The sequence below is a fragment of the Nuphar pumila genome, chromosome 3 (genome assembly GCF_984573655.1).
Source record: "Nuphar pumila chromosome 3, dmNupPumi1.hap1.1, whole genome shotgun sequence".
NCBI lineage: Eukaryota > Viridiplantae > Streptophyta > Magnoliopsida > Nymphaeales > Nymphaeaceae > Nuphar > Nuphar pumila.
Window position 1 is genome coordinate 23,178,121 of NC_143251.1, and position 72,089 is coordinate 23,250,209.

At 37.5% G+C, this 72,089-nt stretch overlaps 2 protein-coding genes across 2 annotated transcripts; both read left to right on the forward strand.

Annotated features, from left to right (window-relative positions):
* Nucleotides 1-24,352: 24,352 nt before the first annotated feature.
* Nucleotides 24,353-25,833, forward strand: LOC149842287 (uncharacterized). The gene is made up of 2 exons (XM_090001355.1): nucleotides 24,353-24,581; nucleotides 25,404-25,833. Exons 1-2 carry the CDS (start codon nucleotides 24,360-24,362, stop codon nucleotides 25,488-25,490), a joined length of 309 nt encoding a protein of 102 aa, XP_089857481.1. The 5' UTR covers nucleotides 24,353-24,359; the 3' UTR covers nucleotides 25,491-25,833.
* Nucleotides 25,834-41,982: 16,149 nt separating this feature from the next.
* LOC149842288 (plasma membrane ATPase 4-like) lies at nucleotides 41,983-55,803 on the forward strand. Its single transcript, XM_089999045.1, has 20 exons — nucleotides 41,983-42,260; nucleotides 46,310-46,429; nucleotides 46,520-46,618; nucleotides 46,722-46,859; nucleotides 47,499-47,813; nucleotides 48,121-48,327; nucleotides 48,428-48,547; nucleotides 48,650-48,769; nucleotides 48,851-48,973; nucleotides 49,089-49,193; nucleotides 49,278-49,422; nucleotides 49,793-49,957; nucleotides 50,068-50,306; nucleotides 51,528-51,560; nucleotides 51,679-51,760; nucleotides 51,849-52,009; nucleotides 52,650-52,823; nucleotides 53,285-53,467; nucleotides 53,594-53,772; nucleotides 55,466-55,803. The coding sequence occupies exons 1-20, from the start codon at nucleotides 42,204-42,206 to the stop codon at nucleotides 55,560-55,562; spliced, it is 2,862 nt and encodes a 953-aa protein (XP_089855171.1). The 5' UTR covers nucleotides 41,983-42,203; the 3' UTR covers nucleotides 55,563-55,803.
* The last annotated feature ends 16,286 nt before the right edge of the window (nucleotides 55,804-72,089 follow it).

Consider the following 72,089-nt stretch of genomic DNA (forward strand, 5'->3'; position numbering starts at 1 on the left):
GTTTCGCCGTCTCGTCTGGACATGGACATGGACATGGACATGAAAATGAAATTGAATAGTCATATTTTATGTAAGAGCTTTTCGAATTTTTAACAACAAAAGCTTTAGTGGTTTTAGTGCTTATTTTAGGACCCCAAAGTACTAATGTAATAATTTAATATTGTTTTTTTGTTAAGAAAACATAGCTACTTGCATCGGTCAAATTATTATTACTGAATTTTCTGCAGAAAGTCCTTTTTTTTATGATGCGGAATCCTCTCCAAGAACCGGGTCACTTAATGGATCTGCCCCCTCTGAGGTAAAACCCAGGTGGGGTAACCTACACTCAAGACCTTATGAAGCCTACCAATTAAAGGCACCCGCACACCTAGTAGGAATTGGACCTTGGAACGAAGGTGTTAGTACCTTCTGCTCAGGCCTAGGGGTCAGCGGGTTGGGTTTACCCAGACCAAACCCTATAGGGTTCGGGTATGGTGACAAATAAGAAGACCCTAGTCTGGACCCGAAGGTCCGATTAATACATGGACCCGGGTATAGTTTGTGAAATTTTATACCAGACCCGGGCCTCACCCAACTTCTGATTAAGACCCGCAAATTTTCAATTTAATGATAGAAAATATTATTTTACAGGGTATGGTCTGGGTCTGGTTCATGTAGTTCTTATCGGATCTGGGTATAGTTTCTCATATATTAGACCCGAGTCTGAACCCGATACCATACTCGAAAATCTGGTTCAAGTCTGGTTTCACATGAGTCTGAACCAAACCCGACTTGTTGGGCCTTATTTGAGAGAGAGAGAGAGAGAGAGAGAGAGAGAGAGAGAGAGAGAGTGTTTCCCAAAACTACCCTGCAGGGCACACTTTTGTAACGTGAAAGGGCACTCTGTGCTGCAATCCGCACGGAGTGTCCTTCCGCGGTGAACTCCACCGTTTCTGTGACAGACAAACGGCCCCATAAAGGGAGCACTGGAAGAAAAGCAGGTCAGAGAATACAAAAGCAGTGGAAATATTGGTCACCATCTGAAAAGAAAGCAATGTAAGGATCAATTATTTGAGGATGACAAAAAGGTGGATATCTCACGATGGGACCTTAGTTGAATTTCATATTCCATTATGAAAAAAGACGACGCAAAGAAGGGCATAAAGAAGGAAATCATGGCCACCTTGGAGATTTTCAAGTGACCGTGACCATTCAACCCAAATTGGAGGATGCTATTGACTGAGAAGAAATCATTGATGCAGATAATGCTTTTCTGAAGTCGCTATCCAATACCACTCATTGCATGTATGGCTCCCACAGTTACCAGAAAGGGATACATGAAACCAAACTGTGGAAGCCAGTATTAAAAAGTAGTCTGAAGCGGTTGGAGGTGAAGCATGTAAGAAGTGGAAAACAAAATGCAAAGAAAACAGGGAAGAAATGAGTGAAAAACTAAATATTAATATAGAAAACATAAAATAACAAGGAGGAAGCTGTAGGAATCGAGTGAGAAAATGAAAGAGATGTGAGAGGGAAACAATTTAAGAAGCTAGTTTCCTTCATGCCTCCCGCTTCAAAAGCACGCTTCCCTAGGTTCCGGCAAGTATGATATAACCATACCACTCATTGCACATGCAACAATCATGCATACTGCCAAGTCTCAAGATTCCTCCCTAACCTCTTCACCCTCTCCCCAAAAAAAACCCTTTTGTGCTCTTTTTTTGCCATTGAAAACAGTAGAGGGCGAGCAAAAAGAGAAAAATTACAGCAAGAAAGAGGCCTCTCAATACTCAATACTCATGAAATGAGAAAAAAAAGTAACGTGGGTAGTTTGAGAGCCCATCAGTCCGTATGCTTTATTGGAAAATCTTTTACCTCATTATAGAAGACAACTTTGATGATTTCTTCTCAATCATATAGTCCCAACAAGTTAATAAATTATCCGAAAAATGCAATGCACACCATATTGGTTTAGTTGTTTATGTCGTTCCATCCTGCTTGAAGTACACATCAGCAAATAATAATGCAGATGGTGATCCATAAAATAAATATTCAAAGTATGGTGAGGAAGTTTATGAAATATAATAGAGTTGGTTTTGATGATTCATCATCAAGTATATAGTTAAACTAATGCAACCTTTCCTACTTAATGATTTGTTCAATTTTCAAATTTTTAAAGTCCTAATGTTGAAAGCATCGATCATTTCAGATGTAGTTGCACGAAGAGACAAAAGTTTTAGCTGAAATGGCTTACCAGTGATTCAATAATAGACATGTTGCCCTTTATTTAAAGTGTGGGGGACTATTTCATTGCCATTAATTACGATATATTTTTGTGATTAGTGATGATGTACATGGATAATGCGACGCATAAGGATTGAAGTTACCAAATGGTTGGCAGATTCCCTCGATCGATCGATCGATCGATCGATCGATCGAGAGAGAGAGAGAGAGAGAGAGAGAGAGAGAGAGAGAGAGAGAGAGAGAGAGAGAGATTTCAACCTCGGTTGTGACTGATCCACTAATTAAGTCACCTATAACTCATGTTTGTTGCATCAGTTATCCATTATTTTCTGTTTTTTTTGGATAATCCAAGAAAAATTCCCCCATCACCGACTGCACATTGGCTGGCCTTGGATTGGTAAAATCCTTGAGGTCCGCCTGCCAACCAGGGAGTACACGCAGCTTCAACCTTGCGGCAAAGGATGCCACCCGTGAGTTTCATACTTGACGTACGTCGCATTCAGAAGTTGCCCCTACCAAATTACCGGAGCCCTTTTGGTAAGTTATCCATTACTTTGGCACTAATTGAATTGGGCATATTTGATTCCTCAAATTTCAATTTTTTTCTGAACTGATTAAATAAAAAAAGGCAAAAAATAGTATAAAAAAAGAATTAAAGGTGAAAGTTAAACAAATGCAAAGTTTAACAGGGTTATAACGTGTTGAACTTTATGAAGAAAGAATGATATCTTTTGAACTTTATCTTGAATATCACATTTGGTCTTACGTACTCCAAACCCTTCTGGCCATTGCCTTTTGGCGTGAGTCGCAGCATCAACAAGGCTGAGCTTGGATGACAAGTGAAACATGACAAAGTTCATGTACTCCAATATATGCGTTACAGGGAGCACTTGACTTTGCAAACTTGGTCACATGTTGCATGATTGCCAAACTTGGTCTACATAGTGGACAAAAAAATATTATTATAGTGCGCATCAAAGTTTCTCACAAGGGTCTCCTTTTCTTACCTTGTTCATTGAAATTGAGGTCCTCACATATACTTGAAGACAAGATACTTTTTCATTTCGGCCAAAAGCCAACGAATTTTATTCTGGAAAGCGACATCCACTTTGCATCCTAGCCTTTTAGCCATTTGGCAGAAATATATAGGAAAATCTTCTGAAGCTAAGTGCCCGTGACAAAGATAGGATGTCATGAGTTCAAAACCCACAGATGTGCATCCTTTGCCGTGAGACCGAAGCTTTAGGTGTACTTTCTCGTGGGTAAGAGAGACCTGGGATTTGCCGCCAATGAAAGCGATTTTAGTCCCATTATCAACAAGAGAAAGAAATAGAAAAAAAACAGTTAAAATTACACCATCATATTGTAACTATGCTTTAGTTTTCTAAACTCGAAAAGCAAGAAACTTTTTAGAAAAGATAAGTCGCATCATATATATATATATATATATATATATATATATAGAGAGAGAGAGAGAGAGAGAGAGAGAGAGAGAGAGAGAGAGAGAGAGAGCTGAACATTTTCTCTTTCTGCCCATTCTGCCTCATAGCTTGAAGTGTTTTATGATAGATCTGAACGGTTAGATGTGTGTAGCATGCTCGATTTAGTGAGAATTGACTCTTGGATCATATTTTTTCGACAAAAAATGTATTTTTATGAGCTTGAAAAAATTGATGCCTTCATAGCCATTGATTTTGGATCACCAGAAAAACAGGTATATAGGTTAGATTCCGGTGATCCAAAAGCTGGTTCCCACTAAATAAAACCTATAGATCACATCTATGGTATTAGATGTGAGAAAATTACCAAAAACTACTCTTTTGAAGGGGCAGAATGAGAAAGTGGGCAGAAACAAGGGTATATATATATATATATATATATGAGCACAGTGCTAAATGAAACATGCTATGGGATTTTCGGTGTTTTTTTTAAATTCTAGCCTTAAAAACGTGATTTATATGCTTGATTTTATAGGAATCACTTCGTGGAACATTTGATTCCGATGCATGGATGAGTTTTTATAAGGTTTAAAAAAATCAATGGGCTATAATTTTTATAATTTTTTGAGGATCCAAATACCATTTTTTCATCCGGGTCTCTTGCTTTCATCCTACCTCAAACTGGATGACGGCTTGCTCCAGAGTCCTAGTTTGTTCCTTAATTCTTCAAACAATGCACGAGGCAAAGCCTTTGTGAAGCTGTCAGCCACCTGATGAGATGATGAAATATATTTGGTGGTCAAGGATCCCAATGCAACTTTCTCGCAAACGTAATGATAATCAACCTCGACATGTTTCAACCCTGAGTGAAAAGCAGGTTTAATGGTAACATTAAGTGCAGAAATATTATTGCAAAATAAGATGGATGGATTAGACAGATAAATGCCCAAATCTCTGAGAATAAATGACCTCCAGGTAAGCTCTGCCACGGTAGAAGCCATAGCTCGATATTTCGATTCTGTACTGAATCTGGATACGGTTGGTTGCTTCTTTGCACTCCAAGATATATAATTGAATCCAAGAAATGTCAAAACCCGATGGTCGATCTTCTAGTGGTAAGGTATCCAACCCAATTAGCATAAGAGAAGGCATACAGGTTCAATGTTGTATGAGATAATAACCGGATCTCATACTCAATATTACCACTAACATACCGAAGAATGCATTTGACCATCTCAAAATAAGAGTTGGTAAGAGTGCTCATGAATTGGCAAACATGATTTGGATGAGTAATTGTTCGATATTGGAGTCCACCAACTAAGCTTCTATAGAGAGTAGGATTATGAAAGAGTAGATATCCATCTTGAGTAGGGTGAAGATTGAAAACCATGGAAGTGCTTATAGGTTTACAACCAATCATATGACCCGATCCAATAATTCATAAGCATATATCTTTTTATTAAGAAATAATCCTCCCTTCATCCGATAAACTTCAATACCTAAGAAGTAATGGAGAAAACCAAGATCCTACATAGCAAATTTATGGCTAACTTTCTGAATAAAAGTATCGAGAAGTTGATCATTACTCCCTGTAAGGATAATGTCATCCACATATAATAATAATATAAGAATGCTTGTGGGGGATTGATAAATGAAAAGAGATGGATATGCAATGCTTGAAAAGAACCCCATTGATAACATAAAAGCGCCAAAAAGATCATACCAAGCTCATGGGGCTTGTTTTAGCCCATACAAAAAACTTTTTAAGAGACATACATTATGCAGTTTTTGTGGGTCAAGGAATCCTTAAGGTTGTTCTAAGTACACCGGTTATTTCAAATTTTCACGCAAAAATGTATTTTTTGACGTCTACCTGCTTGATATCCCAATTATTTCGAAGAGAAATGGTGAGAACAATCCTTATAGTAAATGGTTTAATGATTGGTGAAAAAGTTTTGAGAAAATCCAAATTAAGAATTTGGTTAAACCCTTTGGCAACCAGCCGCGCTTTTAACCTTTCAAAGAGACCCATCACTTTTTAACTTAGTTTTGAAAATCCACTTGTAACCAATGACATTCATATGCATCCTAGGCACTAAATCTCAAGTATTTGGATGAAGCACAGTCATTTCATCATTCATCGCTTGCACCCATCCAGGATGCTTCAAAGCAGACTGAAGAGACTTAGGCTCAAGAGAAATATGCAAGGCGATAAAATATTTTGGATTGGGTTTAACAACTCCTGCCTTCATTCTTGTTGTCTTAGGATGAGTATTCAAGACTATAGGCTGTGCAGTGGAAACTTGCACTGGGAGGCCAACATCATTGGAGATCTCAATATTTGAATGATGACCAGTTGTAGTTGTATGATCCTCCTATTATGAAGTTGGATAATGAGCGATAGGAGGATCGAGCTCCATATGAAGGGTAAGATGATCAAGGTTCGGATTCATGTGAGGATCATTATTAAGCCTATTTTGATCTTCCCTAAAACTAAAAAATTCACTACTTAAAGTGGTTCATGAAAAGAGATCACCTGGCACTTTGAGTGGGAACACTTCTTCATCAAAGACCACATGTCGTGAGAGAGAGATTCGTTCAGATGGAAGATAAAGGCACTGATAGCTCTTGTGAATCTCACTGTGGCCTAAGAACACACATGAAAGAGACTTAGGTTTGAACTTGTTTTTGTTGTACTCCTTAAGATATGGATAGCACCTGCAACCAAAAGTACGAAGACACAAGTAGTCTGGTTTGTGTCAATAAACGATTTAAAAAAGAGGTTTCATGCCTATAGTTGGAGAAGGAAGTCGATTTATCAACTATACGACATTTCCAAAAGCTTTAACCCAAAATTTTGATGGAAGATGGTTCTAAAATATCATAGTGAGACCCAGTTCAGTGATGCTTCTACAACGTCGTTTTGTTTTGACATTTTTGGACATGCTTTTTTATGGTGGATCCCATTTTCCTTGAAATATGAACTGAGATCCAAACTGTTAAACTCCCCACCTTCATCCTATTGAATTTTTTTTATTTTCTTGTTAAATTGAGTGAAGATCATTTTGTGAAAATTCTTAAATATCTGGCATAAATCTGACTTATACCGTAAATGATAAAACCATGTGTATCTGGAATGCTCATCAATAAGAATATTATAATACTTAAAGGTCTGAAAAGAATTAACGGGAGCTAGCCCCATAAGTCACAATGAATCCTTTTAAATAATTCATCACAATGGTCCATAACAGGAAAAAATGGCAAATAACACATTTTTCCTAATTGACAACTCTCACAAATACCAACATTATCATGCTGAGAAAGTAAAACAATATCATTATTTTGAACTAAGAAATCAACAACTTGCATATGTGGATGACCAAGCCGCTGATGCCATACACGTTTATTTGCCATGCGAAAACGAGTTGAAAAAAGAAGCTCCTTGGCTTTTGGTTCCAACGCACAGAGACCTCCATGCCTATTCCCCTGAAACTCTTTTCCTTTATAAAAAAATTCATTAGAAGAAAATTCAAACACATAAGGCATGCCAGTAGTGAGTTAGCTCACAGAAATAAGATTCTTTTTCATTTCTGGAACAACAAACACATTGTTTATCTTAACATGACTATGTCCAGTCTCACTACAAGAAAAATGTTAATTAGCGACGGAAATTTGCGACGGATTTTTTCCGTCGCAAATTAGCGACAGATTAGCTAGAGAAAACTTTCTTAATGAATCCGTCGCTAAGTAGCGACGGATTAGCGATGAAAGTTGTTTCATCGCTAATCCGTCGCTAATTAGCGACGAATTAACGACAACAAGTATTTCGTCGCTAATTCTCAATACAAGAAAAACATTTTAGCGAGGGATTTAGCGAGGGAAATTTTCCGTCGCTAATCCGTCGCTAATTAGCGACGGATTAGCGAGGGAAAATTTCCGTCGCTAATTTTCGATTTAAACCAAGCGCGAAATTTTCCCTCTCTCCCTGTTTGAAATTTAAATCGACCGCGCTCGATTTAAATCGACCGCGCTCGATTTAAACCGAGCGACGTCGGAGAGCTTATTGGAGAGCATGTACATGAGAGTGGAGGACGGTGACGCCGGAGGACAGTCGGCGATCGCTGGAGGACGTCGGCGCCGGTTGACGGAGGACGACAATGCTGATTCACGGAGGACGGCGACGCCGGAGGACGGTCGGCAATCGTTGGATGATGTCGGCGCCGGTTCACGGAGGACAACAACGTCGATTCACGGAGGACGGTCGGCGATCGCTGGAGGACGTTGGCGCCGGTTCATGGAGGACGATGACGCCGGTCCACAGAGGATGACGGCGACGCCGGTTCACGGAAGATGACGGTGCCAGTTCATGGAGGACGGCGACACCGGAGAGCACCGGTTCATGGAGGACGGCGACGCCGGTTCGCGATGAGGCAGAGCGATCGTTATGTGCATGCAATGCCTGTCGGGTGCGGTATAAGTCCGGCTTAGTGCTGCCGGAATACCGCTCGACAAGGATCAATTTTTTTTTATTTTTTTTTTAAAATTTAGCGACAGATTAGCGACGGATAATGTCCGTCGCTAATCTGTCGCAAATTAGCGACGGAATTAACGACAGATAATTTTTTTCGCTAATTAGCGAGCAAAAAATCGCGATGGCCTCTATCCATCGCTAATCCGTCGCTAAGCCGTCGCTAAACAGTTTAGCGACGGCTTAGTGACGGATTAGCGATGGATAGAGGCCGTCGCTAATCCACGGTTTTCTTGTAGTGTCTTAACCTTAGCTGAACCAACATGAGTAATTTGAAGTTTAGCACCATTTCCAATCATGATTTGTTCAGGACTAAAATATTCAACTAGAGAATCAAGATTACCTGCATTCGATGTGATGTGTACCGATGTTCCTATATTCGGGAACCATGATTGATCCTGTGTATCACTGATCTTCATTGCTGCCAATGCCTGAGGAACATCGTCATGATTGAAACGATGCCAACAGTTTAGAGCATTATGGTTGATAATACCACAGATTTGGCACACAACTTTTTTATCTTTATTTTGTTGCACAATATTTCCTCCATTATTTTTGTTGTTCTACTGCCTTTTATGATTATAGGGCTGATTCTGATGCGCCCTGCTTAATGAATTTTCAGCTTGTTGAAAACCTCTGCCTCTTGAATTAAAAATTGGTTTTTGATAATAGGGACGACTATTCTGATTATTATTGGATTGTTGGCTCACAAAGGCTTGACGATGATTGACATTTTCTGCCCCTCCGTTAATTTGTTTTTGAAGTTCATGATTTTGCAGCGAAGAGACCACTACATTTTCACAGTCCACTGCCATCCTTAGTGATGCTAAGGCTGCCATACCTGAGACAAAGAAGAACACTGTCCACAATTTTTTGCAGATTCACAGGCAATTGCAGAACCCTGAGGCGGCAGCGTTGATCAGATTCACATCGACAACAATGATCAGTCACACAACGTCACCAGGAGCAGTTGATCTGATATCATGAAAACAACCCAGATTGATTGAAAAAGTTTAAGAACATAGAAGAAGAATGATTCTCTCTTCACGTGGTTCAGTGCAATTGCACCTACATCCACGGAGGTGATCACACAATAGATGATATTGTGTGTGTCACTAAAAATGAAAACCATATACAAAGATGGTATACACGGAAGGCAAGAGATCTCTTGACATAACCAACCGATCTCCAAGGAACTCTAGATCCTATCTTTTTTGGCTCATTTATAAGGGGATTGATAATATTCCTGCTGGAGTTGGATTACGATTACATTTGGTGCACACATTGGTTGAACCGGGAATGGATCATCTCTTGTGTTGGAATTATAAGCAAGACTCATCGTTTTCTCCCCTCATTTAATTGTCTTGAGAACCGGTTTTACATTAAGGCTATTTGCAATTTTCTATGCAAACTCTTTGGGTTCCGATCCCATTTATTTCTTTTCCTTGAAAATGTAATAGTCTTTTAGTTTTTCTATGGTAGGAATTTATTATGTAATTAAATTCTGGTTGGGCTTGAATGCTATATATATAGCAGCCATGTATCCTCATTTTGACATGTCATTGGATTGCTTTGAAGCCATTTGAAGTCTTCTCTTTCTCTAGCACCATTTCTCTGTGTTTTCATTCTAGAGAACAATCTTCTTCTCTAGTTTATTGTTTTATTTTCAACATAGTGGTATCAGAGCTAGGATGACTTCCAATAGTATGGTTCAACCACAAGTTCCTTGTTTTGCTGGGAAAAATTATAACAAGTGGAGTATTCAAATAAAGACGCTCTTTGGCTCTCAAGATCTATGAGACATCGTTGAAAGTGACTTCGATGAGATGGACAATGTGGAGGGCATCACTCAATGACAACAAACTGAGTTGAAGGAAAACCGGAAGAAGAACAATAAGATTTTGTTTTATATTTGTCAAGCTGTTGATGAAGCCATTTTCGAAAGGATATCCTCGGCGGAGTCGGCAAAGGTAGCATGGGATACTCTCTATACAACATACAAGGAGAAGACAAGGTAAAAATGGTGAGACTACAAACTCTAAGAAGTGAATTTGATTCTTTAAGAATGAAGGAATATGAAACGATTGAAGCTTTTTTCAATCGAGTCTTCTCCATTGTTAATCAAATGAGAGTAAATGGTGAAAACTTGAAGATCAAAGAGTTGTTGAAAAAATATTGAGGAGCTTAACTCGCAAGTTTGAACATATTGTTGTTGCTATAGAAGAATCCAAAAACTTATCCACCTTGTCCATTGATAGTTTAATGGGATCACTTTAATCTCATGAACTTCGTATAAAGCAATTTGATTCTCCTCTAATCGAACAAGCTTTTCAGACACAACTCTCTATTCGTGGTGGTGCTCGAGGACGAAGAGGAAGATGAAGATGATATGGAGGTGGTAGAAATCAAGAAACGAAAGAAGATGATTGTGATTCATCTTATTCTATGCGAGGAAGAGGTCGAGGTCGTGGTCGCTCTCTCTCACAAGTTCAATGCTTTCATTGTCAGAAGTATGGTCACACCATAAAATTTTGTAGAAAGCGATTGGCAGAAGAAAACCAAAAGGAGGTAACTTTCATACAACAACAACAACAACTACGCCTTCATCCCAAAACAATTGAGGTCGGCGATATGAACCAACAAAGAAAATCATTATGGGTCTTCCACATGAATCCTTCTCCTCCATTCATTTCTATCCAATGCCATGTCCTCGGTGAGGTTCAAAGCATTCATATCCTTTCTTATCACCTCCATCCATGTCTTCCTAGGCTTACCCCAACCTCTTTTAACTAATATATTTTTTCATTTCTCCATCCTTCTAACTGGAGCATCATTAGGCCTTCATCGAATATGTCCAAACCACCGTAAACGATTCTCTCTTATCTTATTTTAAATGGGTGCAACGCCTACCTTCTTACGTATCTCCTCGTTCTGAATCTTATCTTTTATTGTATTTTCACACATCCATCTCAGCATACTCATCTCAGCTACACTCATTTTTTGAATATGATGTCTCTTGGCAGCCCAACATTCCATACTATATAGTAAAGCGGGCCTAATAGTCGTCCTATAAAACTTTCCCTTCAACCGCAATGGCATTCTACGATCGCACAACACTCAAGTTGCACTCTTCCATTTCATCCACCCAACCTTTATCCTATGATTTACATCTCCATCAATTTCTCCATACTTTTGAATGATAGATCCCAAATATTTGAAAGAATCATCCACTGGTATTTCGTTCTCACCAAGCTTCACTACACTTCCATCACTACTTCGTTGCTTACTAAATCGATATTCCATGTATTCTGTCTTACTCTTACTCAACTTAAAACCTCTTGCTTCCAATGCCTGTCTCCATAATTCTAACTTAGGATTAACCCCAACTCTAGACTCATCAATCAAAACAATATCATCATCAAACAACATACACCATGACACATTTTCTTGAATTGATCTCGTAAGCTCATCCATCACTATAGCAAATAGGAAAGGGCTTAAAGCAGATCCTTGATGTAACCCAACCGTTATAGGAAAATTGGTTGTCACCCCTCCACAAGTGCGGACATTGGTTACTACTCCTTCATACATATCTTTAATTATACTAATGTACTTGAGAGAAACACCTTTCTTCATCATTGTCCACCAAAGAACGTCCCTAGGTACTCTATCGTAAGCCTTCTCCAAATCAATAAAAACCATATGCAAATCTTTGTTCCTCTCTCTATTTCTCTTAATAAGTTGTCTAAGAAGATGTATAGCTTCCATAGTTGATCTTCCAGGCATAAAACCAAATTGATTCTCCGATATCATGACAATCTTCCTCAACCTATACTCAATCACCCTCTCCCAAAGTTTCATAGTATGACTCATGAGTTTTATACCACGATAGTTTGTGCAATCTTGTATATCACCCTTATTCTTATATAGAGGCACCAAAGTACTCTTCCTCCACTAATTAGGCATCTTATTTGTCCGCCAAATCTTGTTAAAAAGATTTGTCAACCATTCTAAACCTTTCTCTCCCAAGCATTTCCAAGCCTCGATAGGTATACCATCTGGGCTAACTGCCCTTCTTGATTTCATTTTCTTTAAAGCCTCTGCAATTTCTTTCTTTTGAATCTTGCGCATGAAGTCACGATTCATCTCATGAAAAGGAATTGAAGTCTCTAAGATCCTGAGCATGACTTTTCATTAAATAGCTTATCAAAATAATCTTTCCATCTCTCCTTAATCTCCCCATCTTTGACTAAAACCCTTTGCGTTTCATCTTTGATACTTCTAACCTTACCCAGATCCCTCGATTTCCTATCTCTCATCTTTGCAAGCCTATAAATATCTTTTTCACCCTCTTTGGTATCCAACTTGTCATAAACCTCATTATATACCTTATCCCTCGCGTTCTGAACTACTTTTTTAGCTTCCTTCTTTGCTATCATATACTTCTCCAAATTCTCATTATCACGATTTTTACTTAGACTTCTATAGCACTCTCTTTTAACCTTAATAGCTAATTTGACATCCTCGTTCCACCACGATGTATCCTTACCTAGCAGTGCACCGCCTTTAGACTCACCCAATACCTCATTAGTCACATTTCTCATACCACTCGCTATCTTATTCCACATAGATTCTGAATCCTCCTCGAGACACCAATCAACTTCCTTAACTACCCACTTTACAAACATTCCTTGTTTAGCTTCTTTCAGTGCCCACCACTTAATTCTAGGATCTATCATATGTCTATCTCTTTTGCGGTATTGTCTAATTGTAAGATCTAAAATTAAGACTCTATGTTGTGTAGTTACACTTTCTCCCGGTATAACCTTATAATCGATGCAACAACCCCTATCTCTCTTTCTAAGTAGGAAAAAATCTATCTGACTCGTATTAACCCCACTTTTAAATGTTACTAGGTGAGACTCCCTCTTCCTAAACCAAGTGTTTGCTAAGATCATATCATAGGACAAACCAAAATCTAAAATCCTTTCTCCACTTTCGTTTCTTTCTCCTATACCATAGCCTCCATGGATACTCTCAAATCCATCACTACTAATGCCTACATGCCCATTAAGGTCACCGCCGATGAAAAGCCTTTCTCCATAAGATATCCCTTGTATTACTCCATCTAAATCTTCCCAAAATTGATGCTTAATGAAATCATCTAAACCTACTTGAGGTGCATAAACACTAATAATATTAATAATATTCGTACCTAATACTAATTTAATAAGTAAAATCCTATCACCCTTCCTACGACCCTCAACTACATTATCTATAAACTCACGACTCATAACAATCCCTACTCCATTCCTATTCCTATTTATTCCTGTATACCAAATCTTATATCCCCAAGGTTCTATCACTTTTGCTTTCTCACCTACCCATTTGGTCTCTTGTAGACATAAAATATCAATCTTTCTCTTACACATAACATCTACTAACTCTACCAACTTACCAGTTAAAGATCCTATGTTCCAAGTGGCTAACCTAATTTTATGGTCTTGGACTAACTTCTTTACCCCCACCCGCCCAACAAAGTGAGAGAACCCTTGCCTATTTGACACCACACTCGAGCGCCGGTGTGACGCATCGCTTCCAGGCGACGACCTAGCAACCCTTGCCCATTTATCATTGCCTCCGGGCCTATAGAGTACAACGCGTCGCTCATTAGGGAACACCCCAACAAAATTCTCATATTGGTTCATATTCATAGGGTATGACTAAGTTTTTATGTTGGCTGTCACAGGCCTACCGCAACCCTCCTCCTTTATCCGGGCTTGGGACCGGCAGTGTATAACTAAACAGTTATACACAGGCGGAGTTTAATTAAAGATAGTGCAACACGAGGACTTTCCAGTAGGTCACCCATTCCAGTACTACTCTCGCCCAAGCATGCTTAACTTCGGAGTTCTGAAAGGAGGTAACTTTCATGCATGAGAAAAATGAAATTCTTGATAATGATATTCTCTTTCTTGCTTGTGATACCAAAGAAGAAACACATGATGAAGTATGGTATATTGATAGTGGTTGTAGTAACCACATGACTGAAAAAAAAATTTATTTGTGAACTTAAATGAAATGGTCCAAACTGAAGTTAGAACAAGTGATGATAATAGGCTTGCGGTCAAAGGACGCGGTGATATTCTTGTTAAAACTAACCTTGGAAACAAGCATGTCACCAATGTTTTCTATGTTCCAGGCCTCAAACACAATCTTTTGAGTGTTGGGAAACTTATTCTAAAAGGATATGATCTTCATTTCAAAGAAGAAATATGTGAAATTAAGGACAAGAAGAATGCTCTCATAGCCGAGGTGAAAATGACTCAAAACAAAATGTTTCCATTTATATTTCAAAATGCTGCTCTTCCTTGCTTCAATACTATTATTAAAGATCCATCATGGTTGTGGCATCTTCGATATGGACATTTAAACTTCAGTTCTTTATCTCTCATGTGCAAAAAATATATGGTCAGAGGCATGCCTAACATTCATCAGCAAGACAAAATTTGTGAAGGTTGTGTTCTTGGGAAACATCACAGAGACTCTTTTCCTGGTGGCAAATCTTGGCGAGCATCAAAACCACTTGAGTTGGTTCATTCTGATCTATGCGGCCCTATGCGCACCACATTTATTGGAGGTAATCGTTATTTTTTAACGTTCATTGATGACTTCAGTCGAAAGACATGGGTTTATTTTCTAAAAGAAAAATCTGAGGTGTTCAAATATTTTAAGCAATTTATGACATTTGTTGAAAAGCAAAGTGATCTTTCTATTAAAACCTTGCATACTGATCGTGGGGCTGAATATATGTCCAATGAGTTTGAGGAATTCTTGAAAAAGAAGGGCATCCGTCATCAGTTGACTACTCGGTACACACCTCATCAAAATGGCGTTGCAGAAAGGAAGAATTGCACGATCATGGAGATGGCAAGAAGTATGTTGAAATCTAAAGGTATGCCTAATATATTTTGGGCTGAATCAGTAGCATGTGCTATCTATCTTCTTAATCGCGCCCCCACTAAAAGTGTTCAAGACCTAACTCCTCAAGAAGCTTGGAGTGGGCAAAAACCATGTGTTGCTCACTTGAAAGTATTTGGCAGCATATGTTATTCTCATATTCCTGATGAACGAAGGAGCAAGCTTGAAGATAAATCTGAAAAATGTATCCTCGTTGGGTACAGTGAATGCTTAAAGGCTTATAAGCTTTACAATCCAATCACCAAGAAAATTATCATAAGCAGAGATGTAAAATTCAGTGAAGAAGAATCTTGGAATTGGGATGGCGAGAATGAAAATAAAAATTCACATTTCATCAATAAGGAAGAGAGTCATGAGCCAAGTGGTGATGGAGATACTTCACTCTCCTCTCCATCTACGCATTTATCACCATCTTCCTCATCTTCAAGGAGTTCTGAATCTCCTCCTATGAAGACAAGAAGTCTTCAAGAAATTTATGAAACAACAAGAAGAAATCTTGAGGAAGACTTGGTGAATTTTACTTTATTTGCAGACGCCGATCCAATTACTTATGAAGAAGCATCTCAAGAAGAGAAGTGGAGAATTGCTATGAATCAAGAAATGGACTCCATTGAAAGAAATCATACTTGGGAGTTGACTGAGCTCCCAAATGGACACAAATTTATTGGCGTCAAGTGGGTATATAAAACAAAATTCAACTCAAATGGAGAAGTTGAAAAATGCAAAGCTTGGCTGGTGGTAAAAGGTTACAAGCAAAGGTATGGCGTTGATTTTAATGATTTTTTTTCTCCTGTGGCTCGCCTTGAAACAATTCGCATGGTGTTAGCTTTGGATGCTCAAAGAAAATAGAAGGTCTTTCAAATGGATGTAAAATCAGCATTCTTGAATGGTCTCCTTGAAGAAGAAGTGTATATTGATCAACCTCTGGGTTATGTAAAGAAGGGTGAAGAAAACAAAGTGTGTCGATTGAAGAAGGCTTTATATGGGCTGAAACAAGCGCCAAGGGCTTGGTATAGTCGCATTGATGGATACTTCTTGAAGAATGGTTTCAAACGGTGTCCTTTTGAGCATACTCTGTTCATCAAAGAAGGCAATCAAGGGAAATTCTTAGTCATATGCTTATATGTTGATTATTTAATAATTACTGGCACTAATGCAACCATGTGTGAAAATTTTAAGGAGGATATGATGCACGAATTCGAAATGACTGACATGGGGCTTCTTCATTTTTTTCTGGGCATTGAGGTAAAGCAAGCCGAAGATGGAATATTCATATCTCAAAAAAGGTATGCTGAAAATATATTGAAGAAGTTTAGAATGGAGGGTGCTACACCTCTTAATACTCCCATGGAAGTTGGATTGAAACTTAGCAAAAATGATGGTGAGAGAAAGATCGATGCAACTCTCTATAGAAGCCTTGTTGGTAGCCTTATGTGCTTGACTGCTACAAGACCTGCTCTTATGTTTGCTGTCAGCATGGTTAGCAGATTCATGAAATCTCCTTCTAATACTCATTGGGACATAGGCAAAAGAATCTTGAGATATGTGCGTGGCACTATCAATTATGGAATTCATTATAAATGTGTCGAAGATTCAAAATTGGTGGGTTTTTGTGATAGTGATTGAGGTGGAAACAAAGATGATAGTAAAAGCACTTCAGGTTTCGTTTTTCACATTGGCTCAGGTGCAATCTCGTGGGCATCGAAGAAGCAAGCAGTTGTGGCTCTCTCCACAACCGAAGCTGAGTATATTTCATTGGCTCTTTCTAGTTGTCAAACACTACAAGAAAATTGTTAATTAGCGACGGAAATTAGCGACGGATTTTTCCCGTCGCTACTTAGCGACAGATTAGCTAGAGATAGAATCTGTCGCTAATTTGCGACGGATTAGCGAGGAAACGACTTTTATCGCTAATCTGTCGCTACTTAGCGACGGATTAGCGACTGCATGTTTTTGTCGCTACTTTTGATTACAAGAACACCATTTTAGCGACGGATTTAGAGAGGGAACTCTGTCGTCGCTACTCCGTCGCTAATTAGCGATGGAGTAGCGACAGAATATATTCTGTCGCTTTTTTGGTATTTGGGTTTCGCGACGGCTTCGCGACAGAATTTTTCCGTCGCTAAGCCGTCGCTAAATGTCGCGTAAATCCCTAATCCCATCCCTCTTTCTCTTTTCCCTGTTTCGCTGTACTGCACCCTCCCGCCGCCCGTCGGCCCTCGCCACCGTCCGGCCACCGCCGCTCGCCAGCCGCCGCTCCCCGTCCACCGCTCGCCAGCCGGCGCTCGCCAGCTGCCGCTCCCCGTCAACCTCCCGCCACCGTCCGGCGAAGCGCAGGTTCTTCTTCTTCTTCTTCTTCTTCTTCTTCTTCTTCTAAACGCAGGGGGTACGCCCCTTCCCTGCCGGAAACGGAGGGGGTTTAACCCCCTGCCGTGCTTTCCGGCAGGGGGGGTCGACCCCCTGCGTTTTCGGCAAGGGGGGTCGACCCCCTGTCGGAAAGGCATGGGGGGTCGACCCCCTGCCGGAAACGCATGGGGGGTCGACCCCCTGCCGGAAACGCATGGGGGGTCGACCCCCCTGCCGTAAAGGCACGGCAGGGGGTCAACCCCCCATGCCGGAACTGCCTTTCCGGCAGGGGGTTTAACCCCCTTCCCTGTTTTGAAAAGAATTTTTGTCGGCTGGGCCGGCTGGGCCGGCTATGGCCCTGTCATAGGCTCGCCTAGCACCCAGCCGACTGGGTGCTGGGCCTGGCGCACCTGCCAGCATGCTGGCAGTCAGCCGAGTGCTACTCGGCTGGCTGCCAGCCAGCCAACAGCCACCAACGTGAATAAAAAGATTTTTTTTTTTGAAATAAAGGGATCATACCCAGCCGATCACTCGGCTGGGCCAACAACGAGGGTTCACGGCTTGACTTCGGCTGGTCTGTCAGCCGACACCCATACCACATCGATCGTGCCATGGATTTCTTTTTGAAAAAAAAAATGAAAAACAAGGAAAAATATCAATATAACATAGTGGATTCGTAGATCCACTGATTCGCCATGGATTTCCATCAAAACATGCATGGAAATCCTACCTCTACCCGATTTCTCAAACGTTTCACATAAGAAAATGCCCGTACCTTGAGAGAAATACCCGATTTTTTTAGTTAGTGTTTCATCTTGTTTCATGATTAGTTAGTTTGTTACTTAATTTGTTTTGTTTTTGTGCAGATTTTTCAACGGAACCAACTCGTGCTCGGCCACCTGTGGTAAGTAAATGACAAAAACAATGCAAATCGGGTAAATACCCGTGGTGAGTAAGTGATGCAAACGTATCACATGTTATTTAATTTATTGAATGCAGCACTTTATTGTTCACACACTCACTTAGTTGTTGATATCTAGGACTGCTTTGTTGGAGTTCGGAGATCATGCTGAGCATGATTTTAATGTAGAAATATGGAAGTGTTCTTATTTTTGGAGTACGGAGTCCATGCTAAGCATGGTAGTAGTTAGTGAGATATTGAAGTGTGTTTGCTGCAGGTACATGTTTGCCATTTATTTGATATGAATGATTATGATGTATTGCAATGTTTGATGTAATTGTATCCATGCTTGCATGTAGTTACTTTCAATTTGATTTTGACTTCCATGTGAAATTTTATAATAAAAGCATGCTTCAAATGATTGTATCATGTCATTAATAGTTTGCACATGAAAATATTAAGTTATCAATGCATGCATCAAAATTCTTGTTATTGTTTGACATAGTATATTGCATGATAAATTTGATATTTTCTTCATCGTCGCATTCTGATTGTTTTTTTCTTAATTCGTTAGGATACTATTCGTAACATCATACGACAGAATGACTGCAAACCGTGAATGGATGTACCGTAGGATAGTGGACAATGAGTTATCGCATGAATATATGGATGGTGTCGATAGTTTTATTGAATTTGCAACGACGAGTGTCAGTACGGTAGATCCCACAGGTCGGATTAGGTGTCCCTGCAAGATTTGTAAGAATAATCGATTTGTAGAACCTCATGGCGTTAGACATCACCTATACAGGAAGGGTTTTGTGAGTGATTATCAGAACTGGGCGTTTCATGGAGAAGAATTTAGAAACGATTTTGATGCACGGGTGAATGTGGTGCACGATAATCCATATACGAATTTGATATTTGATGCTGCAGGAACAGAACTGGGTTCTGCTATGAGTTCTAGTGATGTAAGAACTGTCGTAGATGAAGAATCACCAAACGATGCAGCTAGTAGATTTTATGATTTACTTAAAGATGCTGATGAGCCACTTTGGAACGGTTGTGAGAGTCACACTATCTTGTCTGCAGTTCTTCAACTAATGAATTTGAAGTCCGAGTATAATTTGAGTCAATCATGTTTTGACCGTTTGTGCATGATTGTGAAGAGTATGTTGCCTAAAGATGAGAAATTGCCACAAAATTTCTATCGTGCGAAAGTTATGGTCAACGCTCTAGGTATGGGTTACAAAAAGATTGATGCTTGTCCAAATCACTGCATGTTGTATTTCAAGGAGCAGGAAAACGACATATCATGCCCGTCATGTGGGCATCCTCGGTTCAAGCCAAAGACAAGAGGCAATGGTAGCACGAGATCAAAGGAAGTTTCATACAAGTCGCTCCGCTACTTTCCTATCACTCCTAGATTGCAGCGATTGTATATGTCTTCAAAGACAGCTAAACACATGAGATGGCATGCAAATAAAGTTCGACACGATGAAAACAAGATCACGCATCCTGTTGACGCTGAAGCTTGGAAGCACTTTGATCGTACTCATCAGAACTTCGCAATGGAAGTGCGAAATGTTAGACTCGGTCTATGTACAGATGGATTTAATCCATTTAGGGGTAGATCAATTCCATACTCATGCTGGCCAGTATTTGTAACTCCATACAACCTTCCACCAAGCTTGTGTATGAAACGTCCAAATCTTTTCTTGTCTCTGTTGATCCCTGGTCCGACCTCACCTGGCCAAAATCTTGATGTATATCTAAGGCCATTGATTGATGAATTAAAAGTACTGTGGGATGACGGTGTTACCACGTATGATGCCCACAAAAAACAAAATTTCAACATGAAGGCCGCTGTTCTATGGACAATCAGTGACTTCCCTGCATATGGTATGTTATCTGGTTGGAGCACACATGGGAGGTTGGCTTGTCCGTACTGCATGGAGGATTCCAAAGCTTTTAGATTGAGGCATGGAAGGAAGCCTTGCTGGTTTGATTGCCATCGTCGATTTCTACCCAGCGATCATCCGTTCCGACGTCAAAAGAATGCATTTACAGCAGGCACAACTGAAATGGAAGGTCCATCCTCAAGATTGTTTGGCATAGAGATTTTAAGAAGATTGCGATACTTTCCAAATGTATTAACAGATGCCCGCAGTCCTACACCCTTCCGTGGATTTGGGAAGGAACACAATTGGACGAAAAAATCTATTTTTTGGGAACTACCGTATTGGCCGACCCTATTGATACGACATAATTTGGATGTGATGCATGTAGAGAAAAATGTGTTTGATAATGTGTTCAATACAGTAATGAATATTAAAGGAAAAACGAAGGATAATCCGAAGGCCCGTATGGATTTAAAATTAATATGTAAAAGACCAGAATTGGAACTCAAAGAGTATAATGGCAAAGTACTGAAACCAAAGGCGAAGTACGTGCTCGGACCTGATCAAATAAAACATGTATGTCAATGGTTGAGACAACTGAGATTTCCAGATGGATATGTCTCTAACATTGCTCGGGCTGTGAAGATTGACGATGGACAGTTATATGGGTTGAAGAGCCATGATTGTCATATCTTTATGCAACGATTGATACCCCTAGCATTCCATGATATGTTAGACAAACCTATATGGGGGGTATTGTCTGAGTTGAGCGGATTTTTCAGAACATTGTGCGCATCGGAGGTCATTGTATCAGATGTAAAGAATCTCGAGGACTCTGTCATCACCACTGTTTGTCTGTTAGAAAAGATATTTACGCCAGCATTTTTCGATGTTATGGAACATTTGATCATACATCTGCCATATGAACTAAGGGTTGGTGGCCCTGTGCAATATCGATGGATGTACCCATTTGAAAGGTATATGTTTTTTTATATTTGTCTCTTTAATGACAGATATTTAAAATTTGAAATGTATATTCTTGTCAGATGCATGTTCGACCTAAAAAAAAAGGTTCGTAATAAAGCAAGAGTAGAAGGCTCTATTTGTGAGGCGTACACTTTAGAAGAGATTTCAAATTTCTCATCTATGTACTTCGAACCTCATATTTCAACACGTTACACATGCCCGCCCCGTAACGATGATGGAGAACAAGTAACTGTAGCTGACAAGCTGTCGATATTTCAACGACTTGGGCATGCATTTGGTAGTTGCCGATCAAGGCTATTGACAGATCGAGAGCAAGATGCAGCACACATCTATATTCTTTTTAATTGTTCAGCGATCGACCCATACATCGAGTAAGTATATGTATATGCAACTCAATTATAAATCCTTTTATGTTCTATATGTGGATACATGGCTCGGTAATATAAGTATTTGTGGTTTGCAGACGATTTGATCTGGAGTTGCAAAGCAAAGTTTCACATCTCACTAATGCAGAAGTACAAAAAGAACGTGAAACTAAGTTTGTGGAGTGGTTGAAACAGTTGGTAAAGAAGCTAACATAAATTTTGTACTTATAAACAACACTAAGTTACTTAATTGATCGTGATCACAATAATTGTTTATGTCTGTGCGTAGGTTCGCCATGGTGATGTTAAAGATCAAGGAATATGTGATTTAGAAAATGGTCCGACCAAAGTTGTGCAATGCTACAACGGGTATATCGTAAATGGTTATCGATTCCATACAAAAGACTACGGTATAAACAAATCAACGATAAATAGTGGCGTGTGTGTCAAGGGTAGCAGCTACGGTGAAAATGAACATGATTACTACGGTGTTATAGAGGAAATAATGGAGTTGACTTACTTAGGCATGAATAACAGGGTTACGGTATTCAAGTGTCATTGGTTTGATCCAACTGCAACAAGACTCGACAAAGCTTCAGGCATTGTGGAGGTGAATCATAAATCCAGGTTTGGAACATATGAACCATTCATATTAGCCTCGCAAGCTCAACAAGTTTATTATACTTCATATCCGAGTATAAAAAAGTCAGATAGAAATGAATGGTGGGCAGTTTGCAAGGTGAAATCCAAACTATACCCCGAGTATGATCAGTTACAAGAAGATGAGTTAGCTGAAGACAGTGATTACTATCAATCAGATGATGTCTGTGACTTCGCTTATGGTCACGATGTTGCGCATGATATGCATGTCATATCTCCATTGGCTGATGAAACATTCATAGAGGAATGTGATCCAAATGATGTACCAAGTGGATGGGCAAACAATGAAGAAGAAGAAGAAGAAGAAGAAGAAGAAGAAGAAGAAGAAGAAGAAGAAGAAGAAGAAAGTCAAACTAGTGACGAGGAAGAATTCTCAAGCTAGTGAAAAAAATCTTATACTACAAACCTCTATTTAAATGCATTGTAATACTTGATGTGAGTTGTATTGCAATACTTGGTGTGAATGATTAAAAATTTTATTTCAATGTATTGTAATACTTGATACGAATTATTCGAATGCATTGTAATTTATCTGAATATATTATAATTTATGCAATTAACGAATGATTTGAATTAGTGCAATACTTGATGTCAATGATTTGAATTATTTGAATGCATTGCAATGCTTGATGTGAATGACTTGAATGCATTGTAATACTTGATGTGAATTATTTGAATGTATTGTATGACATATGTTATTTGTTAGAATATGGTTCGTGGAGGTTATAGTGGTCGCTCATCCAGTAGTAGCCAGGCTCAACCTTCATCTTCACGGGCTCTTGTGATAGGTATATCATATAACTAATTAGATGCTTGATTAGTTCAAATGCACATTCTGAGAACTTGGTGTGTATTTTTTTACAGATGATGTTGCGCCTGTATACGACCCACCTACACCAGTTGATCGCACAAGTCAACAGCCAACACAGGAAACAGGGTCTTCACAGGCTGGCACAAGAAGACTCATTCGAATAGTGTATATCGATAATCGACCGTAAGTATTTTGTTTTCAATTATTGCATATCTTTTAAATATTTTATATTGATATTTACTGTGTAACAATTCATGTGCAGCACGAGGTTTGAGCCACAAGAAGTAGTACGGGAGATTAGGAATTCACTTCTTCAACATCTACCAGGACCAGTTGCTCAATGGAAAGAGTACCCAAAGGAGGTATTAGACAGATTGTGGTCCTCATTCATGGTATACAGTTGTTTCTCATAGTTAATGTGTTTCATATTTAATTTATTTAAGCAATGTCTACTAACTTTCTGAAAATATTTGTAGGCTTCGAATCGCTTTGCAACTACGGTGAAAGAAAATGATGCAAGGAAGGTGTGGCAGAAGGTGGCTGCCAATCGATTTGCAGACATGCTGCACACTATGAAGACTGCAGCAAAAAAAGCATCTGGCGTAGTAGATGATCCATTACTGTGGAAGGGCCATGGTCCTATTACTATCAGGAGAGATTACTGGGATGAAATGTGCGATATGTGGGCGGGAGATGCATTTAAAAATCGCTCTGCGAAGGCTTCACAAAATCGATCGAAGATGCCCGAAGCCCATCTACACACAGGTGGATCTAAGACATTTGGGAGCCACCTAAAGAAAATGGTAACTCATCAATATATAATATTAATTTTATAAGTATAGTTGCAAATTTGTGTACTAAATCTTTTGTCATTTAACTTCGCAGGAAGCAGAAAAAGGAGGCAGTGTACCATATAAGGATGTGTTTGTAGAAACACATAAACGGAAGACCACGGGAGTCTTCGTATCAGAGAAGGCGAGAACGACAACGGTATGTATTAATTCTATTAATAATCATTGCAATATATATGCAAGTCATCATAATGTTATCATTAATTATTAATGAATACTTTAAACATTATTTTGTAGGAGGCATATGAGCAACAAATGGTAGAGCGATATGGTGAAGACGCTACTCAGCATCCATCATTTGATCCTACAGCATGGGTGACTGCAGCAGGTGAACCCAAAAAAGGTCGCGTGTTCGGGTTTGGGAGTAATATGAACACTTCACCAGTTATTGGTTCTTCCAGTTACGGCTCACCAACTTCTTGCGCCGACATAAGCTCCAAGCAGCCGACTATTCTTTCCGGTGATGATGTACGCGAGATCATTAATGAATCACTGAATAACTACTTCCAATACACCGTCGCCCCCTTTCTCCGAAATGAGATCAAGGCCGCTGTTCAGGATAGGGGATCTTCGATTCCAGGTCCCTCTCAGGTATAATCACATATATAGTTTTTTTGACTATCTTAAAGCACATCTGAGCATGGTAGAATCACATATAGAGTTTTTCTAGATGCCTTAGAACACATATGAACATGCTATAATCACATATTCAATTTTTTTACTGCCTTAGCACACATATGAGCATGATAGAATCACATATATATATATTTAACTTTTTGTCTGTCTTAGAGCACATATGAGCATGATAGAATCACATATAAAGTTTTTTTGATTGCATTAGAACACATAAGCATGCTATAATCACATATTCAGTTTTTTTACTGCCTAAGAACACATATGAGCATATTATAATCACATATTCTGTTTTTTGACTGCCTTAGCACACATATGAACATGCTATAATAACATATAGAGTTTTTTAACTGCCTTAGAACACATATGAACATGTTATATATCATTTATGATAGAATCACATATAAAATTTTTGGCTTTGCCTGCCTTAGAGCACATATGAGCATGCTATATTCACATATTCAATTTTTTTACTGCCTTAGCACACATACGAGCATGATCGAATCACATATATAGTTTTTTGCTTGCCTTAAAGCACATCTGAGCATGGTAGAATCACATATAGAGTTTTTTTATATGCCTTAGAACACATATGAACATGCTATAATCACATATTCAATTTTTTGACTGCCTTAGCACACATATGAGCATGATAGAATCACATATAGAGTTTTTTTATTGCCTTAGATCACACATGAGCACATGATAGAATCACATATAGTGTGTAATTTATTTCATTATATTTTGTTTATCAATACTGACTGTTCTTTTCTTGTGTAGGCTGCTAGCGATAATCAGGGTAGTGGAGCTGAAGGGACAGATAAAGACAATGAACAAGAAGACGCACAAAATCTTGGCGATGATTAGAGGACTGTGTTGAAGAAGTTCTATTTTTTTTATTTTTCCTAATTGTAATTGTTGAATTGTAAATAATTAAACTTCTTAGTTTTAAGGTGGAACGATTAATTATTATAGATACTTGTTATATGAATTTTTTTGTGTGGTTTGTTTTTTATTTACAGGAAATATAAATTGTACAGGAAATATAAATTGTACAGTTCTCCGTAATTAATTTTTAAATAAATTTTTTTTGATTTTTTTTTCGTTTTTGCGACGGATTAGCGACGGATGATTCCGTCGCTATTCATATTAATCTAGCGACGGCTTAGCGACGGAATTAAATCCGTCGCCACGCCGTGGTCGCCGTTTAGTACCGGCGGATTGGCGACGGAATTAAATCCGTCGCCACGCCGTGGTCGCCGTTTAGTACCGGCGGATTGGCGACGGAATATAGCGCTCGTTATTCCGTCGCAATTAGCGACGGACTTGGCGACGGAATAATTCCGTCGCCAGTTAGCGTCGAAATATTCGCGACGTAAGCATACTGTCGCCGCGTTGTCGCTAATCCGTCGCTAACATGGTTAGCGACGGATTAGCGACGAAAGGTGGTCGTCGCTAATCTACTGCTCTGTTGTAGTGAAACTCTCTGGCTATGGTGGATTCTTCATGAGCTGAAGCATCCTCAATATAAAAGCACTCTTCTGTTTTGTGACAATAGTTCAGTCATAGCACTCACCAAAAATCCAGTTTTTCATGGCAAAAGCAAGCATATTCGAATCAAGTATCATTTCATTAGAGACTTGGTCAAAGATGGAGATGTCAATGTCAAGTTTTGCAAGACCCAAGACCAAGTGGCTGATATCTTTACAAAAGCATTAAAGAATGAAACTTTCAACAAATTGAGAGAAAAATTAGGTGTCGTCATAGTCTAGCTTAAGAGGGGCTGTTGGAATTATAAGCAAGACTCATCGTTTTCTCCCCTCATTTACTTGTCTTGGGAACCCGTTTTACATTTAGGCTATTTGCAATTTTCTATGCAAACTCTTTGGGTTCCTCTCCCATTTATTTCTTTTCCTTGAAAATGTAATAGTCTTTTAGTTTTTCTATGATAGGAATTTATTTAAATTCTGGTTGGGCTTGAATGCTATATATATAACAGCCATATATCCTCATTTTGACATGTCATTGGATTGCTTTGAAGCCATTTGAAGTCTTCTCTTTCTCTAGCACCATTTCTGTGTGTTTTCATTCTAAAGAACAATCTTCTTCTCTAGTTTATTGTTTTATTTCCAACATCTTGCTTTCAGTGAAAAGCTATTCTTCTGCATTGGTTGTATGCACATGGTTCACACAACAACATTATGAAGAGGAGCCAGAAATTCATTCCATAAAGAACATATATCCAACATCTTAAATCTTTTAAATATTGTCGTCATTTATAGGTTGTTAGAATTGGTCTGTTTTCCAGGATAATGGCCCAAGGAAGAAAAAAAAAGACAGAATTTGTGTAAGGCAACCTCGCCAATAGAAACATGGTCAAGGATTTTTGACTTACAAGTCCCAATATAGCCCCTGATGCCCATACAACAGGTGATTTGCAGAACATATAGCTTATAGAAGAACCTAATTTACATAACAAGAGCGTAATAAATACTTCATCATATTAATCAGTAAGAACCTTGGATGTTTATCTTTGAAGCAAATACTAGTTCATACTTGCCAATGCAGAGGCAACATAAACGGCAAGAAATCTGCTATGCCCACCAATGCCTTCAACTACTGGACCCACAGAATTAAGAGAAAAGCAATTGACCTGAAAATTTCCAAAGACCATAATTGATACCCTCGACTACAGTCAAATTGTACAAGAGATTCCAATGAGCTTGAACACAAACCATAAGGTGAATAATATTTGCATGCAGAAGCGAAGAAATACCAAGCCGCCATATCTGGCCTCTGTCAATAAGGCTGTAAATCTGATCAAATAGTGAAAATTGGAAAACTTAGATAAGCAAGTTTTTTTTTAACAACAGATCAGGTGCAATCACATTTCACACTTTAGTGATCTGCCCTACGTCTTCTGTTGAGTTCCACAGCTGACAGACTGTACTCTACAGATGAAGGGCAGACAGGTGCAACAGGTGCAGCGGCACACTCAAAATGTGCAATGTGATTGCACCTAATGAAATTTGAGTCGGGTTCAATCACATGGCACAAAATTCGTGCATTAAGCACCTGATTGCCCTCCATCAGGCCTTGTTCCCCACAACTGACAGGCCATGTTCCCAAGATGGAGGGTCTTAATGCACAAATATTTGTGCTTGCACCTGATCTTTTCAGGTAGAATTTGTTAGAGGACCACAACCCCGATACAAATACAGCTTGGCCGGTGATGGGCCCCACTTCACTAACACAAATCACCTGTTGCCATTTCTTCAAATTTATTATTAGTATTATTTCTAAATTAATCTGATGCATGTAAGTTGACCCCATATGTAATTATTTCTGGTTTGTCAAGCCCATTATTGGTGCTGTAGCCATCTGAGAAGCTTTATCAAGACGGATCTTGAATGTATAATTGGTCCAATCATGAAAAAGGCTAGCCTTTTATGTTACTTTAATCTGACCTGATAGATTTGCTCAGCATGGTCTGTGTTGATGGTGATCACCCTTTGGATTGTGTTATTTTAACCAATGACATGATTTTCTTTTTTTGTTGAACGGGGGAACTTAAAGTTACTCTTTTTTGCTGAATGATTATACGTCACAGTCAAATGCCCAAAATTTCTTTACATAAATACACTACCTAGAACAGAAACCTGGTTATACGTCACAGTCAAATGGCCCAAAATTTCTTTACATAAATACACTACCTAGAACCGCAAGGTTATAATATATATATATATATATATATATATATATATATATATATATATATATATATATATATATATATATATTAGCCCTTATCATCAAAACAGACTGTTTGATGACGGTCGGACAGTTTTCCGCCACGCGTGATCAGCGGCGGGAAAACCATTTTTTTTAAAAGGGCCTTTGAGTGGCGGTCACCACCCGCACTAAAGCTTTTTAGCTGCAGTCGTGACAGCCGCTAAAGTACGAAATCACTAAAAAAAAAGGACGTGCTAGGCATGACACCCAGCACATCCGAAGATACGGGCTACTCTCTCAATATATATATATATATATATATATATATAGAGAGAGAGAGAGAGAGCAATGCACTCGTTCTGCTTGTTTTGCCCCCATTAGGCCCTTTATGTTTTTTCTCACATCTAACACCATAGATGTGATCTATAGGTTTTGTTTAGTGTGAACCGGCTTTTGGATAACTAGAATCTGACCTTACAGGTTTTTACGATGATCCAAAATCAATGGCTATGAAGACATCAATATTTTCTGACTCATAAAAATACATTTTTTCTTTGAAAAAGCATGATCCAAGAGTCGATTCCCACTAAATCAAGCATGTTAAACACATCTAACAATTCAGATCTATCATTAAACACTTCAAACTATGGGGCCTAACGGAGTAGAACGAGAAAAGAGAGCCTAATATGTTCAGTTTTTTCTCTCTCTCTCTCTCTCTCACACACACACACACACATATATATATATATATATGAGTCACTAGAATATGAAAACTAGAAATACAAGCATTTTCAATGCTTTTCTTGCAAATCCAACCATGTAGGTGTGTTCAACATGGTGAATTTGCTATGAATCAACTAATGGATCGTGTACTCTGTATGCAAAATACAATTTTTGAATACTTGAATATTTACAAAGATTATGAACCATTGATTTTAAAGCCTTAAACAAATCATGCTTATGCATCATAATATGATTATTCAAAAGCTGGTTTTTATAAAACAAGCATGTAGATGACATTCATATAGTTATATTTAAGAGAAAAGAACAAAAAAATCATAAAAATTCACATATATATATATACACACACACACGATTGAGCATAAGAATGAATGACCAATCGTCAGACAAAGGGTTGGATGTGCTGTGTATTGGATTTTTTTTTTTACTTTTCGCAGCGGTCCAGGACCGCCGCTAAAGGTTTTAAAAACATTTAACGCACACCCGCCGCTGATCGCACATGCATCCACTAACAATGGACAACTTGTGTCATATGTTGTTACACCCATTTCTCTCTCTCTCTCCCTATATATATATAATCACTAGAATATGAGAACTAAATGTGTGAATTGCAATTCTCATGGATTTTTTGTTCTTTTCTCTTGAATCTAACCATACTGATGTGATCTACATGATTGGTTTTATAAGAACCCACTCTTGGATAATCCGATTTTGATGCATAAACAAGATTTTTTAAGACTTTAAAATCAATGACTTATAATCTTGATAAATATTCAAGCATTCAAAAATCATAGTTTTAATTTTTTTATCGAAAATACACGATCCAATGGTTGATTCCTACCTTTCATATCGAAAATACACGATCCAATCGAAAATTTTATAAATTTAAAAACTTATAAAATCATATCTTTCATAAAAAACACAATCTAATAGTCTATTTTTAGCAAATGGATCATGCCAAGAACATCCACGTGGTTGAATTTGCAAAAAAAGTGTTGGAAATGCCTATATTTCTAGTTCTTATATTCTAGTGACTATATATATACATGTTAACTGTCTATACGGTGTGATCGGTACTGATTTTTTATTTTTGAAGCCATGTTTGTTAAATCTAATTCTTTAGATGTGCTTAGCATGATCCATTTGCTACAAATAGATTGTGTTTTTTATGAAAGATATGATTTTATAAGTTTTTAAATTTATAAAATTTTGAATGATTGATTTGAAGCTTTATAAAAACATTTCCAAAAGCCTATTATTATTTTTTTAACTCGGAGTAACCACCCCATGTGCAGAAACCGAGCGGTGTTGGTTGAAGCTGTCATACTTACATTTGTTGTTCTGTTAGCATAAAACTATGAAGGCTTACCCCTCGACCTCAGGTTGTCGCCAAACTTTGGCTTACGCAGCGGGTGATGCCCATGAGATTTGAACCTAGGCTGTCAGTCAAACGGCCCAGGCCCCATCCCACTAAGCCAAACCCCTTGGGTCTACCAAAAAGCCTATTCTTATTAAAAGGACTCTCTCTCTCTCTCTCTCTCTCTCTCTCTCTCTCTCTCTCTCTCTCTCTATATATATATATATATATATATATATATATATATATATATATATATATATATATATATATATATATATATATATATATATATATATATATATATATATATATATATTCCGCAGTCTTCAGAAGATGCTACCCAAGCAGGCCATTTATATTGATTTTGGTTGCCCCTAAATTTGTTATAATGCTCTGGTGGTGTTTATGTGTTATTACTTAAAACCACCGACTGATGTCAAGTTTTTAACTTTTTTTTTGAAAGGCAAGCTAGGTTAGGCATACCTATACCCATAGTGACAAAAGTTAGAAAACTGCAAAATATCGTTTTTAAAAAACTCTTGAGAATTTGAAAATTTTCATAATTCTCGCATTTTTTTAGAAAAATCTTAATAATAAAAAACAAATACATAAAATAAAATAATTTTTTTATAAAAATTATTAATAAAAATTATTTAAAAATAAAAACACATGGTTTTTTCATGATAAATAGGCATTAAAAAATGTAAATATCACATTTAAATCACCTTTTCATAAATATTGTGATATGTTGAAAATCTCGCGAGAAATTACCCTTTTAAACTTTTAGGCAATTTTTCACTATATTAATATGGTGAGATTTTCATAAATCTTGTGATATTTGTCACTATGCCTCTACCAGTTATACAATGATACCATTGGGATTTGAGCTTTCAACGTCCCAACACAACAGGACGTGCACTAGCTGCTCCTACCAGATAAGCGGAGCCCCCCGTTGATCAAGTTTTCAACAATTGTTTATAAGGTTTCATGTCTTACATGGTTGGGTGCATGCTTCCGACAATTGTTTACCTTGGTTTTAGAATTGCATGGTAGGGTGAGGCTTGTACGTTGAGATTTATATAAAAAAAAGTTTGGAAAAAAACAATATAAACTTGTAACAAACAAATGATTAGATTTGAAACATGTTGGCCTTCATGTTATATATTTTTTGAAAATAACCATAATGTATGACAAAAATTAAACATTTTCTAAAAGATCTTAAAATTTCAGAAATTCATTTCCTGTCTAAAATCATAAATATTGTTATTTTTAGAACCTTTTTACCCTTTGTACCTATCACTTTCATTGCAAATTTTCTTCAAATGCGAATTTCCTCTGTCTCGGCTAAAAATGCCTTAGCTACCGCCATCGTAGGCAGCCACCTCAGTCAATGTTTAGTCTTGATCATCCTATCAAAAACCTGTCTCTGATGGATCTCCTGGTGGTGTGGGTATGGCAGATTTCATCGCGAGCTAAGGAGTCACTATTTAGTGACGGAGAATGGCCTGGGTTTTCTGATGAAACCTCAAAACCTTGCAAATACTTGAGTTACCGTGCATTAAAAATTTACCAAATTTGCATAAAATAAGTATGAGTGAACTTTCTTTTAAACTCGAACCGACAAACATTGCAAATACTTGAGTTACCTTGCGTAAAAAATGTAATAACATCGTATAAAAAATTTGCAATTTTTTTTTAACTTGAATCGACAAACCTCGCAAATAATTGAGTTACCTCACATAAAAAATATAATAATGTCGCATAAAAAATTTGTGATTTTTTTTAACTCGAACCGAAAAACCTCACAAATACTTGAGTTATCTCACATAAACAATTTACGAAATTCACATAAAATAAGTGTGTGAGAACTTTCTTTAAAACTCTCAAACCTCCAAACTTTGCAAATACCTGCGTTAATTTGCATAAAAAAATCTTAAATTAACATAAAAATTTCATAGATTTTTTATGTGATGTTATTATATTTTTTATGCAAGGTAACTCAACTATTTGAGATGTTTTTCAATTCAAGTTTAAAGAAAAGTTTGTTGGCACTTATTTTATTGGCATTTGGTAAATTTTTAATGTGCGGTAACTTAAGTATTTACGAGGTTTCAAGGTTCGAGTTTTCATCAGAAAACCCAGGTCATTCTCTACCGCCAAGTGGTGGCGCTTTCAATGGGTCGGATTTGACAAGGAACCCTCTCTGCGAGGTAAACCCTGAGTGGGATGGGGTATCAATGGGTCAGATTTGACCCGGATCCAATCCATACCAAACCTTATAGGGTCAGGATTTGGTGATAAATAAAAAAGTCCGATTACAATCCAGGTCGGACTTGGAGGGTCCAATTAATATATGTTACCAGGTATGATTTGTGAAATTTCATACAAGACTTGGACCCGACCCGAGTTCTGACTAAGATCCGCAATTTTTTAATGTAAAAATTATAAAAAGTATTATTTTTATTGGTATGATCCGGCTCTGGTTTGTGTAATCCTTGCAGAATTCAGGTATGGTTTATCTTATGATGGGTCTGATTGGAGCGAAGTCTGAACCTGGTATTAATATCTCAATCAGGTCTGGGTCTGGGGTTGGTTTCGACCCAGGTCTTCTAACCAATTCAAGAGACATATTTGGGGTCATAAAAGTGGTGCATGCTTGCACACTTGAACTTTTTCATTTATAGTTCAGAATGGCCTGTTTTGGATAATGTTGACCCTCTATTGCATTTTGACTTCACCACATAGCAGTAGTCACACTGCACCATGACCATAGAATTGCCAAATTCAAATTCCCCTATCTTTCAGTTTCTCTTACCTCTTTGATTGCTTGGTTCGAACTCTTTGTTTTGAGGACCTGGCTAAGGCTCAGTCAGGTCTGGTTGAAGGTATCTAGATAACTTTGAGTCAAGTTAGCGCTCACCTATGGGTTGGGCTTGCTCAAGCTCAATACAAGTTCATAAACTCGCCGATCTTGGGTGCATCCAGTCAAGACTTTTTGGGTTTTGCTCGACTCAATCGTCAATGCCTTAACAAAGGCTTTGCATTTGCAAATGGAATGGTCCTTACTAGGGATATCAATGGGTCAGGTGGAACCAGACCTGACCTCGATTTTTTGGGTATGGTATTGGTTTCGGACCCAGGTCTAATCGAACCCACCGTAAGAGAAACCATACCCAGACCCAATAAGAACTACATGAACCAGACCTGGGCCATACCCGGTAAAACAATATTTTTTATCATTTTTACATTTAATCTGAACTCGGGTCGGGCCCAGGTCTGGTATAATTTCACAAACTACACCCTGGTCCATGTATTAATTGGACCTTTGGGTCCGGACCCAGGTGTTAATTGATCAGGTCTTCTTATTTATCACCGTACCCGGACCCTATAGGGTTTGGTACGGGTTGGGTCTGGGTAAACCCGACCCATTGACACCCCTAATCCTTACACGCCTTCCAGTGGACAACTTGGGTCGGTCAATCCGTCTGTCCTCTGAGCCCACCAATGTGTCCTAGAACGTGAAGGACTTCACTTAGGCCAACCAAAGAAAGTCAAAACCCATCTCCTCAATTCAAAGACATGAGTTCAGTACCATCCTAATGGAACTTCCAATAATTAGAGCAGAGGGTTGGGGGCTTACTGCTCTTAATCCGTCAACCAGGAAAGTCAAAACCCATCTTCACATTTTTCCAAAGGAAAACCATGCACGTTCTAGTCCACAGATTAGGACTCATTTCAACTGGGGATCCAGATTTGACCAGCCTTGAATATAATTTCAAGTCTGTACCAGACCAGACAAGCCTAGGTGTCTCTGTCAGTCAGTCTTGATGCATTATCATCTAACCTATAGCCATCGTTCTTGACTTTGACAAGGACTTGATTGAGTGGTGAGCCCATAGACAACTCATGAGCCCAGACACTTGTGGGGATCCAATGTTGCATCCCAATCCACAAAACAGATCCATATAAGGAAACCGTATAAGGAAACCACAAAACAGATCCATATAAGGAAACCGTATAAGGAAACCACAAAACAGATCCATGTTCAATTATGTATCAAAACTGAAGGGCGAAACCCAGCCTTTAATCAAGAAGACCTTAAAAGAAAAAACCAAGAAAAAATTTACTAATAATTCATTTGTTCACACACACACACACACACACACACATATATATATATATATATATATATATATATATATATATATATATATATATATATATATATATATAAAGGGTCGGAGGCCTTTCAACACACTTCCATCATAATTTCAATGACTCCCAAATGCAAGATACAAAAATCTATTTTTAATCATTCACTAATACGGGCAGGCAAAGGGCTATGCAGCCCGGTAGTCCAAGCCGACGTGACCCACCATGGGCCAGGTTTGGGTCAAAGGTTTAGGCTCTGACCCATTAGCTACTGGTTCAAACCTGACCCGTTGTATACATGACCCAAGCTCAGGTCGGCCCACGGACTATCGGGTCGAACCGATGGGCCTAAGCTACGTAATTAATTATTTAGTAGTAGGTTGCATAGTAACTTGATAATTATTACTATTTAGCTAATTAGTCTCATGGATTATATGAAAAATTAAAAATATAATTAGCTGTGTGTGTTAATCTTTTATTTAATTCATTATTTTTAGTATTATAAGAATTACTTTATGAACTTCAGTTGAAAATAAACTACAAATGGGTCTGGGTTGGGTTGAACAAATCCGCTGAACATTGTCTCATTGAGTCAATGGGTCAGATAATGGACTGTTCTTCAAACCCAAGCCAGTTAAGAATTGATCAGCCAAAACCCGGCTCATTAATAAATGGGTCAGGCCGACCCGATGCCCATCCCTACTCACTATGACTCCAGGTACCAATTTGTTTCACTTTTATGTACTTTTACAAGTACCTTCAGATACTAATCTTTCACGTGTCTATGACATTTACTACACATTAAATAAATTAACATGCCCATATTACCCATATATAATTATGTAAATATCAACTTTATACCTAAAACTCAATACAAGACAAATTAACAAAAATGTTCTTTGACTGAGATCCAAGCACAGAATACAATTTAATAGAAACCTTGCCATGCCAATAATCTCATAATTGGTTCTGCCCAAGTTTGTATCTGCCAGATCCGGTTAAGTTTCATTTTGGTTTTCAATGGAGCAAATAAATAAGGTTTGGTTGGACATCAGATCCGAATCTGACACTTCATTATGAATATGGATGCTTAAATAAGCCCAAGTATTTGCTGAATCATATTATGTTCAGATTCAAATCGGTTTTATGTTTGATCTACATCCGATTCAGGAGAAACCAATCCATTTATTCTTTTGTTTACCCTTAAGAGGGCTTGCTTTCTATCTTCTTTTACTGGATCCAAGTTGCCATATGCATTTCCGATCCAGGTTTGGCCCTTCAGCCAGCTTCTTTATCTGGTGTCCTCTGGATTTTGATTAAAATTTGAATGTCACAATTTGGATCCAAATTTGGTTGAGGCATGATCCAGACTGTATTTGATCCCATTTTATTACGTTCCAGTTAGACGTTCCACCAACAAACTTTTCGGGTCAATGTGATGGGTCCAAGTCTCACTTCTTTCAGGTTAGAAGCGGGTTGCATTGGTATTTCTTTCTCCTATAACACTGACATCCACAATATTGTGCGTTAATTATATTTATAAACCGTTGAAGTGTTAACGGACACCGGATGAAACGTGACGTCAACATTGAGCTTGGGAAGCGTGACTAAAATCTCATCCATCCGTTAGCGAGCATCAACGGCGTAGATGCGTCTTCCCTAGGCAGACACCGAACGGACATAGGTTTTCCGTTAGCCATGCAGCACGGCACGGTTCCCCAAAATGAGAATTAAACGGCAGCAAGCAACAGAATCCTAGGGGTTTGATTGCGAGGAAATTATCCGTTTGAATTTTAGAAATTTACTTAAAAGCTCCGCTTTTAATCATAATTTCATATCAACGCCACCCGTCTATCAAAGTAAGAATCCCAAAACAAACCTTATCTTTTTGTGTCAATTCACCAAAACGGTTTACTCACAACTAAATGTATGTTTTTATTTTTTATTTATAACCCAAAGAAACCGCACACGGCACGAAGACCTGGTCGCGCTAGCTCAGCCTACCATACTTACGGTCGTCATGCCGGCTGCGTGAAACTCCGAGGCAAGGACCCCTGCCCTTGGAACACAGGGAGGCGACTCCCATGATAATCGAATATCAGGATTTTAACATGTAATTACAGAAGCTGCAACTTTTTGCCGGATACCACCCCCACCAAAACCTATAGGGACAGGGTTTGGTGATAAAAGAAACTAAGTCAGACCCAAATGGTGTGATTAGTACATGGAGCAGGGTATAGTTTGTGAAATTTCATACTAAACTTGGGTCCGAAGCTAGTTTAGATTGAGAACCATGATTTTTTAATATAAAAAAAGATTAAGAGTATTATTTTAACAAGTTTGAACATGGTCTGGTTCATGTAACCCTTCTAGGTCACCAATTGACTATTTTGAAGGGCAACATGAGTGAACATTAGAAATTTTCATAAAATATAAACTGGTATTTAATTAGAATTCATTATAAAATGTTCGGTCTCACGTGAATTGCCCCAAATGGATTCACCGACTAACCCTTTTTATTCAACCGTTTGTTGAAAAGAAAAATGGGTTTTTTTTTTTTGAAAGGCAAGCTGGGTTAGGCAGACTCCTACCAGATATCTCTTAAACCCAATGTGGCAGAGGGATTCGAAGCTGGGCCTTCAGCTTGGCACAGGACCCCGCTTACCACATGGGATACCACCTCGGTGGTAAAAACAAAAAAGTTTTGGTCATTAGAGTTGATAGACTTCAGCAACAATCTGTGTGTTATAATAATTAATTATTATTATATTAATTAATAAATCTTATAAATTACTATCATCAGCTGTCGGTAGCCGCATAGGATTATGTTATTTTGTTAAATAAAGGAAAACATTATTTAAAGAGAAAGAGGCACGCGTGGGCGTCAGTGAAAGAACCATTTTACCCTTTTCTTAAGATATTACGCAAGAGGGTAACAGTAACACTAGAAATATAATTATAGAATCAACTGTCCGAGGTTATTTTTGTCATTAAATTTCCGTAGGCGAGTTTGGAAGAGGCGCTCGGGTGGTTTTCGCTCGACGGAGAACCGGTGATAGCCGGTTGCTTTCGATATTCAAAGTCAAAAGGGAGAGAATCTCTTACTGAAAAAACCCCATAAATAGAGTACGGTTAAGGACGAGAAGGTCCACTGGAACAGAAATAACGTTTGGAAATAAACAAAATTACATTTATGCCCTATTGTGAAAGATAAAGACGAAGCTGCCCCCAGAATTGATTCTGGTGCGAAAAGAGAGGAATTCTAAGAATTTTAACGTCAAGTTGCCTCTGGAATGCTTGCGTGAGAGAGTGGTTTACATAAACACTTTGAGATCGTTTTGTTGAATGATTAGTTGTGCTGATGATTTACATCTCAACATGAATGTAGGTTGCTCAATTAAAAAAAATAAAATAATCGTTTGTTGAATTATTAGTTGTACGTGCTGATGATTTACATCACAACATGCATGTAGGTTGCTCAATTAAAATAAAATAAAATAAAATATATGTATTGTGATGTTTTTTTTTAAAGGCAATATGGGGTTAGGCAGACCCCTATGATCAGTTATACAACTGTACCATTGGGTTTTGAACCTGCAACGTCCCAACACAAAGTGACGTGCACTAGCTGCTCCTACCAGACAAGGGCCCCCCCGGTTGGTATTGTGATGTTTATTTGCACAATATGTTGAAAGAATTTAAAATTGATTATCAAAGCCAATTGCTTCTTCAATTATCTATTTGGACAACTAGTGCAATGATTACTTCTTGGGGAATAATTATTTCTTCAATAATACAATGACATTTTGGGTATGATTTGGAATTACATGAGATGAAATCAAATGTGATTTTTCAATTCACATGAGAGTCACTTCTGATTTCAAATTACAGAGGTTTCTTCATACAAAAAAAATAATATATATATATATATATATATATATATATATATATATATATATAAAGAAATATGGTCTGCATTTTTTTATTTCTAAAAAAAGCTGAGCCGTGCCATCACTGAATTTTCTTCTATGCCCAACTTTTTTTTCTCAAACCAATGGAAAGTCTCCCACAGACTTTCACTTGGGCCCTGTTTGGAAACTAGTAGTTGGGATGGGCGGCCGGCAGCTGTCAATTCCATGCTTTAATATAAATACAATGCCACTTCCCATCCCAAATGCGTCAACTCCAATCTCAGCTACCAGTTTCCAAACAGCCACCAGGTGGTAGTTTGACCAACTTTTTTGCCAAATTCATTAACTCATATCCTATTTCATAGATTCCAATCATACCCTTGGTAAAATCTTCGAGGCTCCCTGTATCAGATGGGCAGAGTCTTTGTGGGTGTTCACGAATTTAACTTTAAGTGCTCATTTATTTAAAAGAAATTATGAGATGTTGCTTAGCCATCTAATTGCCCTTGATTTTGATGTAGTTGCAAAGAATGCCCTGATTTCATCATTATGTAATTTTATCTGTTAAACCCAATGGTGAAAATGTCGCCCGGATCTTGAAACTCCCGTTATACTTTCATCATGTTATCGCTGGTTTATAACCTTCAGTTTTTTTAATATTTTACATGTTTTATTTTTACGAGATTTTCTTTGCCAACAAAATCTTGAGAATGAGATTAAACTCAACCCTTGAAAATACCAATTTTTATCTATTGGAATTAAGATCATTTAGACTAGTTTTAAATTAATTTGCTGATGTGGGTTTGGGCCCAGTCTGAAATTGTTCTATAATTATATACATAGTCATAATCGACATTTTCCCTTCAAAATAAAATATTGTGATAAAATTAAAAACTAGCATGAAACTTTCCAAAAAAAAAAAAAATCAAAACATGACAAATTTCTATTGATTGATTGAAAAGGTAATATATTTCTATTTTATTTCTATTTATTTCTTTTATACTTTATTATGATAATATCGATAAATTCAACTTATCAATGTCATGCGTGACACGACTCAAAATCTCAGGACTAGATGACACATTCCCTATTAATTAATAGGTCATGACCTAAATGGGTCAGATTTGGTTCGGATGCAGGCATTGCCAAATCCTACATTTCTGAGATGCAGGAATATAAAAAGAGGAACCATGCCTATGCCTATGTCACAGCCGGATATGCTCGGACACTTGGACACGGACACCGACACGTACATACAATATAATAAATGTAGGCTCTGGAAGCAAATGGATCTATTCACTTGGACCTTTGATTCAAATCCAATGAATCCATGGTCTTACACGCAGATTCACTTACATTTTGACCCAGATTGAATATAAGTTTACTGCCCGAATCTGTGCCTGGATCCAGATATATTTGTATATGCAAAATACCTGTTTTCACCCTATTCTTACGACGGTAGATCAGGTACAATCACATTACACACTTTAGTTGGCACTGTACCTGATCCACCCTCCATCTTCTCCTTGCGTGTATCGGCCTCGACCCTCCATTTTTTAATATTTTTTATTAATATATTCTTGTATGGTGGATAGGGCTGTTAGAAAATAACATATATATGTATATGTGTAAGGATAATTGTGAAACTGGAGTGTTGTGCGATCGTAGAATGCCATTGCGGTTGAAGGGAAAGTTTTATAGGACGACTATTAGGCCCGCTTTACTATATGGTACGGAATGTTGGGCTGCCAAGAGACATCATATTCAAAAAATGAGTGTAGCTGAGATGCGTCTGCTTAGATGGATGTGTGGAAATACAATAAAAGATAAGATTCAGAACGAGGAGATACGTAAGAAGGTAGGCGTTGTACCCATTGAAAAATAAGATGAGAGAGAATCGTTTATGGTGGTTTGGACATATTCGACGAAGGCCTAATGATGCTCCAGTTAGAAGGATGGAGAAATGGGAAAATATATTAGTTAAAAGAGGTCCGGGTAGACCTAGGAAGACTTGGATGGAGATGACAGGAAATGATATGAATGCTTTGAACCTTACCGAGGACATGACATTGGATAAAAATGATTGGAGAAGGATTCATGTGGAAGACCTAGAATGATTTTCTTTGTTCATATCGCCGACCCCAATTGTTTTGGGATGAAGGTGTTGTTGTTGTTGTTGTTGTTGTTGTTGTTGTTGTTGTAAGATCCGACTATGGATCGGACCGAAAAAAATTGATTAAAATTTGTGAACAAATAAAAAAAGAAACGATCGAGTTGTTCCATAAAGCACATTTTCACAAAAATTTGATATTTCATGTCAGAAAATAATGCATCGGATTCAGATCGATGTCCCAACCGAATCCAATCCACTTTCACCTGGAGTACCTGCATCCTATAATTTCTTACTGAGTGCTTCTATGGTGGCACCATACACACTTGATTTACATTGTTCTTAGCACAATGACAAACGTTTTTGTCGGCAAAAATCTGGTTTTTCAAAAACTCCCAAGAAATTGAAATTTTTTCAAAAATCTCAGCATTTTTTTCAGCAAAATCTTGTCAATAAAAAAATAAATTTAAAAATATAAACATTATTTTGTATAAGAATATATTAATAAAAAATATTAAAAAATAAAAATACATGATTTTTGTACAATAAATACCATTTAAAACGTAAATATTGCGTTTAAATCATGATATTTATGTTTCTTTCATAAATCTTGCTAGAAATTGCGATTTTAAACTTTCAGGCAATTTCTTACGATATTATTGCAAGATTTTCATAAATCTCGCGATATTTATCACTATGGATCTTAGCTCCAAGTCCACAATTTAAGCTTTGGATTATTTATTGTTTTTATGTGTTAAAGTTGATCTAAACATGACATTTTTTTATCATTTATGAGACTATTGTTTTCATGAATTGTGAGCGTTGATTTTTCACTATCTCAAAAATAGAATCTTATAATATATTAGACCCGATGAAACATTATATCTTAGTAAATAAACATACTACGTACATGCTGTACAGCTTAGATTTACCATTTGATGGCTAGATCCAGATCCATCCGTAGAAACAAGAGTGAGAACCACCGTATTACTAATATCATGGTACGCTTTTTCACCCAGCCGAAGAGGGGTACAACAGTAATATTCTAGTAACGTCGGGCCACTTTTGAGTATTCAGTAGAGCGGGTTGACCACAAGGGAGCGACCCGCGCACGTGAAATGGGTATGTGGGGGCGCCGTGGTGGCCGAGTTTTTTCAAATGTCGACGGAAGCGGGCCGACGTAGACCGACACGTCACAGGTCATCCGGTGGAAAGGGCTTAGTGGGTGGGGCCGCCTGGGGGAGGGGAGTTGTTGGGTGGGTCCCACAAGGGATCTCTCGTACAGGGGAGGGAGGAAAGCCGCGCGAGGGTATAAAAGGTGGAGGGCGGGGGAGACGAGAGAGAGAATTCTACACTGCGTGTGTGTGTGAGAGAGAGAGAATTAGGGCTAGATTTTCGCATTGCTTTTCACCTTCACTTCCTTTTACTCTTTTTTTCGGCCCTAAATATCTGCGCTTCATCTTCTGGGTTTCCCTTCTCTCTGCTTGAAGGATGAAGGCTAGGGTTTAGGGTTTGGAGCGTCTACGCCTAAAGCAAGATCAAGGGACTCCCGGGAACGCTCGTAAGCGAGAGCGATGGACAGCGGTAAGGCGATCTCGCTCGAGGAGATCAAGAATGAGACCGTCGATTTGGTGAGACGCTCTCCTCTTCTCAACTACTCTGGAATTTGTTCTTTTTCCTTTAATTTCACAGGAATTTTTGGCCATCGATTGCTTTTTCTGATTCGTTATCGGTTTATCCCGATATTTGCGCGGTTCTTTTGCGGATGTGGGAATCAGCTAGGCGTCATTGATCTTCGCCTTTTTTTTCGCATTTTTTGAGTTACGGAATAGAGTTCTAGTTGATGGATGTTATGATGGATCATGCTCTCTTTGTCTTTTGATTCACTTTGGTGTTTTTGTTTTTTTTTTCTTGAATTTTTATTGAGTTTAGGTGTTTCTCATATTGATTCTTCGTATGTTCGTATGATCATTGAAAATTTCGTTGATTTGTTCAGTGTCTTGCTTTTGCTCTGTTTTCTGGCTCTTAGATGAGTTTTTCTTTGGAATTCATCGGTTAATTTTCCAACTATTTGCTCGATCTCTTTGGAAGTTGAGATCTGCTCAAGGTTTGACGATATGCTTCGTAGTTTCATTTATAAGAATCCTGTTCTTTTTTGTCAGAAATATAGGCGTCTGCCAAACGAAAGTTTCTTGTATGGGTCCGGTTTTGCTCTTATTATTATTATTATTATTATTATATTCATTATATTTCCGTGTTTTTTCGTTCGGGTTTGCCTTGTGCAGTGAAGAAATAGTAATTTTCTTGATCGTTTACTTTTTTCCTTTAAAGACGGGATCGCTTTTTGCTTACGATTTCTCCTATTTAGCTTTTGCAGATCTGCGATTCCTTTTTTCTCCCAAAGCATAATAGGGCTTCATTTAGTATCACGAAGATCTGGTTGTCGCGAAAGCGGCCTTTCTTTTTTATCTTGGAAAAATTTCGTGCACTTTCTTTTATTCTTATAATGAATTTTCCTCCACGAACATTCTGGTGTCTACGTTTTCTCGTTGATTATTGGGTTATTTTTCCATCTTATTGAGAAATAAAGGTCAAAAGGGTTTATTTTAAAAATCTATCTGCGCTTTAACTTTTTTATTTGCAGTTTGGATGCGACTTTATTATTATTATTTTTCAATCTATAAGCAGATCCTTTTTTGTAAGGTTTTGTTTCTATTTTATTCCTAACTGATAGCGTTTCCAGTTTTCCTTCTATTTTCCTTTCATTTATTTATTTTATTTCACTAAGATGAAACAGACTTTGAAGGAGAATATATTCTTTTAAAAATAACAGGTAATCAAGGACACCTGTCATAGGCATATTTAATTTTCTGTCTTCTTTTTACGCCTCACTATTTGAGCCCTAGCTCGATGAGCAAATGAGCAATTGAACGGCCCCAAACTTTTCTATTGCGTCTTCTTTATTCTGTCTTGGACCACTAAGAATCGATACTATTCTATTTGTTTCTCTGCTGGCCTTCGCTGTAAATATCAATCCTAATTAGCAACATAACCGACCTTGTTGTTTTTCAATGCATTTGGTCGTACGTCGAGGTGCTTTTATGTGCATATGGAGGCACTCTGATCGACCGTCCATCTCTACAGATGGACGAAGGGAAATGACCTAGTTGCATGAATAGACGAAACCGCTCCTAGAAAGCCTCAAGTAGTTTTACAGTTTTCCAAGAGGTGACACTCTGGGTTATTGTCGTGTTTGTCTCGAGGACTTATTTTTATTTATTTTTTTTATAGGCAATTCGAGGGTACTTATATGGTTGGGTAGGGAAAGGGAGGTTTGGGGAAGGCAGGGGAGTGGGTTTCTCCCGAAAGTCCCTGCCACGTGGCTGGGTTGCTCTTGTTTCCAATGAACACCGATCCCATCAATTGAAATGGGATGGGTTTCATCGTACATTCAATCCTAACAGTGGAGGGCTAGGGTTGAATGTTTGATGGAACCATCGTATTTCAAATGATGAGATCCGTTTCAAACGGGCATGACAAATTTTTTTATAACCATTTAGGCTTTAACGGCATTGGATGACTGAGAGCAAAAACTAAATACATGACGGTTGGGTGCCGTTCATCGCATGGATCGCGGGTTTTAGTGCAGTCAACTTTTCCCCGTTTGGGGGAGTCATCCCTCGCTCAAAAATCGCTTGACCCGTTTTACACGTCATACTATTAGGATATTTTGGCTTCATCGACAAAGCTCGGAGTGAGCCTTCTTTTTTTTTTTTAAATTTTGCATATCCTTTATACTTATTTTTCTTATTTGTTTTTACTGCAATATTTTACGTTTTAAAGTTATTTTATTCTCGCCGATAAGGGCGATATTACTTTATCTAATTGACACCCGCTTTAAACTTTTGTCGCTTGTAGCCCCGACCACGACCCTGAGTAAAGAATTTTAATAATTAATTGACAAAAGTCTACGTGATCATGCATACGACCGCCGTTCTGAATTTCGAGTTCTGAGACCGGCCTTGGAAAACCTGACGGTCATGATTTATAGCCTTTTCTTCAGTGAGACATGTTTTTGAACGCGGGACCCGCCTGAGATCTGACGAACGGGTGGTCAAGATCTCCAGTTGCACTGGGCTGGACCGCGGTATATCAACAACTTCTCGGACGCTTTTTCAATGACGTTTGAAAGAGAGAAAAAATCTCATAGAAAAAGAAAGTTTTGCCTAAGAAAATGTTAAAAAGTGAGAAAGAGGAGGGTAAGGGCGGTGGTGATGGTGGGTGGTAGTGGTGGTGAGATGTGATGAGGTGGATGATAAAAACTGTAAAAATAAATTTTTTCTTGATTGAAAATATTCCTCCACCTCATAATTGAGTGTTTTCTATCAAAAAGCTGTATTTTTTATAAACTCTTAGCGTAAAATCTCTAGTTTGGAAGGGTAAAAAATTAGTGCAAACTTTTTCATTTTCATCACTTTTCGTACATCTTTCTTGCTTCCAAATATGCCCATAGTGTCTCAAAGGACGAAAGTCCTCGTTGTGTCCGGCTTGGAATTTTGGGTTAGCCTCTTTGGTTCGGAGTATGGGCTGAAATGTGTGCGTGTGTAGGATTCCATGTGGGTCGTTTTGCTAGCAAATACGTGTGTTTCGCTAAGAAATACGTGAGTTGTCCACTGTATCCAAGACTCCGCCCTGATTTTTATAAAGTCCATTGGTAGTCGGACGCCATCTCGGGAAGAATACTGACAGCATTTTCCTTTTTTCAACTTTTTTTTCTGTGCTTTAGGATATATGAGAGCAGTGGGTTAGTTTCGTTCCAAGAAGCGTCATTATTGCCTCTTCTACGTTTTCCTTCTTTTTATTATTATGAAAAGCCTTCTACAAGCTTACTGAAGTTTTAGTAGAAGTAGCAGATGTACTTTGCTAGGGAAATGCGGAAATGGTGAATTCTGGACTTTTTTTTTAGGTTTGAGGCTGGGACATCAGATGATGCTCCATTGTGCAGTACCATCCGCATCCCCACTTTCTTGTAAAGTGGCATGCTTTGCTTTCACACTGAAGCCTTCACTTTTTCACTTTTTTTCTCCCGAAAGCCCCCGGGGATATGTGTCCACGATTTGGAATCTATTTGGCACAGGATTCCATCTTTTCTTTGGAATAAGTGCGTATCCCTATTCTCGGGTATTCAGTTCCTTCTTTGCAATATCTAATCCCTTGTTCCCTTAAAGATAAAATTCATATTGCCGGCTAAACGACCAAAATAACGTTAATCGCATTTGCAAGATGACAGTTTCTTGGTTATGCAGCTATCTCCTTTTTTGCGAGGAACTCCTTAGGTAAGTTGGTTGGGGCGAAGAGTGTTTCTTTCATTTCTTTTTCCGTCTATTAAGTAGATTTACAGTTCCTCTATTAATGGTATTCATCCATCAAGGGCTTCGAGGCAAAGCGTTTTCAATGTCACCTTATTGGACGGGTATTCATTACTTAACTATTTGTTTTTCTAAATTTGCTCGTCCACAATTTCATTTTTTACGTGGCTGCTGAATTCCTATGGTATGGACAAAACCTATTGTATTACGTTTTTTTTTATCCCTATCTACCACATAATTTTCTGTTTTAATAAATGAGAAGTGGACGCTATGAACTCTTGTGCTGATTGTTGTCTGGTATTGGTTACTAGGAACGTATTCCGATCGATGAAGTCTTTGAGCAGCTAAAATGTACCAAAGAAGGTCTCTCAGTGGAGGAAGGAGCCAACAGGCTCCAGATATTCGGACCCAACAAACTGGAAGAGAAGAAGGTAATGCTTCTTTTCGACTTCTTCCTCTGCATTATCACCATTCCTGATGGATGCTTGTTTTGATGCAAGAAATGCTTTGTGTAAATGCAGGAGAGCAAATTTCTCAAATTTTTGGGATTCATGTGGAACCCTCTGTCTTGGGTTATGGAGATGGCAGCTGTGATGGCAATTGCCTTGGCAAACGGAGGGGTTTGTGCAAACTCTATAATATCAATTCCGTGCCAATCATTAGGACACTAGCGATGCACGATGAAGTTATATTGGGATTAAAAGGTGGTTTTTCTTTGGACAGGGGAAACCTCCAGATTGGCAGGACTTTGTTGGAATTGTGGTCTTGCTGGTTATCAACTCAACAATCAGCTTCATTGAAGAGAACAATGCCGGTAATGCAGCAGCTGCCCTAATGGCGGGTCTTGCTCCCAAAACGAAGGTAAAATATTCCAGATTCTTTGTTTCAGGTTTCATCTATCAAGCTTTTCTTTCTTTTTCCTGTCTTTGCATGTTTTTTTGCATTTCTGTTGCGGAGAAGGAGAGAATGATGGATAACCAAATGCACCCACAAATGAGATTGTTCCAGCTGCCCTGGGTTATTGATCTTGAAAATGGATGATCCCACTTGTAGTGGGTCTGACTGCATGCCAAACTGAGTTGAATCATTGAACTGAATTGCAACTTCAACCTCCATATGCAAAATGTGTCGTTCTGTCGGGGAAGTGCTGGAAATTCGGCAAAAAGGATCCCATCCTTTTATATAGGATGGGTTCCATCCTATGTCGGTCCTAGCAATCCAACCGAAGCATCTGGACGGTTAGGATCAGTTCACACTTCAGGTGAAGATGTTGACCAATCCTGGCAGTTGATTGGACGGCTACGATTGAATGTAGGGTGGAATCCAACCTATGGCAAATGAAGGGATCCGTACTCCAAGAAGTCTATTCTGAAAAATTATTCTGCAAGTGGTTTAAGATTTTAAACTAGAAATATGGGTTTTAATTTCAAAATAACCAGAAACTGTTCCACATAAATATTTGGGGATTAACTGTGTTTTGTTTCTTTTTCTTTGATGCAGGTCCTTAGAGATGGAAGGTGGAGCGAACAAGATGCTGCAATTCTTGTTCCAGGAGATATTATTAGTATCAAACTTGGTGATATTGTCCCTGCAGATGCTCGTCTGCTAGAGGGAGATCCATTGAAGATTGATCAATCTGCTTTGACTGGTGAATCTCTACCAGTTACAAAAAATCCTGGAGATGAGGTGTTTTCTGGTTCCACTTGTAAGCAAGGTGAAATTGAAGCTATTGTCATTGCAACTGGTGTGCACACCTTCTTCGGAAAAGCAGCTCATTTGGTTGACAGTACTAACCAAGTCGGGCACTTTCAAAAGGTTCGTGAGAAAATTGCCAATGTTTCTTTAATTTCTACTGTTCCTCCTTTGTGCCTTTATTCTCTGGTGAAGTTCTCAATTATGATCATGGGACTTTGGTGAGACTTAGATCTGGTCTAGTTTTATTCTTTCAGATAAGATCTATCTTAGTTTTGCATCAATTGACCAGTATTGTAGTGTTCCTTTAAAGTGATTTTGAGTCAGCTTGAGTTGCATAAGTTGTTGGTCGTTATGCATTAGCAGATATCTGGGAGTTGCATGGAAGCCCCTGCATATTTTAACAATTCTTTGGCTCATCATTCTGCAGGTTCTCACTGCCATTGGTAACTTTTGTATCTGCTCTATTGCTATTGGAATGATTGTGGAAATCATCGTGATGTATCCAATTCAACATCGCAAATACCGAGATGGCATTGACAATCTATTAGTTCTCTTGATTGGAGGCATACCTATCGCTATGCCTACAGTCTTGTCTGTAACTATGGCCATCGGTTCACACAGACTGTCACAGCAGGTAGTTTCCTGTTGCCAAATTCACACCGTTCCTCTTGCGTTTCCATTATGCTCGAAGCTGCTTTTAACATGATAACTCTTCTTGCTACACCCACTTCTAGGGGGCTATCACAAAACGAATGACTGCAATTGAAGAAATGGCTGGCATGGATGTACTCTGTAGTGACAAGACTGGGACACTAACGCTTAATAAGCTTAGCATAGACAAAAATCTTATTGAAGTAAGTTTCAATTTAAGTTCCAATTTATTGGATCTTAACCTTTCTTTCAACCTTCTTTTGTTCAGGTTGATTCATTGTTTTAACACGCTTTTGCAACTTTAGGTGTTTGCAAAAGGTGTCGACAAGGAATATGCCATTTTACTTGCAGCTAGATCATCAAGAACTGAAAACCAGGATGCTATTGATGCTGCAATGGTTGGAATGTTGGCAGACCCAAAGGAGGTAGTCATGGAAATCAAAGGATGTTCTTTATCATTTAATAAGTACCGAATTTTAAGTCAAGGCAACTCATTGTTTGTGCAGGCCCGAGCAGGTATAAGAGAGGTCCACTTCCTGCCATTCAACCCTGTGGACAAGCGAACAGCTCTCACATACATCGAAGCAGATGGAAGCTGGCATCGTGCTAGCAAAGGTGCTCCTGAGCAGGTAACCAGCAATTGATATTGATTTTCAGATTCCCTGTAAAAGTATTGCAAAAAGTTTCTCTAATTATCCATGGAGATGATAAATTTCTTTATTATGGTATTGTGCGTACTGACAGATGCTGAACCTTTGCAATGCCAAAGAAGATGTTAGGAAAAGGGTTCATTCTGTGATTGATAAGTTTGCTGAACGTGGACTTCGATCTTTGGCTGTGGCAAGACAGGTCTGTCAACCTATCCTTATTTTGCTTATTGAATGAAAAATTCTTAATAGAATGCTGCTTATATGATTTATTAATCTGAATTAGGGGGTTCCTGAGAGAACGAAGGAGAGTTCTGGCGGACCATGGCAATTTGTAGGGCTGTTGCCATTGTTTGATCCACCGAGGCATGATAGTGCAGAAACCATCCGTAGAGCTCTCAATCTTGGTGTGAATGTGAAGATGATAACTGGTATATCTGATTGATTTATTAAAACTTAACCATTCTTAAGGTTATTTCTTAATATCAATATATTACAGTTATCAACAGGAAGAGATAAAACTTTCGACATAGAACTTTGTTCTTTTTTTCTTTTTATGATGAAAGATGTACTCAGCTGAAATATTTCAATTGATATACATAAACCAGAGAGACATTTGTGGCCTAAGATTTAAGTTTTTCTCCTAGTTCTTTTGGCATCCAAACTCAAAATCTGATAGCTTTGCTAGGGGTCCAAGTTCAATACCACAAATTTGAGACCAGATTGTCCTGGGGAGTTGCTACTCTTTTGCTCCTTTCATGTCAACTTTCTTTCTTGCTCATGTACTTGTCACCCTTGCAGGCGATCAGCTGGCTATTGCTAAGGAGACAGGGAGGAGGCTTGGAATGGGGACCAACATGTACCCTTCCTCTTCATTGCTTGGACATGACAAGGATGCTTCAATTGCTGCACTTCCTGTTGATGAGTTGATCGAAAAGGCTGATGGATTTGCAGGAGTATTTCCAGGTATATTTTTCCAATCTGATTATAAAATCATCAATTTCATAATTACAGCAGGGCTTATAACTGCCAAATTATCAACATTATTAACCTTGAGGTTTGTCTTGTGGAAACAGAGCACAAGTATGAAATTGTAAGGAAACTGCAAGAACGGAAGCATATATGTGGAATGACTGGAGATGGGGTGAATGATGCCCCTGCCTTGAAGAAGGCAGATATTGGAATTGCTGTTGCTGATGCTACTGATGCAGCCAGGAGTGCATCAGACATTGTTCTCACAGAACCTGGTCTTAGTGTCATCATCAGTGCTGTGTTGACCAGCAGAGCTATTTTCCAGAGGATGAAGAACTACACGGTAACTGCTTAGCATTAATTTCAGTAATTCACAACTCATTGAATTAACTGAATACATTGACAACTGATGAGCCCTTGTCTTGATGTCAAATTATATCCACTTGTGTCCACATCCATGTGACATAGACACACTCTAGTCTGTGTAAACATGAAACCAAAATGGTAAAAATGGCATTTGACGTTGACCAAGTCCAAAAAATGGAAAAAATGGTAGGGTATGTGACATGTGCCCAGGCATATCCCTTCTGTATCCATGTTGCATACAGTTAACATGTGTCTGGCACATGGTTGCCAGTTGAGGAAGCGGGAGCGGGAAGCGATACGGGAAGCGGGAGCGGGAAGCGAGGCACTTTCAAAATTTTAGGAAGCGGGGAAGCGTGGGACCACTTAGGAGCGATTCGGGAAGTGTCTCGGAAGCGACCTAGGAAGCGTCTCGGAAGCGACCTAGGAAGCGTCTCGGAAGCGAGGGGGAAGCGAAAAAAATAAAAATAAAAAATAAAAAATACAAAAAATTTAAAAAAAACAGGGGAAGCGAGGGGGAAGCGAGGGGGAAGCGTGGGGGAAGCGTGATGGGAAGCGCGCTTCCCATTAAAGGGAAGCGCGTCCCCCATTAAAGGGAAACGCGTCCCCCATTAAAGGGAAACGCGCTTCCCAAAAAAGGGGGACGCTTCCCCCCACGCTTCGGAAGCGCGACGTTCCGCGCTTCCGAAGCGCGCTTCCCCTTTTAGCTAGGCGCTTCCGGTAACCCTGGTCTGGCAGCCTTCTGGAAATACACCATGTTACATCATTAATGGTGTTTCTTTTCATAATTTTGTAAATAATAAATGATGTATTTATCGGTTACTTTGGAATTGCACAATGCCTATTAATGTGTTTCAATTTCTAAAATGCACATGGGTGGTGATAATAAATGCATCAAATCACCTTGTCTTTTAATTTATCCTATTAATTTGTTAACATCCAACTTTTTGTTAAGATCCACTAAAAGTTGGATGTTAGTCAACCTTATCCAATTGTGCAGTCCAAAGCCTTCTTTCAGGCCAATATGATCAAGGGTTTCATGCTTCAATTACCAGGGTCGGTATTGTATCCAAGTCTATCTCTTGACAGACATTTTAGTCAAGCTGGTGACTGCATTTTTTGTGTGAACAATTATTTCGACTCTTTCATGAAGTCTTGTTCTCTGTGTTTGACACTATTTTGATTGTTGATGTGTTTGCAGATATATGCCGTCTCCATCACAATACGTATAGTTGTAAGTATCTTTTAATCATGTTTGAGGTTATCATTATCCTTATCATCAAATTTGATTGGCCTCTTTCATCTTTTCTTTATGTTTGCATGTTAATTTTCTTTATATCTCTAAAATGCAGCTGGGGTTCATGCTTATTGCTTTGATTTGGAGATTTGACTTCTCTCCCTTCATGATTCTGATCATTGCCATTTTAAATGATGGTTAGTCTCATTCCACATTACTACTAATAAATTGGTAATAAGACTTTTCATGATCCTTTTTGACTGAAAATTTGTTAATGTTAATTAGGGACAATCATGACAATATCAAAAGATCGTGTTAAGGCATCTCCTCAACCTGATAGTTGGAAATTGAAGGAAATTTTTGCAACTGGTGTGGTTCTTGGTGGTTATTTGGCTCTGATGACTGTCATATTTTTCTGGGTTATGCATGACACCAACTTTTTCTCGGTAAGCACTTCTTCAGTGCAAAATAAGGAATTCTGAAGGACATGAAATTGCTTGTAGTTCATGTTTGTCTTTATTGTTATGGTTCATTTGGGACAATGACTAATTTTTAATCGTCCTACCAAAATTGATAGGTCACATGTAGTGAACTCAAATACATTATTTGGGAAGGAACCCTGGCCAATACGGGATCAACATTATAAATCCTTGTTCAGAACCAAGTGAAACTCATTGGCTGATTGTGGGGCTTTGAAATTATAGATATTATAATCACTGCCTTTGCACAACCCAAAGATTAAGTGTGATCCCTTTTACCAGTGGATCCTGATCCCTTACCACCCTGGTCACCAGATTCTCATGATAGGGATTTAACTGTCTGTAAATGATTGAAAATGGATTTGATCTGGATAGGCCAATTGGATCAATAGATTGAATGCCAGATCCTGATGGATTTGACTAATTAGCCCATGTAACCTTCATTGGAGAAAATTTATCTGAACCTATTTTTTGAATTCAGACCGTCTATGTTACATTTAAAATTTTATCATCCTTTTGCTTCTCTTAGTGCATGTTTTTGTGCCATTTCATGGGATAGCATGCCCATAAGTGTTTGGTTTAATGGATTACTTGGGGTCGCTTGCAGGACAAATTTGGCGTAAGATCACTAAGGGACAATGAAGAAGAGATGATGGCTGCATTATATCTACAAGTCAGTATTGTAAGCCAAGCCCTCATTTTTGTCACCCGTTCTCGCAGCTGGTCTTTTGTGGAACGCCCTGGTCTCCTTCTTGTCAGTGCCTTTATAGTTGCGCAACTGGTATGTGTTTGTGACACATGACATTGTTTTAAAGCTTGTAGATTGGGGTAGTAGTTGGAAGAATATGCAGTATATCTGTGTGACATGGACATACATCCGCCAGTGTGTTTTGGCACTAGCCATGGATGTTTGACACAATTACTGCCAACTTAATTCTGCTATATATTATTATGCACTCTAGCAGAGGAAAGAAGTGTGAAATTATAGGTGCTGAATAAATTTTTTTATAAAAATCGGCACTGGCTACTCCAAACTTGGCAGTGATCTACTAACTCATTTGCCTTGTAGCTTCTATTTTTTGTTTTATACTTGATGTTTTCATGTAGAATGTTCTGTTGTTGGGATTCAATAAGAGCTGATATTTTCTCTATGAGTAATGTATTGGTTTGAGTTACTTAACACGCATGTATGTAGAACCACCTGAAAAATGAATAACGTTTCCAAGTAATTGGCTTTACCAGGTGGCCACCCTTATTGCTGTCTATGCGAAATGGAGCTTTGCTAGAATCAAAGGATGTGGGTGGGGCTGGGCTGGTGTCATCTGGTTATACAGCATTATCTTTTACATCCCCCTTGATTGGACAAAATTCTCTGTCCGCTATATTCTCAGTGGAAAGGCATGGGACAACCTGTTACAAAAGAAGGTGTTTCTGATTGTTTCTTTTCTTAATTTCGCTTTTCTTTTTCTCTTTTACCTTTTTTCATCATGTGTATGTTTCTTTACTCTACTCAAAGACTTTGGGTTTCTGCAAATTTGTTCTATTACTCAGACTGCATTCACAACCAAGAAGGATTATGGAAAAGAGGAAAGAGAAGCTCAGTGGGCTCTAGCACAACGAACATTGCATGGGCTTAAGCCTCCAGAGTCCACCCTGTTCTCTGATAAGAGCAGTTACCGGGAGTTGTCGGAAATTGCAGAGCAGGCCAAGAGGCGTGCAGAGGTTGCAAGGTATGCACTTGTGAACCTGTATTTGCATATATGCTTTCTAGACAATTCTGAAGGGATATGATAACCATATCACTTTTATTAACACTCGACTGGTAGAGAAGCATCTCTGGGGGCTGTGATTAAGAAAGAAATACCCCACAACTTTAAGTTTTTTTTTGGTTTGTCAGGTTGTTTTTTCAGTCTCCAATCGGTCAAAAAATGGCTGTATGGTATAGTTTGATGTTTACAGTATCAGCCAGACCATTTTTCAGCTAAAAACTTGTTTTTTTTTCTCTGTGTTTTTCATTCTCTGATAAATTTTCTGTCAGGATGGTACCAACAAAACTAATATCTAGCTTATGGCCTGGAAAATGCTTGAGAAAAACCAATGAAAATGGGTTTTGTCATCCAAATGGACGGAAATCAGGTTTTTGCAAACTGAATGTGCCAAAAACCTGAAAACCATATCACTTTTATTAACACTCGACTGGTAGAGAAGCATCTCTGGGGGCTGTGATTAAGAAAGAAATACCCCACAACTTTAAGTTTTTTTTTGGTTTGTCAGGTTGTTTTTTCAGTCTCCAATCGGTCAAAAAATGGCTGTATGGTATAGTTTGATGTTTACAGTATCAGCCAGACCATTTTTCAGCTAAAAACTTGTTTTTTTTTTTCTGTGTTTTTCATTCTCTGATAAATTTTCTGTCAGGATGGTACCAACAAAACTAATATCTAGCTTATGGCCTGGAAAATGCTTGAGAAAAACCAATGAAAATGGGTTTTGTCATCCAAATGGACGGAAATCAGGTTTTTGCAAACTGAATGTGCCAAAAGCCTGAAAACCTGGGTTCTTAAAACCCATGTTTTTCCCTCCGTCATCCGAATGAGCCCTAAAAGCTAATTGATTCGAATGGCAATCATGTGCTTTTTGTAGTGCGAAGTGTAAATTTGACAGTTGCTTTCTTGGCTGGGAATGTGCATAGAGGTATTATGCAGCAAATGTGACTGATGCCCACGTGAGATATGGGTGTGTCATGATGGTTGCTTACACAGCCGCATCTGTGAGTCTGATTGCCATTGAACGATGGTTACGACACTTGTATATGACCTCTCTCAAATTGTGCTGTCATTCAATTGACTGTATGAGGATTTTAAAACATGTGGTTGGATAACGATGACCGTTTATTTTGCTACTGATTTAATTCCAACACATCCGGCTAAGTAAACATTCCATCTTGAAAGGACCCTGAGTTTTCACCATTCTCAAATTTTTTAAAATAAAAAGAAAAGAACAAAAATTGTAGGAACAATGGTTTAGAGCAGAATTGGAGCATCCTGGGAAAATTGCTGAAGTGTTTTCAATCAGTTGGTGATAGCACAATATCAACCGTCTGGTATCTGCAGATCGTTTGAAACTCTGGGTGACATTAGCAATGTCACCCAGCAGCCAGAACCGTTAATCCCACCCTGGCTGGGTCCTGCTTGAACTGAGCTACAGTAGAGGGGGCATGATTAATGGTTCTGCTGATGGGTGACATTGTTAGTGTTACCCAACATTTCATACGATCCGCTCTCTCTGGTATCTGCGAGACTGGTTTCACTTATGAATAATGTTGATGTATGTTGGTTATATTGCATTTTCTGCTGCTTGTGAGTGTAAGGACATGTTCTATTTGTATGTAATGTTGGTATAATGCGTGTGTGTGCATCCTTGCAGGCTTCGTGAGCTTCACACCCTCAAGGGGCATGTGGAGTCGGTGGTGAAGCTGAAAGGGCTGGACCTTGACAACATGCAACAACATTACACTTTGTAGATCACAGACTTTTTTGAAGAGGCGATATGACAGAGTGTGAGTGCGGGTATCCGACCATCCATGGCTACTGGCTAACCACATATTTTTGCTTTGCTTCTTGTTTTCGTGTGCTTGCCCTATGCATGTTGTAACTTCTGCAATTTCCCAATTGTGGTGAAACTTTCTTGTTCCGCCCATATTTGGAATGAGAATTTCTGAAAGTAATGGAAGTTGAATTGGTCATGCATGAGTTTTACCAATATTTGTGTGTGTGTGTGTGTATGAGCGAGAGAAAGAGCATCTAAATCGGTAGTTAATGCAACAACAAAACGAGTGCTAAACAAACTGACCCACATATTGTGCCGCATTGAGTTCAAGGAAAGCTTCTAAAACCTTTGGACGGTTGCTTCGGATGCATGAAATCATGTTTTTCCTATGCATTAGGACAATGTGGAAAGCTTGCTTCTGAAGAAAGGGAAATCATGTTTCTTTAATATAAAATCTAAATTTCTTGTTATTTTACGATCCACTTACGATGGCAGACAAGCTGTACTATTTAGAATTATGTTTTTATTATAAGGCATACACATTTATCTCTCTGCGTACTCGATTTCATTCTCTTATTATCGCATTGTCTTACGCTTCTTAAATGAGCGCTTCATGTTTTAAGTCATTTTTTTCAAGGCCTTGTTTGGAATCTCGGCCTTGGTAAGAGCGTTTAGTGTTTCCGAGGCAAAATCTTGGTCAAACGCCCATGCTTGTCCCGTTTGGAGTCGATGCTACAATGGGCGTTTATGCATTTGGGATGGGAAGCGAAGTCCTTTCTCCTTTGTGTTTACACTAAAGGATGGATTTGGCAGCTAGAGGTGGTAGCTGGCAAAGCAGCTGGCACTTCCTCAAATGCATACTCCATAAACGCCCATCCCAGCTACCGATCCCAACCAAGCCCCAACATTCACTTCTTTGGGCATTGCTTCTCATACTTCCTACTTTGGTAACCTACTGAATACAGTTTGATGTGCTTAGTTCATGGACTTGTAGCCAGTGGGTAACATGACTGCGATGCATCTCATTTCACTGTTTGTAACTTGAGTTTTTGATATGCGATGTCAGAAGTTTTTTATGGCTCCTAAGAGTATAAACTGGTTCAGGGCTTGGGGATTCACAAATTAGTGCACTTTTGCATCACAAAGGAAAAACAATGGCAAAAATGACACGTTTTCAAAAATTTCCTACAATTTACGAAATTCGTCGAATGGACAATATCGCAAGTTCTCAAATCTTTTTGGCACTTTTACCCTCATAGGTGCAAATTTTTGAGTTTGGCACGTCATGATGATAAAATAATACATCCACGAAACTCATCAATAAAATTACATATGAGATTGCGATATTTAAAAAAAGTATTACAAAATTTCAAACAATTTTTTGCGAAACTCGTGACATGTTTCACGCGATAACCTGCAAAAATCATAAAATTTGTGAAAGTTTGATAATTGCAAAATTTTGGATGAGTATCACATCCAGTATTGCGAAATTACTAAAAATTACAAAAGACTAATATTGCGAAATTTCGTATTCCAATCACACATGTATTGCATAATTACTTTTTTTTTGTGAAATTTCATCCCATATAATATAAAAGCAAAGCTAGGGTTTCACAAAAACTAGGTTTTTTGTGGTCTCCAAACTGTGAGAAATTATGGTCATTTTTTAAGGGCCAAGCATCAGTGATGAGAAGATCGATGACACTTCATCGACGATGAGTTTTTTAGTAAAGGCATTTTATGGTATAGGTGACATTGAAAATGAAATCCACAACCTGTTCTCTTCGCAGAGAATGTGAACGATGATGGTGTATCTCTTAATCAACAGAGAGTCAACATATCTCACAATCAACGCTCAATCACGTGGTATGGGTGAAACATATAGCATTCTTGTGGTTTCCACTCTAACGAACTGTGATGGCACATATCTTATGGTATGGGTGAGATAAGAAACCAAAAGTTTGTAAGTTAGTGTTCGATGCAATAATATGCAGGAGAACAACACAGAGTGTAGTGTTTTCTCTTCATCAAAGATGGTATAATATGCAACATTCTTAAGGCCTAAGAGATGGAGGTGCCTTTGCACATACTTTATTTTTTCCCATCAAAGAGGTAGTGAGAAGCAGCTTTTGTAAACGAATAAAATGAATGCAATGTATGAGTGACTTCGTTTTGTGAAAGAATAGTTTAAATGCAATGCATGAGCGACTTTGCTATGTGAAAGAATATAATAAATGTAATGTATGAGAAGCTTCATTTTGTGAAAGAATATAATGAATGCAATGTATGAGCGATGCCATTTTGTGAAAGAATTATGTTTTGTTTCTTAATACCCATTGCATTCGGATGTCCTATTTTCACAAACCCTGAATTACGGCCTACCTCCAAAGATTTTTTTGACGAATCTTCTGCAAATCATGGAGGCGAATAAGAAATTTTGTAAGAAAAAAGAATTTTGCAATATCAGACTTTCACAAGAAAAAGAAATTTCACAATATCTGACCTGCAAATCCTTTCCGATTTAAAAAAATTAAACTGAAATTCACATTTACCTTACAAAATTCCTTACTAATGCAAAAAATCATCATTTATAAACACATGTTCATTCTTTGTTATATGCACATTATACATAATTGAGTCTCATAAACAAATAAACCACCTATTAGATAAATTACACATATCAAACAAAACATAAACAACTTCATTCCCTATTATGTACACAATTCATTTTTATAAATAAATAAATCAATCAAACTCCTTTTATATAAACAATTTCTCTACTCAAAAAATAAGAACCAAACTTCATTCCCTATATATATATATATATATATATATATATATATATATATACAAAGAAGTATATCATAGACTACTTTTTAAATGCATCGAATATTCATACATTACTTTACACTCGTGTTTTCGCCTGTTATGGCAAAGCTCGTGACATACACTGCACTTGTATGACACAACCTCCTTGTGTTCTATTCTCTGTTTCTTCACTTTAGATCACCCTGCATTCTTAATTGTCATTGATGGTAAGATGAAAATAAGGGTTAGAAGAGCGACATGTGAGACATTATCGACCATCGAATGAAATGGATAAGTACCATATGCAACTCGATACGATTCAACTGTATAGAACTTATTATAATAATCATCTAAAATATTATCCTCATATAAAATGCATGTGATGACATGCTCAAAAGGAATCTCGCTAACCTGCCACTCTTCATAAGAGCATTTCATACTCTCAAGATCAACACTATAGCCGTGCTTTTGATCACAGGCTTTGTAACGATGGTGAAGACAATGCACTACTACCACTTATAACTTTTGTACTTCTATCTGATGCTCTTTAATCTTTGTAATTACCTTAGACACCATAATGCTAGTCATTTTCTCTCATTTACTCATCTTTTTGTAAAGTTTCATCGACATTAGATGAAGCTTCTCAATAAGTAAAATTAAGGGCTTGTCACATATGGAGAGAATCCACAAATTAAAGTACTTTGCTATATTAGAGGTTAAACACTCATACCTTCTAATCGAAAAAAGATTCTTAGCCCAATGTATCATTTTTACCTTTTTCACAATATATTCTTATGCTTCTTCACTTTGCTCATGGATCTTTGAAATATAAAAATGACAATGTCATCTCAAGGGTGTTTTGGTGGTGTACCACCAGTATGCACCATGTGGTGCACCAATTTTTTTTAAAAGTTTTTTAGTAAGGTCCTTCATGCAATATCCATAATAATAGTTACACCATGTGTGTGAGAGACAACATAAAGAAGCCCTTATGTGCCTATCTGAGATAACTGACAATTGTTGTTTAACCTTGAGCTTATCATCATTGTAGATATTTATTTAGTTTTTCACATGCCCCAAAACCTATTTTCATGACTTGTTTGACTTTTTATCCACTACTCCAAATGCTATAAAAAATATATCACTGAAAACATCAATCTTGCAAACAAATAACAAAATACCCATGCATTTTCCATTTAGGAAGGTGTCATCTACCATAAGAAGTGGAGGATATCCATTGGCAAACTCATTGATGCATGACTGACAAGATAAGAACATGTACTTAAATCTACTGTCTGTATCAGTCTTAATGAACACTACAAATTCAGGGTTAGCCATCATCAAATGATGACAATAAGCGGGAAGCATCCTGAAGGACTCCTTGAATGCACCATATAGCAACAACCTATTCAATTCATGTCCATGCTATGCTTGTTTATAAGAAACCTTCACACCTACATCACGACTGAGGTCGTTCATGATTTTTTTTTAGCCATCTTTGGGTTATCGTGCAAGCATCCATGAATAACATGTGAAATCTAATTTAAAAGCACTTTTTTTTGTAACAAGATTACCTACTGATTCATTCCATGTATGCTAGCTTTGATACCTCTCTACTTTAAAGAATATTGCTCTATGCATCTTTGTGTAGTGGATCATCCAGGGGCAATCTACCATAGTTAGGGGGTTCTTTCTCATACATACGAGAGTGACTTTGTTACTGCAACTCTTTATATATTTTTTTAAAAGTTATTTCTAACCATATGATGTCTCAAAAACTTGCGACACTGCTCAAGATCAGTAAACCTTTTGCCGCAAGCAATTTCACGATTGTTTGACTTTGTTGATAGACAGTTGATCTGTTTGCATTCGTTAAGTTTTTTGTTGTGCAACTCATCATACAATTGAGAAGCCATTGCATCAATTATTTTCAATTGCTCTTCATTGAATGATAACCAAGGGTTTTACTTTCCAAATGTCATTAGCGCATTGTTCTCACCCACCAGTACTTGTTTCAAAGCATCACTAATTTGGTCCTTCCCTATTATTTCTAAGTTCGACCCAACCAACATGGCATACTCAGAAAAATCATTATCATTTGATTCTACATTATTCCCATCATCGTTGCTAACACAAAGTAATGTTATTCCAACCTTGTGAAAAATGGATTTCAGAAAAGACATTTCAAGCCTAGAGGCACGTTCTTAAGATCGCTATCTTTAGAACTTCAATCGCTCCACTCTGGGAATTCCGAAGATGCGAAAAAGGGTCTTGTTACGACTGAGTTCCCAGGATACAACTAGGCTTGAACCTCAAGAGAGTCACTGCTTCGCAAGAACAGGTGACCTCTCCTACACATGAACTCTGCAAGCCAAACCGAGAAGAAAGAAATGAGAAAAATGGAGAGTCAGAAATTCCGATGTCCAAAAGACGGAAAAGGAAGAGATTTATAGACTTGTGAGAAAGGCCAAAACGTTTTTGAGATAAATGAGATTAATGGCCATAATCCAGACGATTTTAAAATAGGACAAAAAGGTCCTTGAACGATCACCCATCTTTGACTGTCAATCAAAGGCCTTCAAAACCGTTCAACAATCACAATGCAACATAAACTCAATATTAATGCTATTAAAACCTTTCAAACGGCCAAATATCTCAAAATCGAAAATCCAAAACGGACATTTGCACCTCATATGCACCTCACACCGCTGCGAGCGTGCGAAGTGCGCCATCAAAACGCCACATTGTGCCTCAAGCGCCCTTGCGCGCGTACGCGCGCGCGTGCTTGCGTGTGCGCGAACGATGCGTCCGTTGTTGCACGATGCGCAACAACGTCCACAATCCACCTAAAGACTCAAGGCTTACCAAAGTAAAGAATAGATAACAAACTCTATATTTAAACCTCTTGAAAAACTTTTCTCTCTTAGATATGGGACTAAACTTTTTCAAAACACTTTTGATAGTAAACAAAATCATTAATATTTTAAAACTTTTCTAACAAATAACTGATCGACTGCACAAAATAAATCAAAACTCATAATGTTTATGGCTCTCTTTGTTTCCAAAAATGCAATATTCCTTCATTTTCAACTCCCAAGATTAACAAAAAAAATAACGCATCTAGTTCAAGCATAAATTAGAAAGATCATCAACCTTTACCTAGATTTGTCATCTGCATTGAAAGACTGGGCGTCATACAACATCCTGCGAAGAAGGTCATCGATACTGGTTTGTCTAAGTCCTTTCACATAATTTGCAGTGATCCTTTCATCATTAATTATTGGAAATAGTAGGATATTTGCTAAAGGAATGAGCTCAATAGCTGGTGGCTGAGATATATACACATTATCCACAAAATTTTCATTATTTTATTCTTTTACATCACTTTCGACCATACCTTGTATATCACTTTCGACTATCACTTGATGTTTTTTATTTCCTAGGTGTGATTAGACATGTTTAGAAAGTGTGTAGATATTTTTGCTTGATTTTTAGAGTTGCCTAATTTCAATTTTGGAAGGCTCCAAAAAGAGTCCTTTTTTACCTTCTTTTCTTGAACTTTCTATTTTTTAAATTGGAAAGTCCAACTTGAGAATCCTTTCCTTCCTCTCTTCCTAAGTTACTTTGTATATGTTGGGTGCTGGTTTTCTTCAGAAAACCAGAACCTAAAATTAGGTTTTGAGTAGTTAAGTTAAGTCTAGTTGAGTCTTTGTTGGGTCACTAACATATTATAGAAATAGTGGTATCTTTTGTGTTTCTGTTTTGTGTGATTGCAGGTGGTGACCCCGATGAGCACTAAGATAGACAAGGTGGTTGATGTGGACACACTAAAGTTCCTTGCGCACGGATTAAAGGAAGCTAGCTTGAGATTATATTTGGAGTTTTTATAGTTAGGGCATTATGTCATTTTTATCATTTTGGGTTGTAATTCATTTAAATTTATTGTCGCCCGTGCTTTTGTAATAGGGATTGTGCATGGTTGCTTTCATACTCTTTTCTATTTTTGAGGCAATAAAGAGTGTGATTTGTTTGGAATACTTATTTTTATCATGTACCCTGTAGTTCAACCCAAACTTCACCACTTTTGTGTGAGCTGGTTATTTAGATTTGGTATACGGTTTACACTTGATTTTCATTGAAAATATCTTTTAAATTGGCTTTTGAAAAAAGGTATAAACCACTCTGCTTTCTCATTTCTATGTTCTTTGCATTATAGAGGATAGTTTATCAGTGAAAAGACTATTTTTTTCTTTCATTTGTTATTCTATGCAGAAATTGAATCTGCTTAAAAATCCTGTTAACGTCTGAACCACAACTGAGTTGATTGCCTTTGTTTTGCATTAAATACCATCACTATGTTAGTTGAGTTCATGATCAATATTACAGTCTATTCAAACTCACTAATCAACAACTGAAATCAATAGCCAGGATTGTGCCCTTTTGATCTTTTGTTGAGTATCTGGTTAATAGAAAACTTTAGATTTTTTTTGGAAAAAGGAAATCTAATTTTTTAAGAGAATTTGCTTTGTTTAATTTTAGAAATTTATTCTCATTTGAAATCTATTCTCATTTTAATAAATCAATATATATATATTATCATATTTAAATATCCTTAGATTAGCCTATTCCCATAAACTCATAGGATTTAGCATTTGAAACACTGTTAGGGTGTTCTTCAGCATCACACCTTCATTCTCTTTATGTCACTCTCATTCAAAAATATGTGTTGCTCATACATTGCATTCATTTTATTTATGCAAAAATGGTCCTGGGGTGCGAAGAAACCTTAGTTTATACAATGAAGGTCACATTTAATGTCTGTCTAGAAATCCACTAATAAGAAGAAAATTTGTGTTGTATTCATCTTTAATATTTGTGATGTAACATAAATTCATATTTTTCTCAAGAAATTCTCATATAAAGAGCATATTTGCAATGACATGATTTACAAAGTTAGTACCTAATTTGCGGACTTCATTTAAAAGGAGGTTCAAGCAATCTCTGGTGACTTTGGTATAAAATATATGATTTTACTAAGGTATTTGCGAAGTTACGATCATGAGGAAATTGACATAAGTTATATTTGCATTCGTAAAGATTGCAAAAAAATAGGTGTGAACATATATTGAATTGATGGTTAAAGAAAAGAGAAAGGTGGTTCACACAATTTTTCATGACTTTTGCATGAAATATGCAATTTTACTAAGGTATTTGCGATTGTATGATTAACAAAGAAGACCGCATAAGTAACATAATTTTTTTGTACTTTTTTAGGACGGCAAAAAAATGTGTGAATATACATTTAAGTGAGGTATTGCATTAGCCAACGGGCGGAACTATAAATTGTGTAAACTTCATGAGGTTCACTTGTATGAAGGGTAAAAGGGTCCCAAAAGGTTTCCTATTTACAGTTTTGAATAATGGGCTGATTTTGAAAATTTTAGGTCATTTGGTGAAACACGCTATATTTATCGTATAGTATGGTCATTTTTTTTACTATTGAAATAAATCAAGATCTTATGTTTTGATCTAAAATATATTTCCTAATAAATATTTCATGTTTAAGCACATTTCTTAGTTAAGATATATATAAGGTTGCTATCTAATCGGGCTTTTGAAGGGTTTTTCATGTTTTCCATAAATTAGACCGTGCAAATGTGTTGTATATGCTTGATTATAGAAATATACTCTTAAATCATATGGTTCCCATATCCAGCTAGGACTTTATAAGGTTTAAAAATCGGTGATGGAAGATTTTCATAAATATTTAAGGCTTAAAAAATCATGTTTTTTAATTGAAAAACATTATCTAAATGTCATTCCCTAGAAAATTGATCATTCAAACACATCTATTTAAGGAAAACATGAAAAAAAAAACTCAAAAACTTGGTTCATTGGCGGATAGCTAGAAAATGATATAGTGAGTGGTAACTGCTTAATCCATAATCCATAGGTGTCTAAACGAAATGCACTCACGGTGAGCGTTTATGGTGCGTGTGTGATGTGATGGATGCTCAATGCTTAAAAACACACTAAAAAAAAAAAAGACTTTTAGCAGTGTGTCCCCTCTCAGGGGCCTTTAGTGGAGTTTTGAAGCACCACTAAAAGTCTTAGTGGAATTGGGACCTTTAGCAGGGCTTTAAAAGTGCTAAAAGTCTTTTTTTTGTGTTTCAAAGCACTGGGCATCCATCACGCATGCACGATGGACGCTCAGCACGAGTACATCTCGTTTAGGCACCTATGAATTAAAAGACTATTACTTTTCATATATATATATATATATATAAAAGATAACATTTGGTAATGGCACCATTAATTATGTACAAACACCTCTGGATCTCCCATGCACAGTTGTTCACTAAGTGAACCAGTCACATCTGTAAAGTTTGTTTCATGAAAAAAAAATTAAGTTTTTTTAGGTAAGGCCGACATGACCAAATATATATATATATATATATATATATATATATATATATATAGAGAGAGAGAGAGAGAGAGAGAGAGAGAGCTGAAGCACGGCACCATATGGTTGCATAGATCTAACAACCAAATGCGAGATCTAGCTGTACAAATGTGTTCAGAATGGTTTATTACGGTTCGTACATATTTAACAATCACAAATGTGTTAATATGTAAAAAATACCAACGGCTCACACTACATGAAGGGATGGTCTGAAATGGCCCAAAACATCACGCTCGAATCAACTTGAACACATCAAACATGATCCAGATCCACGTTAATCAACAGTACGGCGGCTCAGTACCACAACACACACTGATATGTACCATCAACACACACTGGAATCCCGTAGGGGCATGGAGGCTGATGTTACTTTGTCTTGGTTGGGGCATGTAAGGCTTGGTGATCGTGTCCTCAACCGGGAGTTTTACCTTGCAGAGGGAGGCAGACCTATTAAGTGACCCAAGTGAGGGGTTTTCTTTCGTCATAAAAAAAAAAACTTGGCATGGTCCATGCTGTGTTGTGGTTTGAGGCAGATTGCTCACCAATGAGCAACCTACCATCCCATTGAGGAACTCATCATGTGGTGGCCTTTCCTTTCAATACAAAACATCATTAGTTCTATGAGCATCGCTCGCTGAGGCCCTCTAACAAAAACGTTGCAAATGTGGAGCTTAACTTGAAAATGTGAGAAGATCTAGACTGCCTTCAAGAGAAGTTCTAATTGCAGCAGCCCGGAATGAGATCAAGCAAAAGGGTTTTAGGAAGCACAAGATCAACTTGAATATGCTTGCCACCAATATATATCAGTCATTCTCGCACTGTTAACCTATCTCCATAATTGATACAAGAAAAAACACTACAAGGATAAGGGTCAAAAGTGGCAAGATTTTTGTCTCCGCTGATTGATAGGTAATAGCAGAGACATAAATATTTTGTCATTATTACTCTACTATAACCATGAATTTTGTTGTTATTAGCTTCATCAATGACGGCAAGCTGGATATGATCCCCTGGAATGCCTTGCCCTTGCATACATCTCGCCGTTAAAGACATATGTATAACAGTGAGATTCTCTGGCTGTTAGATATTATTGTTAAAACACTTTAATGACTATATTGAATGGCCAGAAGATCTCACTATTATAGATCAATAATGGTGAGATTTGTCTCTTGCCGTTATAGGTTTTTACTCTATAATGGTGACAGTTAGTGACATCTATAAAAAGGGTCCGACAAGCCCTTTTTATATTTTTCTTTCGGTCTCCTCGCCTCTCGTCTCACCACTCGTTCAGGGTATACAAAAACCATCATCTCGCCTTTCTTCACCTTAATGTCTCATAAAACTAGATATATGAAAGAGTTAATGGTCTTATGGTATAAGTGCATTCTAAAATTAGATGGTGAAGATATATGGCTATATTTCTTGGACGACGATGATGTACAATCAATATTATATAGAGGTAATACTTACTTAGTTGATAATAAAGCTACACTAATTAACAATGTTTGTGAAGTTAAACAATAAGTTGGAGGATGCATAGTTAAACATCAAGTAGCAGTCTAAAATGATGTACAAGACGTAGTCAAAAGTGATGTACAAGAACAGAATAATAAAAATATTGTAGATAATGTGCATCTATTTCAACCACCAACTATTGAGCTCACTCCTCTGACGAACATCCTACCATTCCAAACAGTTAATGATGAGAGAATCATTGCAAATGATGTGAAACCACTTGAACAAACCAATGTCTATGACCTTTATCGCAGGATGTTGTATGTCATCCAGCCTTTCAATGCAATGACAATTCTAGGCAAATGTTGTCAATCTTTCCCATTTATGCTTGAACTGTTATTTTTTTTATTAATCTTGAAAGTTGAAAATGCAATAATAATACATTTTTTGAAAGAAAGAGAGCTATAGATACGATATATTTTGATTTACTTTGTGCAGTCGATCAATTATTTTGCACTAGTAATGATGACAAGCACAGTGTAGAATAAGATGATAACGATGATTTTGAGTATACTATATCAGCTAGGTAAAACTCAAAAATGATAGGAGAAGACCAAATTAGTGATGGTTTGGAATAAGTATCGGTGGGTGAGAACAATACTCTAATAACATTTAGAAAGTCAAACCCTTGGTTCTTATTGAGCGAATTCTTATTCAATGAAGGGCAATTGAAAATAATTGATGCAGTGGCTTCTCCTCACCTGAAGGTCATCTTCAAGCAAGAAAGCAGCATGATCATCCTCAGCTCCAGATCAACCACAAGCAAGGAAGCATTATGGTCATCCTCTCTTTGTATTCTCTCAGTGAGATTAGGGCTAACTTCATATTCACTCTCATTCTCTTTGCCTCATTCTCTATATCTAAAAATCAACTTTTTGATCATCCAAATGCATGAAAGTCGCTCAATGGGCACTCTGAATCATTGAGGAAGCAACTCTTTGATCATCCTCAAGCAAGCAAGCAACATTTTGATCATTGAAGAAGCAGCTCACTCACACTTCCTCTCTCACTCAGGTTAGGGTTAAATGAGCTCCAAGGGATTTACATTTTTGTTGCTTACTTTTTTAGCTGCTTGCTTAGATGTTGTAGATCCAAGGAAAGATGAGAAAAATTCTGGAGTTCAGGCCATAGGGGATCCTTCTTTAGAAGAAAATGGGAAAGTTGATCATTGTTGAAGGAAGGTGGATAAACATTCACAATGAGGGAGTTGCTAGATGAATTGAAGGAGAGAAAGGGGAAAAGACATCAAGAGATGAGGTCACACAATGGAAAATTTATCAAAAATATTGGGTCTCTGGATGTAGTTCCATAGAAGGAGAGTATGTCATATAGGTATCCTATTTCTTGTTCTGAAGCTGAAAATTTATTTCATATAGGTATCTTGTTTCTCGTTCTGGAGCCAATCCTTTATACATAGAATTCTTGGAGAATTTTCAGCAGAAACCACATTTTGGTGTTGAATTCATGGTTTTTTCATTCCTTGGATATGATGTAGGTTTACATTTTTGGAAGGTTTAGGTTTACATTTTTTATTTTTATAGTAGAAAATAAAAAAAGCATCCATCTTATAGGTATCTTATTACATTCCTATGAGTTTAGCAATAAATTTTTCAGCTAGATATTGCAAATCCTATTCCATTCATATAGGTATCTTATATAGATTTTGATGCACCAATTCTTCTTTGAGATCTTTGTTTATCTATTTTACTGCTTTTTGCATGCCATCTTAATTTCTACTTGTCAAAGTGTTTAATTAACGACTTTCTACATGTTCTGTAACCCTTTTCACCTTTTTTATGATGTCTTGATTGAGCTCTTTAGTGGTTTCTTGCATGTATGCTAGTGCATTAGAAAGAAACCCAGAAGACTATGATGCACTTTACAATTGGGCATTAGTTCTTCAGGTGATGTTTTAAGCATCTAGGTTGAACAAATTTATGTTGCTTTTGCATAATGATTTTGTTGTTAAGCATTTGTTTGTATGTTTGATCTATGACTTTGGTTTTCCTTTTGTAGAAAATATCCTTGCTAATTGCTAGTAGTATCCTGCAGTATGGAGGTTGATCTTTATTTTGAATGTTTTTATGTGATATAATTGCATTAATTTAATGATGCCACCTTGTACAGGCTACAAAGAACTATGAAAGGTTGTTCGACTCAACTGAAATAGCCCACAAGTATTGCTTTTGAAGATTTGATATTATTAGTTGTGTTCTTCATTTTGCTAGTACCCGTTGTGTGTTATCTTTTGAAGAGATGATCCTGTGAATTGGTGCAACATTTTCTCAACATGTATCTAGCTTCATGATTTCATCGTCTAAGCAATCTAACTTGGAATGCTTTCACTTTTCATTAAAGTGAATAATGAATTCATCATATCCATATGCATTCTCATACAACTTTTTCCTTTTTAATATGTCCAAGCATCTCAAACAACCATTTAGCAATTATAATTTAAAAAGTTGGGATATAAGTAGGGAATTTTTTTCTCTATTTTGTAAATCACAAAATTCTAATTTTAAAGACCAGAATTTTGTTCTATGTTACTAACTGAAGTAAACTTCCTATTCTTGGTGTTGGAAATAGGACTACAATGTATTAATCCAGTTGTCACTCTAAAGTTTGTTCTTTGGAATTTCACTTCTAAGTACCACTGTCATATTGAATGTAGCGTGCCACATTAACTAGCCTCTAGATGCGCTTTAATAAAATTCCTTTTTTGAGGATTGAAAACAATATGTTCATGCTACAAATTGGCATTTAAAAATAGTCTACAAAAAATAATATATGAAACATATTCATCATCTATTTTGTTGCATGATATGACGTGGTGCACTATTACTAGATGTATTAGTGTTGGAAAAGAAAGAGTGAATACAAGTCGATCTTCTTGAAACACTTGATTAGAATTGCAATTTTTCTTTAAGTATTTTATCTTTTTTCTTTTAACTTTGTTTCATCTTGTTTGTCGTAGGCATTCAACGATTAGGGACTTTCTCTACAGGTATTTTTTGTACACTAGATATGTTATTTATATTTTTCTCTTTGGATGCAATTTTGTGATTTTGACAACTTTTCATTTTTTTTGTTCTTTAATTTTTTTTTTGAAAACTAATTTTTTGTTTTTTTTTTTCAGGTTTATTGCCTATAACGACGAGATCCATGTCTCGCTGTTATAGGTGAGATCCTTGTCTTGCCGCTATAGCTTATAACAATGAGAATAGAACCTCATTGTTATGACCTATAGGTAGCCTATAACAACGAGTCAGGGATCTCATTGTTAAAATAACTTCATTGTTAAAGATTGCCATGTTGTTATTGGTATTCTCAGTTTCGATGAGATTCTTCACTGGTGTTGTTTCACCCTTTAACGATGAGCTATAAATGTCGTTGTTATTACTCAACAAAGACCATTTTTTTTGATGACTTATTGACAAGATTTTTTGTCATTATAGGCTTATAGCGACGAGAAATATGGCAATAGAGGCAAGATATATCACTGCTATTGACATGCATCCTTGTAGTAGAGCAAGTTAGATATAGGTCCATGTAGTCTAATTTGGTTTCATTTTCTAATATCCTCATTTAGGTCTATTTGTATTTTGATTGTGGATTGTCATGTTAGAGCTATATTATGATAGGATAAGTTTAGAAGGTTTTGTTCTTTCAAAAAAATAAGTTTAGAAGGTTTATTATATTAAGAAATTATAATTTGTTAAAATTCCCTTTGTTTTGTTTCTTCTATTTTTTTAGATAATGGTAGATATTTCTAAGAAAATCTTAGTAGTGAAAATGTAGTTTGGTATCTTTCCTTGCATGACCATATTCCTAATAGGTCATACCTTACATATAACAACATGAAAAAATAGATTCTCAATATTTATTTTTTAAGCCAGGGTTGATTGTGCTTCAGAGAGAACTAGCGGATATCTCTTGTAGAATAATAGTATACAACAGTCATTTTCTACCAAATCGATTCACCACGTGATGTCACAAGTACCCCATAACCTCACGATGAAAAAATAAAGATGGAACTGCAATTAAGATGGACAAGGATATCTAGGACTGCATTTTTTATGAATTGCATAAGGTGATGCAATGGGATGGGGCCTATATTGTTAGACATCTGTCATTTTAGGTTCGAAATATGTGGGTGTCAACCCCTTTCATATTAGTCAAAGATTTCTAAGGACAAGGAGACCAATATCAGAGAAGCAACCATAGGTTGGCATGCATATTCCAGTATGGCTAGGTCTCTTACTTCTGAGGTGGTTTCTCCTTTGTAGTTATAGCATCAACCAGAGAGGCACCAAATGGTCTAAAAGTTTGAGGCTATCCAAAATCAAGAGTTTAGAATTAGCTGGTAGACAAGGCGTTCTTTTTTTTTATGTGAAACGGGAAAACTACCAACATAATCAGAGACATAGTTGTGCTGGCTATGTCCAATCACTTTCCCAACCATGTAAACTCATGGTGCATCCCCTTGCCCCTAAGTACCCAAGAGGCTCTTGAAAGCACATCTTTAGCCTTAATAAACTTTCGCGAAGTTTGAACTTCACAATCGACCCTCGCCACCTGCCAAATGTCTTTTTTAGGAACTAATCACAATTCCTTTAAACCTTTTCATCAAAACTAAACATGTTCTTAAAGATCGGTAACCCCATTCCCCCGTCTTCTCCCTCTAGAACAACAACCCTTCCAGCAATTTTCATGAAAGATGTTTGCTCTACCTCGTGCAAGGTTGTGGTGTCCTCCTCCACTTCCTCGGTCAACTATTAAGGTTGTGGTATCTTCTTTTTTTCTCATTTACTATTTAGGGTTTACGATCTTTAAGAATTTCCATATATAGTTACTTATTTTTGCCTGTTCTTTGTCAATATTTAGTGTTTTTGTCAATATTTATATGTTTGATTGGGGCTAGGGCGCATTCAATTAGTTAGATATAGTTGGGGTTTCTTTTATACAAGCATTGAACATGGATTATGGGGGTATTATGGTTTACTGTGAGTTGTTGGTTTTTAGAGTTGTAAAATGAATGATATGTTGTGTGGTTAGTGTAGGCAGTTATGATAACTGCTGAAATGTTATTTGCAAATTATTATTGTATTGAGTAACCCCTTTGGAGATATATAATGGTATTTAAAAACAATAACTATAAATAAATTTTAACATTAATGTCTCATAAAACCAGATATATAGAATAGTTAATGATCTTCTAGTATAAGTACACTCCAAAATTAGATGGTGAAAATATATGGATACATCTCTTGACGACGATAATGTACAATCAATATTATATAAGGGAAATATTTACTTAATTGCTAGTAAAGCTACATGAATTGACAATGTTTGTTAAGTTAAACAAGAAGTTGGATGATGCATAATTAACGATACTTAATTACAAAAATAAAAATAAAATTAATTTCCAAAAATTGTTGTAACTAAAACCAGAGGTCAGATTTCTACACGGCCAAAAAATTGACTTCAGTAAAATAGTCGTAAAATCCCAACCTCTAACCGGATTGAACTAAAATTTGAAGGGAATACTTTAGACACATACAACTAACACATACTAAAATTTTAGCTTTAAACTCTTTCTAGATCAGCCAAAAAATCTGTTTATCAGACTAAAAAATTTAGGTCTCACACAAAAAATTTGGCCGGTAAAGGAAAGCATTTTCTAGCCAAAATAAACAATTCTAAAACATAAAATAA

Coding starts and splice junctions, on each gene's coding strand:
- LOC149842287 (XM_090001355.1), top strand. CDS start 24,360: ATGAACACTTCACCAGTTATTGGTTCTTCCAGTTACGGCTCACCAACT. Junction 24,582..25,403: donor CGATTCCAGGTCCCTCTCAG/GTATAATCACAT, acceptor TTTCTTGTGTAG/GCTGCTAGCGATAATCAGGG.
- LOC149842288 (XM_089999045.1), top strand. CDS start 42,204: ATGGACAGCGGTAAGGCGATCTCGCTCGAGGAGATCAAGAATGAGACC. Junction 46,619..46,721: donor TTGCCTTGGCAAACGGAGGG/GTTTGTGCAAAC, acceptor TTCTTTGGACAG/GGGAAACCTCCAGATTGGCA. Junction 53,468..53,593: donor ACAACCTGTTACAAAAGAAG/GTGTTTCTGATT, acceptor TCTATTACTCAG/ACTGCATTCACAACCAAGAA.